At 36.9% G+C, this 72,089-nt stretch overlaps 3 protein-coding genes across 4 annotated transcripts; all 3 read right to left on the bottom strand.

Annotated features, from left to right (window-relative positions):
• Positions 1-23,544: 23,544 nt before the first annotated feature.
• LOC142615686 (cellulose synthase A catalytic subunit 3 [UDP-forming]-like) lies at positions 23,545-64,520 on the bottom strand. Of its 2 annotated transcripts, none has more exons than XM_075788447.1 (14): positions 64,343-64,520; positions 30,271-30,466; positions 29,711-29,931; positions 29,464-29,581; positions 29,162-29,369; positions 28,540-28,806; positions 28,049-28,394; positions 27,815-27,952; positions 27,291-27,416; positions 26,989-27,201; positions 26,525-26,789; positions 26,020-26,222; positions 25,014-25,364; positions 23,545-24,422 (listed from the first exon to the last, which is right to left on the bottom strand). In XM_075788447.1, exons 1-14 carry the CDS (start codon positions 64,364-64,366, stop codon positions 23,838-23,840), a joined length of 3,261 nt encoding a protein of 1,086 aa, XP_075644562.1. In that variant the 5' UTR covers positions 64,367-64,520; the 3' UTR covers positions 23,545-23,837. The 2 variants fall into 2 exon arrangements, with proteins under 2 accessions (XP_075644562.1, XP_075644561.1); XM_075788446.1 differs by lacking the exon at positions 64,343-64,520 and adding an exon at positions 30,926-31,012.
• On the bottom strand, positions 56,981-63,827 carry LOC142615687 (cellulose synthase A catalytic subunit 3 [UDP-forming]-like). The gene is made up of 13 exons (XM_075788448.1): positions 63,693-63,827; positions 63,138-63,358; positions 62,892-63,009; positions 62,590-62,797; positions 61,968-62,234; positions 61,477-61,822; positions 61,243-61,380; positions 60,719-60,844; positions 60,417-60,629; positions 59,953-60,217; positions 59,448-59,650; positions 58,445-58,795; positions 56,981-57,858 (listed from the first exon to the last, which is right to left on the bottom strand). The coding sequence occupies exons 2-13, from the start codon at positions 63,243-63,245 to the stop codon at positions 57,274-57,276; spliced, it is 2,928 nt and encodes a 975-aa protein (XP_075644563.1). The 5' UTR covers positions 63,246-63,358; positions 63,693-63,827; the 3' UTR covers positions 56,981-57,273.
• A 2,093-nt stretch (positions 64,521-66,613) lies between the features above and the next one.
• On the bottom strand, positions 66,614-69,052 carry LOC142616986 (uncharacterized). The gene is made up of 2 exons (XM_075789705.1): positions 68,994-69,052; positions 66,614-67,532 (listed from the first exon to the last, which is right to left on the bottom strand). The coding sequence occupies exons 1-2, from the start codon at positions 69,050-69,052 to the stop codon at positions 66,614-66,616; spliced, it is 978 nt and encodes a 325-aa protein (XP_075645820.1).
• Positions 69,053-72,089: the final 3,037 nt, after the last annotated feature.

Genomic DNA, 72,089 nt, shown 5'->3' with positions numbered 1-72,089 from the left:
GGCCGACCCGTAGTAATAACAAATTCTAAACCCAAGAGCAGGTCGGCCTTCCTTAGCATGGCCCAAAGGCTCACATCCCCATCAGGGTCTTTCTACTCCCCACAATAGCCCCTCAAAACTCTAATTTTCAACGTCCGAGGAGAAAAATAGGGTTTTGATCTGACGAGGACCTACTCCACACACTTTGTGAGTGATTGCACGTGTGGAAATCGTTTCGCGTCCCAGAAGATGCCACTTGGCGGTTTTATTTTCAAAAACGCGCGCATTTATTGCTGTAAGCTACACTTTGTCCCCCACGTTCAACGGCGAGATGGGTATCCAACGGTCCTCGTTACTCCATGAAAATTTGGGCGGGACGAATATAATTTCGAGGCCGCTTTTCCGCACATCGTGACGCTTCGGGAACCTGCGCTTTCATTTAATTCCCCAGGGGCTAATCCCATCAAAACATCAGCAATCATACTTTACCTGCAGAAAACCGTGGAAATTTGCACACCTTCAACTTTGTAAGTTCTTGCTCTCTCTATTCTTAACATTTTCTCCTCGGATATAGTCCTCGGCTGTCCTCGTAGATATTCTCCCCTTTAGAGTTTAGCCTTTCGTTCTTTTCTGATGGGTAGGTTTAAGTGTCTAGTTGATACCGCATTTGGAATGGAAGGCTTCGAGCCCGATATAACATTCCACTGCGATGTAGGTTTAAAATATTGCCGGCGAAGCCGTGGCCGGTTCTAGAAAAGAGGGAGAGGTTATCATCCCAATGATAGCCTTTATAGAGGGTGGGATGACCCTCCCAATGAAACCTGTAACTAGGGAGTACCTTCGCAACCACCGGTTGTATCCCGATCAGTGCCTCCCAAACGTTTTTAGAGTTTTGGGTAGCGTCGATGCTTTAAACGAGCAAATGGGTCTAAACCTCACAGCACGATGTCGTCTTTACGTACGAGTCCCATAAACTCTCCAACGTAGGTTACTACATTAAATCCCGCTCCAGCGTCATTAGGCTAATCTCCTGTCTGCCCAAATCCAACAAAGGTATGAAGGATGACTACCTGATCGTCTCTGGGAACTGGCACGATGGCCTCCACGCCCGATTGAGTGGGGAGATCCGGGTGCGACACCTTAGGATTAACCTCCCCATCTCACAACTTCCTTTAATACTCACAAACATGCACACTAACATGTATTTATATTTGTTTAACTTTATCACTTGTTGTGTGAATGCGACCATGTTGTTCACTTTCACGTCTTTCTTTGCGGATAAGCAACACGTGCGTCCACGCTTGAGCCCCGCGGCGTTGCCGATCTAAACCGAATGCTTCGCTCCGAGGTGTTTGTCGGTGAGGACTTACAACTTAGAGCTGCTCATCGATTACGGGTACACTCCCATCTCTTCGGACTTCCAGGGAATAGAAAACGCCATAGTCTCGGGTGACCGAAGACGAAGGAGAATAAACGTAGCCCGGCCCCACTTTCTGGACGACCACGATCTCCCTGACGCCCCTCACACCGTTTTGTACAACCAGCCCATAGCGGCAATTCCCCTCGCCGTGCACTCTCAGGCAACTGTTGTTCCAGAAGAGTAGGTGTCTTCTTCACATACACTAGACGAAGAGATAGATCAATTCCAACTTGAAGACACCGAAAGACCTCGAGGGAATCAGTTCGTTGTACTTTCTGACGAGGAGGAAGAAGCCACCGAGGCCTCTGGAATTGCAGGGTTTGTAGTTGCCCGACCGGAAGACGAATCCGAGGAAGACATGGATAGGATGCAGGATCTCCTAACCAAGAGAGGTGCGAAGGTCGCCGAGAAAGACGAGGGCGTCCCAAGCTCTTTCATCTTTGCCACCTCCCCCTCCTCCAGCCGAGCCAAAACTTCCAGCCGAGGATCCCAAAAAGAAGAGAAAGGGGGAGGCCGAGGGGACGATCAGCAAGGACCCCAAGAAACCACGACAACAACCTCCTTTGGTTCAGTAGCAGAAGCTGGACAAAGGCAAGGGTAGGGCCCGCTCAGTTGAAAGCGGGGAGATTAGAGAAGTGGCCGAAGTGCGCCGAGCACCGGCCACCTGGGCCCCTGACTTAAGGTTGGACGGCGCGCCTATTTCCTGCCAGTCTAGTATTAGGGCGGTCCAGCAAGGTCATGCCCATCACTTGGCAGAAGTGTTGGAGCGCCCTCTTCTACTGCCCAAGGACATGGAAACCTTGGAAAAAATGAGCCAGCCACAACTATTCCTCTCTTTAAAAAGGGACTTAGCGCTGGTAAGTTTACCCCTTTTTAGGAAGATTCCACTTTTAACAATATTCATAAGTTTTTTACTATTCCTGATTCCATCATACTTTGTTACGAGGCCATTCGGGAGGTCTTTGTAGCCGAGAAGTTCATAGAAGACACTCGGAAGAAGGCCAAAGCGAAGCGAGGAGATTAGGATGGAGGCGAGAAGTCCTTGGGCACGGCCCTTGCCGAGAACGAGAAGCTTACCTCGGAGGTGGCTGATCTAAAGAGAGAGAAGAATGGGGCCGAGGCAAATGCGAAGACCATGAAGACCCGGATAGAAGGGCGGCGCAAGCTCCTTCACGAAAAAGATGATGAGCTCTCCGAGCCCAAAGGGAACGCTCGGATTTAGAAAAGGAACTTGCGCTGATGAAGGAAGAAGACAGCTCATTCCAACGCTCTTTACAGGCTGCCAAGCAGACGAGCTACGAGGAAGGGGTAGCAACCATCGAGGAGCAGCTGATAGAGGCCTTCGCGGCTTTGTGCCAAGAGTACTGTCAGAAAGTCTGGGGGGAAGCCCTAAACGTAGCTGGAGTTCCTCTATCCTCGGATGCGAGGAAATCCGAGAACGTTTGGCTTCCCACGGAGATACGGGAGATTGAAGAGGCTCCTGCTGCTACTCCTACCCACGAGTCAACTCTCCTGCTCCGCCTCCGATGGTCCCACGGCTAATTCCGGATCCTACTGAGAACCTTCGGGTTCCAACAAAGAGAAGGAAGGAGGCGGGGATGCACAATTGCACCTGGCCCCAAGAACAGTTACGGGCTCAGGCCCAATGAGCCTTAAACAATATGAATTTGTAGAGTGTGGGCTTGAAACCCAGGTTAGAAGTGTCTGAGGATTAAATGACAAGTCAAAGATTGGAAACACTTGAAAACAACAAGGAATATTGTAAATCGACCTGCTCGGACGTAAGCCGAGAGCTGTTCTTATATTATCTCTCTCTCTGTTTTCTTTTTCTTTCAAATTACAAAAAAGGGAGCCCCTATTCCTGTTCTAGGTTGCTTCTTAAATACTCCTCTTTTTGATACTTTGTACACGTGTTGCCCCAACTCCCCCTCAGTCTAGATATTTCTTTTCTCAGTGCCTTTGAATAGTAACCAGAAGTTTTCCTTCCATTGTTCAGGTGTCACTTCCCCATTAATGCGGCCAGGGTGGTAGGTGCAGGGTCTTTAATGTGGAGGTGGCAGCCTTTATCTTTGGTATTTCTCTAACATCGGTGCTTCTAGGACATTCAAGGGTTCACCCCCTTTAACCATTGGTCTTGACCGTGTCATTCCCTAACCTTTACCATGAATTCCCGGGTTCTCCGGTGTCCGTCCGAAGGGAAATTCACCCTCGGTTGGATCCTCAGATCCTCGGCTGGATCCTCGGATCCTCGGCGTATGGGCCAACCCGTAGTAATAACAAGTTCTAAACCCAAGAGTAGGTCGGCCTTCCTTAGCATGGCCCAAAGGCCCACATCCCCATCAGGGTCTTTCTACTCCCCACACCCATCATCTCTCATGACCTATAAACATTGCTTTGAAATGTCAACCAATTTCATAGCATTCACATTATCTTGATCTTTTCATTATAATGCCTATGACAACTCATTACTTATGCCAAGCACATCTTTCATCAAATGTAAACCAAACACGAATTTAAATGTTTGGAGTAAGCCAATTATATAAGATATTTGCTTTTGCTTTCTAATCAGAATCTAAACCATCTTCTATAATAGTTTCAATCACATCAATTACAAAAGAAAACATGTGAATAAGATTAACAAGTGCACCATAATGAGAACTCCAACGTGTATCTCCAAATCTTTTTAGACTCATTTCTTGATTCAAGCCACGACCAATTGAAATGTCATTATTTTTTAGTGTTTCTATAACTTCAGCACTATGTTTTTCGCGAAGAATATCACGAGGCTTGCAAGATGCTCCAACAATATTGAATACCTTTGCAACCAAGTTAAAAAAGGTTGCAATCTGGATGTGATTTTTTGCTACGCAACTAATGTTAGTCGAAGCTGATGTGCAAAGCAATGGACATAATAGGCAGAAGGATTATCTTTCAAAATAAGAGTTTTTAGTCCATTTAACTCACCTTGCATGTTGCTTGCCCCGTCGTAGCCTTGTCCTCGCAATGTACTAATGCTTAAGCTATGTTTATTAAATACTCTCTCAATTGCACTCTTTAGTGTCACTGATGCTGTATTATTAACATGTGTAATGCCTAAAAAGCACTCATTCACATGTTCCAATTTGTCTACATAACGCAAAGCAATTGCCAATTGTTCTTTAGTGGACATATTACATGATTCATCAACAATAATAGCAAATAATGAGTCTCCAATATCTTTAATAATAGCATTTATTGTCTCAATGGATGCAACATTTGCTATTTCTTTTTGGATATCGGGGAGAGGTCATTTGATGATTTTCAGGAGCATTTTCGAGGACTGCCTTATCAATTTCTTCATTGTGCTTTGCAATAAACCGTAATAATTCAAGAAAATTTCCTTGATTATTGGAGTCTTTAGATTCTTCATGGCCACGAAATGCTAATCCTTGCCGTTGTAGAAAACAAATGCAATCCATTGATGCATTCAAACGAGTTCGATATTCCCTTTTCTCAACATCTGATTGCTTGTTTATAACTGTTTGAATACTTTGTCTCTAGTTTAACAAAGCTTCACATTTTCTTTGAGCTATATTATGTGCGCTGTTGTGATCCCCAACGTGATTCTGTAATTTCTCCTCTTTTTTTTTTTTTTTTTTTTTTCCAATTTCTGAATTCTTCAGTAACAAATGAGTCTCCCCTTCCTTGATTACCAGTATCAGGTCAAAAAAGATAACAATATAGAAAATATGCAGCATCTTTCGTAATGCTATATTTCAACCAACTAGGATATTCTTTGAACCCAATGGATTAAATTGACGCTTTGTTTTTCCAAATTGACTTTGTGGAAAATCATAGTCAACTGGTTGACAAGGTTTATTTTGTAGATAATGCCTTCTAATTTGATATCTTTCATTAGGATGATAGTTAGACATTTTTATTCTTAAACCAAGATCCGTGGAAAGATTTGCAGCATCCACTTGGATACGAGTTCAAAAAAAATTTGATCTGAACTAATTAATATGATTAGGATTCTCCATAATCTCAATTAACTACAAATATATATATATATATATATCATTAAAATAAAGAAAAATAAGTACCAATTTATGGTTAAGAATAATCAAATTAAGAGATCATTACAAATACAAATATTTTAAACATATAATTTGAATTATAAATTTATGGTTAAGAATAGTCAAATCAAGAGATCTATCTAAATATAAACAGTTTAAACATATAATTTGATTCTTCAAAAAATTAAATAAATAAATCAAAGCAAAACTATTAAGAGTATGCATACCTGTGAATATTTGAATGTGTGACTTAAAAACCCAGCTTGAATGCTTTTAAAAACTCCATAGAAACTCTAAGATCCAAACCAAAAGAGACTGGTATGTAAAGAATTTTTGTTTTTTTCTTTTTGATGGGAGGCATACTTTGTTTGAATTATATATACACTTTTTTTTTCTAGATATCTTTACTGGTACTGATTCCCATTCCATGTAGGTATGGCAAGGTTATTATTATTATTATTATTATTTTCAATCATTACCAAGTGGGATCCACGGTTTTATATTATAGTTGTAATACCTTTTGTCTTCAAAAGTCCATCAAGCTACTTTTATATATATATTAGAATTGTAGTAGAAGTAGAAGTCTACTGAGAAAAGGTGCCGTGAATTGAGAAATATTTTTTGTGTCTTTTGTGTCAGGGGGCAGATAAGGCATTTTAGGACATTAGAATATTATTAGTGAAAAAATTTGGCGAAACTACACTATTGGTTCTTGAAGTTTACCCTGTGTGCGCAATTAGTCCCTCAAGTTTGAAGCGAGTACAATTAGTCCCTTAAGTTTTAAAACTGAGTTGTATTGGTCCTTTTACTAACTGTTGTTAACGGTGTTATTTATGTGGCTAACAGAACAATGACTTGACATTTTTTTTAATGATGTGACATTTTTTAATTAAAAAAATTACAAACTAAATTTACATGTGGGAAAAAAATTCACAGGTAAATTAAAAAAAATTAGTTTCTATCTATTGTAAGAACTTAGAACCCACAACGAGAGAGAAGGTGAGAGAGGGAAGAAGCTAAACCCAGCCGCCGCCTAAAATCCCATGCCCTTGCCGCTGTCAGCAATAGCCCAAGCCGTAGCTACCGCCGGCGACAGCGCAGCCGACGAGCGAGTGTGATATCGACGGCGGAGGAGATGGCGGCGAAGAGTGGGAATTTCAATGTGAAGAAGAGCGAGTCGATGGTGTGACTTCAAGGAAACGAGTGTGGAAGTAAAGGGAAACTGGCTATTGAGACGGAGATTTTCGCTGTGACGCTGTCGTTTCTGGTGGTGGAGGTGAAGAAAAACAATTGCGATACCTTGGAATACAACAAGTTATGCAATAAGGATATACGGCTGGCGGTTAAAGACATCGTTTGGACCTTGCGGGCTGACAATTCCACGCTACTTGCTTAAATCCAATATATGTTATTGTTGTTTAGACAATATAATTGTTGTCGTCGCTCTTCAAAAAAAAAAACCTATAATATATTCCACTGGATACACTCTGTCTTTCTCTTTCCCTTTTAACCAAAAAAGTCTAAAACTCTCAAATATCCTTGTCTCCAAAAATTTTCTCTCTTCTCTCAATCTGGTAGACGTCTTAATGCGTTCACGCGTAGTACTTGTTGCTTCATTTGTGGGTTATCCCCTATATATAAACCCATCTGAACTTCTCTTTTCTTTAGGTGCAGAAATAAATAAAAAAAAGTTTGAAGCTTATCCCACTTTTCTTTCTCTGCATCTTTTTCCAAAACCAATACCCAAATTTCACTTTCTTTTTCTTTTTTATTCTTAAAAAAAAAAAAAAACAGAAAAGAAAACATATTGTTTGAAACCCAAAATGCCTTCTTTAGAGGAAGAATTGTTCCTATCAACGCCTGGGAAGTTCAAGATCGACCGAGCCCACAACATGAACTGTTAATTCCACCGTTGTTTCGCTTCTACAAGCACCATGTTCTTGTGGGCGCTCTTCTTGATTGCATTAACGGCGTCATATTTGAGTTTCCAGAGTTTCGTCGATTTCGGTAGCAAGTATTTCGCCGCCTCGTGGGGTGGTAGCTACGGCTTAGGCTATTGCCGGCAGCAGCAAGGGCATGGAATTTCAGGCGGCAGCTGGGTTTAGCTTCTTCCCTCTCTCGCCTTCTCTCTCGTTGTGAGTTCTAAGTTCTTACAATATATAGAAACTAATTTTTTTAATTTACCTATGAATATTTTTTTCCACGCGTAAATTTAGTTTGTAATTTTTTTAATTAAAAAATGCTACATCATTAAAAAAAATGCCAAGTCATTGTTCCGTTAACCACATAAGTAACACCGTTAATAACAGTTAGTAAAAGGATCAATACAGCTCAGTTTTAAAACTTAAGGGACTAATTGTGCTCTCTTCAAACTTGAGGAATCAATTATGCACACATGGTAAACTTTAGGGACCAATGGTGTAGTTTTACCAAAAAATTTGAAAGTTCACGAGGGCTGAACATTGCCTTAAGTGAATTTATTTGATATATGGGAATTGTCGGAAGTTATTTGGAAAAAAGAGGAAATAAGTGAATTTCGGCAACACCGTTGCCGAAATTCTAACAAAAAGTATGAAAGAGGAGAGAGAAATGATGTGATGATTGGAGTGAGACAAAATTTGAATTTCGGTAATGATGTTACCAAAATTCTTGCTGCCCAAATGAAGTGCCGAAAATTGGAGAGAGAAAAAAAAAAGAATTGTGGCAACCAAGTTGCCAAAATTGGAGAAAAGAGGAGAGAGAAAAATTGGTTTGGGCCAAAAATTGGAGGAAAAAAAAGGAATTGTGCCAGCCAAGTTGCCGAACTTGTAAAAAAAAAAGAGAGAAAAATTGATTTGTGGCAATGGAATTGCTGAAAATGGGAGGAAAAAAAATTGTGGCAATGGAGTTGCCAAAAATTGGAGAGAGAGAGAGAGAGAGAGAATAGTCAGGTTAAAAAAAAATATTTTGCAACATAAATTCTTATTAAAAAAAAAAGTACACATATTCTTATTCTTTCCATATGCTAGTGGTTTTTTTTACCAAAATAGTTTGGTTTGTGCCAGTATGTCATGTTCTTTCATTTCATCTTGTAAAAGTAATCAAGGGCAGAAAAGTTTTCCTTCTAACAAATGAGATTTGTGTTGGGTTGGGGGCCTAAACCGAAACTCGACAAAGGGCTTGAAGCACGGCCCAAGGGTTATCAGTGAAGCTTTTGAGAAATTCACCTTATTTTATGCCTTGGGCCTAGGTTAGGACTGGCAAGAATTATGGGATGGCCCAGAAACGTTTCCTACAGTAGACACGACAACACAACAGAAAAACCTACTGCAATAAAGAAATAGCCCATCAGTAAAATATTTCAGCGGTAATGTATTTCAGCAGTAAAATAAAACAGAACAAAATAAACCTCCAGCTAGTAATTATTTCATAAATTAAGGAGAGTATCTACATCTCCAAAATCATCATCCATAGGTTCTAGTGAAAAGAAGTCCTCCAATACAAGAACATAAAGAAAAAACTCTATAGTAATAATTTTATTATAGCCTTCAATAGTAAAGGAGTAAACAAACACTATGGGGTCCATTATAACAAGTAATGGAGAAAGCTTAGTGTGAGATGAAGGAAGAGAGAGAGATTCCAGCTAACGCAGCAAGATCATTAAAATGTTAGGGTATGCTCATGGATATATGTAGTGAGTAGTGAGGGCCATTTTAGTAGTATGATTAGTGAGAGAGAGAGGGACTATTTAGTAAAGTTGTTGGGACTTTCTGTTAGAGATGGATGAGAGCTTATGAGTAGAGGTGTGAGGGGTATTTGTGAGCTAGGGGCTGAAGAGCTTAGTTTCTAATTTTGAAACTAAGAACTAAGAACCTCAGAACCTCACTAAAAGCTTAAGAAAATCAAAGGGGGAGGAAAATAGAGAAGTTTGTGAGAGAGTTGTTCTTCTCTATTGGTGTGTGTTAAGGTGTTGGTGAAGAGCTCTATTTATGGTTGAGTTTAAGGGGGGTTTTAGCAAATAATCTTTGCCAAAATCAGTCTCAATCTTCAAAAAATCCTTAGAAAATTGTTCCTAGGATTTGGCTAAGAATGGTATGTTCGGCTTTAGAGTGTTGTTGCTATTTTGGGTAACGAATTTGGAAATTTGACTTAGCATTAAATGATGGATTGTCCTCAACCAATGGGATTAGAGCATGAATTAGGCTAATGATCTTGGGTGTTTGTTGCTAGTATTAGAGCTTCTTGTTGATGCCCACTTTTGACAAAAGGAACCAATGGCAAAAAAAACCCAACAATATGAAAAAGATGGAGAAAGAGAATGATAAAATAAAGACCATTGGGCCGGAATGGCGGGGATAATGGTCAACGAGGCACACAAAAGATACTAAGTGGCCAAGGAGAAAGCAAATGGGTCGAGGAAGCCCAAGGAATGAAGTAGTAAGCCCATGAAAATTGTAAGAGATGGAAAGAAAGTAAAAAATGGGCCAGGGAAGCCCAAAGAAAGGAATTAATAAATTCATGGGGTTGGCTCAAAGTCCAATAATTCCGATAGGAAAAGATGTGGTAATTGGGCCAAGGAGGCCCAAAGGATTTAGCAAAAATCCCATGGGAGTGAAAGAGGTAGGGAAGGATGAAATGGGCCGAGGACACCCAAGAATAAGCCAAGGAAGCCCAAGGTACGGAATGGGTTGGCCCAGCAGGAATGTTGGGCAGTAAAAACCAAAAGAAGGAATAATATAAGAAATTGACATGGCAGGTGCTTCAACTCGTAAGCCCAAAAATAATAACAAGGCAAAGGGATAAGTGATATCATAGCGGGAGCGGTGCGGTGAGATGGCGGGAGCACCGGCCAACCCACGAATGCGGGGTAAAAAGACATGGGCCAAGTACAATGGGGAAAGCCCATACCCAAGAACGCCTAATCCAAAGAACGAGATGGGATGTAGAGAACGAAAGCCCAAAGGCCCATGTATTATTCACGCCGCAAGAGTTAAATGAATACCGAACGTGCGGCGAATCGGACAAACTTGGAGGTAATGGCAAACGCGTGAAAGCCAAAAAAGCAATGGGCTCAAATAGATGTGGAGCATGCACACAAGGCTCGAAGCACCACCTATACGTATCCAACCAATACGGGGGAGGTGGGCCACGGGCCAGAGGTATGAAAGGGTGTAGTCTAGTAGTGGGAAGAAGGGGGAGCCTATTTTGGGGTTCCTGCTCAAACTATTTTGTTAAAAATGTCCTACTGGGATGACATCTCACCCAAAAAAGGTAAACGTGAGCTGAAAGCACTAGATACATTGCTATAGAGGTTGGTACGGGAGAGGTTTAACTCTTATCCGAATGGGAGTGTCAAGGGAGGTAAGAGACAAAACAAAACCAATTTTGTTTGGAGATGAGGCGTGGCATAACCAACACGGTGTAGTGGTGGTGGGCTGGGCGGCCGACGGACTAGTGGGCGGTCTGAAAGGATACCCACAATAGGTCAAAAGCGGTTAAGGGGTGAAAATGGCAAATTCTATCACGGTAGGCGGTATAAAAGGTCATAGATGTGCATAGTAAAAAAGGGGAGAACGGCAAACAAAAAAACATAAAGATAGAAAGAATAGAAAACAAAGGAAACAAAGAGAGAAAGAAAGAAAGTTTACAAAATATAAAAAAGAATTTTAAAAAAATGAGTGATAAAAGCAAAAGCATGCATCAATAGGTTACCCACTTCTCTCCCTCTCAATAGCTTACTCTCTAACGAATTAGGAATTCAAGATTAAGCCATCTAAGTCCTTTTTCCAAAGTGTGTAATTTCTATGGCAAGAGCTACCTCTGAGGTTACACACATTGGAGATTGGTTCACTTTTTGAACTTGTATCTACTAAGCCCATTCCTTTAGCAAATGGATTTTCTTTTCTCTTTTTTTGGTTGATCAATGACTAACTTGCTATTTTACTGTTAGTGTTTCTTCACCGTGACCTTGTCGATCGTAATCATCTTGTGATATCTTCCTTCATGGAGTTATTCATGTATTATTGTTATTAGCGAGAAAATGTTTTAGTTAAAAATGTTTTAGTTATCCTGCTGCATCTTTTTTCTAGCTATAACATTTGCAATAGTCTTTCTTTGTGAGCACGTGATACATTCAAGGTTCTGCCGGGACGTGTCACACAGGAAAGGCCCAACTTGCGCACAAGTTGGCCTAAGGTGTGTTTCAGTTAGGCCAGTCTCGACTCTCTTGCCCCAAAATCATGGGTTGTGGTACAGTAGGAGCAATCTAGCCCAAAACACAAAAAACGCCCACCACATTTAAATTGGCGACTCCATTAGAGAGTTGGGAAAAGGATAGGGAAAGTAGATAAAGTCCTCACGAGTTATGCCCCCAAAATAAAAAAACAACGTGAAATATAAGTATCATACCCTCACGGGTAGAATTAAGGCCGGCCACGCCCCGCGGCCTAATCAAGCGGAAGGTGTTAATGAAGCAAGGGTGGGCCATAGCGACAACGAAGAATCCCCGTGACAATACCAAATTTTTTATTGAGGTGCTGCAATCTATGCAACATTCCCGGCAATAGCTAATGGAAGAGATTCGCTAAATGAAGGCGGATAAGACGAAAGAGAAAGGAAGCCAACATGACCCAAAGTATGCGACGGATAAGGAAGAAACTCCTGTTAGTGGTGGCCCACGAGAAGAGGGCAATGAAGGGATCGGCGGGTGGAGATGACGGGAGAAGCACTCCCAATCTAAGATGCGTACGTAGGAGTGAATTCTTTTTGGGAGGTAGGGATCTCGGCGAAATAGGAACAGACTCACCAACCCTCTCGGCCTAAGTACTCTCCTCGGTAGGAACGAGCTTAGGTGGAGAAATTGGAGCCTTAGCAGGAGCTCCCTGTGCAGTAGTAGAAGCAGAGGCCATAGCCTTAGCCACAATATATACCTCATCGAAGAAATCCTCCATGGGCATACCTATAGTAGCAGGAACTTCCCCACTTGTGGGGTGATAAATAGAAAGGGGCTCAAGATCAACCTAAAAAAAAAAAGATGAAGAAAGAGGGTGGGTGTTAAGGCAGGAAGAAGGAATAAATAAACATGCAAAAGAAAGAGAAAGCACACGACAACACCTGGCGATGAAGATGCATACAAAGGAAAGGAATGTACCTCAAACTCAGGCTCATCACGCAATATGGGGTGAGTGGTTGAAGTGTCTTTCTTATGCTTAGATTGACAAGGAAGAAATAGGAAAAAAAAAATGATGAATAAGCATGCATGTGGAGTAAGCCGCAAGAAAGCCCCATAAATAGTTGAGATAAAGAAAAAGTGAAGTTTAGAGATAACATACTCTCCTCTCGGTAGTGGCAGATGAAGCTGGTGGATATGTCTTCCTTTTATTGTCACGTGTCCTGCTAGAAGGAGGAGCATCCACGACTGGCTTGGAGCGGAAGGCTTAGGCTTACTTGTAGTAGAACGCCTCTGGAACGAGTGTGAGCGGGAGGAAGAGGAGACCTCACAAGAATTTGTGTTACCAATGGGAAGAAGGCCACCCCCATAGGGAATAATGTCAGAACAGGTTTTAGAAGAATCATTCCATCTCTTGGCAGATTTTGGTTTAGCAATCTAAGACATCGAGCCCTTTTTCGTGGGCACAGGAAGGTTCACCACCTTCACCCTCTTCTCCTAACCAGTGGGATACTTACCAGCATATAGATACCATCCCTTCTCCTTCTCTTGCTACTCATATATGGCAGACCTGCTCTATTTCCTAGCATATGTCACCACAGATTTGGTGGGTAGTAACAACCATGGGTTGGCAAAAATAATGGCATGACCTTAGGAGGAATAAGGGAAAACCCACGGCCACCTAACAACTCTTGCCCAAAGGAATTCATCACGGTTTGCCAATACCCATGCATCGCAGTAGTGCAAAGGCCCTATCTCTGTGAACTCGGAATGGTGACTGCTGTAAAGAGCTTGCTCTAAAACTCAAAAGCACTGGGGCGTAGAAAAGGTCGGACGGAAGTAGTAGTAGACTCTAGGATGGCAATAAAATCATCGAGTATGTCCCGATCCAACCCAAACTATCCCTTCACTCTGTTGGTAGAATAGTTAATGAAATAGATACCCTCGTCGGCCTAATAAGGCAACCACCTAGCGTTGATGGCTACAAAGTACGTGATTTCTTTCTCATCAAAGGTAGTCCATCGGGTGGTGGTCCCAACAGTGTACGTAAAGGGACCCATGGCCGAATCTATAACATCCCAACCTAATTGCATAATTATTTTATGGGTTTATATGCTTGTTATTATCTTAATTACTTTAAGTGCATAAAGCTTTGATATTGTGAGATATATGCTCTTTTAATGTTGTAGAAAGAAGTTTTATAAAGGTAAGGATATATATGCATAGTTGTTTTATTAGTTGGGCCTTTCTAAAATATAGAACTATGGGAGGGTGAAAAGTATAAATGCTAAAAGTTGAAAAAGTGAGTCATAACCTTTTCTTTCCTTATTAAGACACGTGCCCCCCCCCCCCCCCAAATCTTTCTCCCTTATCTTTTCTTGACTGCACCAGAAGGTTCATCTCATATTCTTCATTCTCTATTCCTTTTTCTTTGTTCTTATTTCTTTCTTCTTCCCTTGTTCTTACACGGTAGCACCATCTCACCAACAGCCCTCCCTCTCTCACCGAAACCATTATCTCTTTCTAAGAAGAAATCAAACTCTTACTAAAGTTTCAGCTTCAGTTGTGGGTAAGTATATATGTTTATTTTCTGTTATGAGTATTTTAATGGTGTAATGGTTTGCTTTAATTTCACTTCTATGTTCTCTAATTTGATTGTTAGAAGCTGAATTTGTGGTTTTGTGTTAGCAATTTGAAATATTGAAAATATTATGGTCAATTGGATGTTTATTCATGTATTCTAACATGTATAGTATAGGTATAAAAATACCCACATGAAATGAAGGCCAATTGCAATTAGTTGATGATTTTGTAAGAAAATCTGTTAAAGTTGTCACTGTGACAAATTTGGTATTTACAACAAGAAAAATCTGGATTAAATCAATTTTTGTGAATTAGGATGCTAGGAGTAGTTCTTATGAATTCTTATGTAATGGAAGTGGCCTCACAGCATGTAGATCAATATAAAAATAATTGTTTAATTTCTAAGTTGCATGAAATTCTGTCAAGACAAATTTGAGTATGTTGTCTTGTATGATTTTTAATAAATCATGGTTTTATGCTTTGACTTTGAAATTGATATGGTATATACTAGACATCCAGGGGAGTGGCTCTATAAAATTTTATGACATTTGGATGTGTATGGACAACCCATTTGTATTTTACAAATAAGGAATATGCTGCTGAAATGAACAGTGAACAGCATATGATACACCTAACTTTGAGGATTTAATTCTAAAGTTAGGGTGAATGTTTTGAGCTATAAATTAGTATGATCATATTTTGTTATGTTTGGATCATAGATAAATTTTATGCCTTGGTTTCTCTATGTTTTGGTACATAATGTGTTTGATGAATGTATCATGTGCTTTGGGGAACTTTTGTGTGATGGGAATTAAGATTTATCTTGAGTTTGAGAGTTTGGTTGTGTTAAGGACATATTTTATGTAGTTGGCTAATCCTTTGACAAAACGCACTTTACTTGTATTTGAATTGATCTAGGATGTGTTTATTACTTCAAAGAACATGTTGTTCAAGTTTAGTATTAAAGCCATGAAGATTAGACCAAGAAACAAGTGAAGAAAAGGTGTTTACTAAAGCGGGACACTGTGGATAGGCTGTGGACACACTGCTCAACGGCTTCTCGACGGATAGCTATCTATCGAGATTTAATGAGGCTCGACAAATGCTATCTATCGAGGTTACGAATATCAGAATTTTTAAATCTGATTTTTGGGTCGAACTTTTGTATTTGTGTAGGGTTTCTTTTCTCACAACCCTAGACATATATAAGGCATATTTTAGAGGCCGTCACATAAGAGAATGCAAGGAGAACATATGCAAAAGGTGACCAGAAGCCTTATTCTCTCTAAAAGAAGTTCTTGTGTCTTTGTGCCTTAAGATTTTGTAACCAAGTGCTTTTTGATCTTCATTGTTGATGAAGTGAAGAACTTTGCGGCCAACATTCTTCTTTCTCAAGTTGGTGTGAGTCACGTATTGGGATTCATGCAAAGGAGTGAGTCATGTGCTTGGGATCCGTGCATCAAAAGGTGGCGTTCATATATTGAAAAGTTTAGAGGTTACGAAGCGGTAGAAGGTTTTTGCTGTGAGTTCATCTACGAGATTGTAGAGTCTAAGGACAAAGGTTTTGTACTAAATGCGAAACTTCTCTTTACTATAGTAGATTGCTTTTTGGGAAGGTTTCCCCCCAAGTTTTTTGTGAAACTTGGTTGGTTTCATTAGTTTTCCTAGGTCATCATATCTTGTCTTATTTATTTTTCCATTGCACTTTGTTTTGACATGATATTGATGTTTGTTTGTTTTAACAAGTTTTATGTATAATAAATCTAATTAACAACTTGGGTTTAAAACTTGTTAATCGTATCAATTGGGGTCTAAATTTTCCAACAAATGGTATCAGAACGGGTACACTCTGATTAGATTAATTTTCTGAGTGTGATTCTTGACTCCTATTGTCATGGATCGTGGAAAATCTCTTTTGATTCCTCATTTATTTGATGGAACTAATTATGTGTATTGGAAAGTTCGTATGAAAGTTTTTTTGCAGGCTCTAGGTGAACAGATATGGCAAGCTGTTGAAGTTGGCTGGATTAAGCCAAAGAAAGCGCCAGTGGTTTGGGATGATGCAACAGTCATAGCGGCAAATTTCAATAGTAGGGCCTTGAATGCTTTATTTTGTAGGGTGACCAATGAGGAATTCAAGAAAATATCATCCACGGAAATTGTCAAGGAAGCATGGACCATTCTTGAGACCACCTATGAAGGTACCATGGCTGTGAAGACTGTGAAGCTTCAAAGACTTACTAGTAGTTTTGAAGAAATAAGGATGGAATATGATGAGACCTTTGATAATTTTTATGCTAAACTCAAGAATATCGTGAATTCTGCCTTCAACCTTGGAGAGTCTATAGCAGAATCCAAAATTGTTAGGAAAATCCTTAGGTCCTTACCTGAAAGATTCCATGCCAAGATCACTGCCATTGAAGAAGCAAAGGACATTGATCAAATTCCTTTGACTGAGCTTGTAGGGAACCTTCAAACCTATGAGATGGGATTAAGCTCAATGGGAAAAGGTGGAAAGAGTAAAAACTTGGCTCTTAAGGGTATAGAGGAATATATTGAGGACTTTGAAGATGAAGATGAGGGTGAGGAGGAGGATCTAACATTCATAATTGATGAGATTATCAAGCTTCTTTAGTTTAGGAAAAAGGATAAGGGCAAACCTCCTAGAAAATCTAAATCCTCTAGGAAGGGTAAAAATGAGAAGCCCCTAATCCAATGCCATGAGTGCAAGGGTTTTGGTCATATGAGGATAGACATGTGTCCCTTTCTGATCTGATTTGACAAGCTAAAAATGATGGTAGTGGACCCTAGATGTCATCTTAGTTGTGCTAAAACTTGACTAGTGGCTAGTCTAACCACTTTAGTTATTCAAGTGAACTTTAGTTGCTAAGATTTGTACATGAAATTTGTTTGTCTCGAGTGGGCACAGGTTGAGCTTTTTTGGGCTTGTTCATCCCTACAAAATAAATAGTTTTGCCATGGGTAACATACATGGGCTTTTGTAGTTAGAGTTTCTTATGGAAAAAATAAGCATAGTTCCCATGAATTTTGTAGAAGAAATTGTTTTGAAATATGGGTAATATGTCATAGGTAATTCTATGTTTCCCATGAGTTAGGGAATTTAGTATATCAAAATATGTTTTGCCAAAGGATAGTTTTTGGCTTTGAGCATAATGTAATTCTTTTACCAAATAATATTTGGGCTTTGGTAGAATAATTGTTTGCCCAATAGTTTTGGGGGTTTCGATAAAATGCTGCCAAAGTACTATTAAGCCTTTTGTAAATAGTTGCCAAAATAATATTGTGCTTTTTATAAATAGTTGCCAAATAATATTGGGCTCTTTGTAGAAGTTGCCAAAATAATATTGGGTTTTTTTGTAAAAGCTGCCAAAATAATATTGGGTTTTTTGGAAAAAGTTGCCAAAATAATATTTGGGCTTTTGTAAATAGTTTGTGATTTTATAAAAATATTGCTATGTAGCAACGGACTTTAGGGATGCCATGTAGCAACTGGCTTTAGAGTTGCTGTGTAGCAACAGACTTTAGGGTGTCATGTAACAATGTGCTTTAGAGGCGCCATGTAGCAACGGGTTTTGTAAGAGATTTTTGTTGGGCTTTTTGGGTTTTGCCCACAAGGTAAATGAGTTTGGGCTTTTATAGAGATGACATAATTTTGTGGCCTAATTTTGGTAATGGTATGATAAGTATTTGTGTGGGCCTAAAATAATTTATGGGACTTGTATGGGAAGTATTTGTGGGAGCCCAAGTTGGGTAATAATATGTAGGAGATATTGGGTAATATTTTTGAAGGCCCAAGTTGAGTAATAACATGGGAAAATATTTGGGTAATATGTGGAAAGTATTTGGGTAGTATGTTGGAAATATTTGTGGGGGCCCAAAGTAGTTTATGGGCTTGTATGGGTATTTTAGTGAGTGGGCTAATGAGATTGGGGCTTGAAAATTTGTACCTCAACAATTCTCAACAAAAAAAAAAAAAAATACATAGATTCTTATTCTGTCCTAGTGCTAACATGTGAATATGTTGCAAAACCTATCCATACATGCCCCTCAAAGAGAGAAAATTATGGAAGAAAAAGATGATTGATGTGCACACTGTAAATTTAAAAATAAAAAATAAAAAAAACAGAGGTTCTTTGCATGATTTGCCCTATGAAACAAAGAAACAAAATTCTTGTGTTTGATTCTTTGCAGAGATTCTTTGCTGACACACTAACAAAACAAAAGTAAAAGTGAATATATGTTTATAGTTAAGTAATATGTTTGTATTAGAGTGTCCCATCTTGGTCTGTGTTGTGTTGTATTTGGTCAATTGGCGTATCTAGTTATACAGTTTAAAATCTATGAATTTAACTTATATGGAACTTGCATCCAATTTAAACAACACTAATGCTACTGAAGTTTCCACGGTTCTTATTCTGCACTCTTTTTCCCCTAAATATTCTATCAACCTTCTTCTCCACTCTTACTCCCCTCATAATTCTATCAACCATTTTCAATTCATGTGTGCCATACATTCTACAAACAACTATAAAGAACAACACTTGCAAATATTTATCCATTTGTTATCTCTTACAAGGTAAGTTACATCTCTTAAGTAGTTACTTTTCTTTTTTAATATTCATGTTGATATGTTTTAGGGGCATGGCTAAGCATGAAAATCTTGTTTTTGTATTATGTGTTTTGCAACATGAACTAATTTGTATGGTATGTTTTAAATTATTTGTCCATGAATTCTTGCCTAAAATTTCATATAGCAAAATTATATTTCAAAATTGAAATAAATTTTCCTTAAAGAAATACTTACTTTGTTAGGCTATAATAAACATGTATGCTATAAGAAAACCCAAAAAAAAAGGCTAGTATATGCCCATAAATCAAATATCTAAGTTTTAGGTATAATAATAATAACAAAAATTGTATGATACTAGAAATATTTATCTATCATCGTATGAATGCATGAGAATACTATAATCTGTCTTGTTTTAGAAGAAGCAAAATGAAGAGTTACATAAAATAATTAACTAAACCCATAACAAATCCTTCTAAATGTTAATGTTATGTAAGTTACTTAAAAAAAAAAGCAAAAAATAATTTTAACTACTATGATGGACAATCATAAATTATCAATGAACCAATCCTCTTTAATAGAATTCTCTCAGCTCTAGCTATTTAAACATTGAATATTTAATGGCCCAAGCTCCATTTCGAATATATCCTACATTAAATACTAAAATGAGTTAAATCATGCAACATCCATTACTTATATTAGTAGGAAATTGTCTATAAATCAAACTAAATTAACCATTTTTTTTTTTGGACTGAGATAGCCTCTATGATATTAGTGAATTGACAATAAAGTACTATTAAGATCTTGGTCAACCCTAAATTAAATAGAATATAAGAAATTAATCATAATCATACTCATACTCATAATTAGAATGGAATCAACCCTAATTATCATTTTCTTAAATTCATACACACAATATATAAAGTATAGTGTAAGTGAAGATGCATTTTCACAATATCTTTAATATATAAATACTGAGATTAAAAAATTAAAAAATTAAAATATCTAACGCTATATTTTTTACAAACCATCTATATAAAAAAAATTACAAACTAAGAAAATAATTTCCAATTAAATTAGGGAGCCGAGAAGCTTACCAAAATCGCGATACAAAGGGAAGGAATTTAGAAATTAAAGAGTGATACTTGCAAAAAGAAAGGAAGAAAAAAAAACACAATAAGATAATCATAAATATCTTCTAAAAAAAATATAATCTTAAATAAAAACAAAATAACAATAATAAAAATTAATATATAGTGACTACTACAGTTTTTTATGCTAAATATTAAATATAACTTACAATGCTTGTTGTTCATAATAAAATTGAAAGAAACTCAAATAAAGGATTTATGAAGCAAAATTTTTAGTAATAATAATAATAGTTTTAGCAAAAATAATCATACACAAAATAATTAGTATTAACTATAATATAACCATATATTTACAATATATTAGAGTATAATATTTAAAAAGCATATAATTAATTTTTATTTTCCAACCTATAACCACCCTAAAAAGTAAAGATTCAAGAAATTTAAAATACATTTTTATACCAACTAAACTTTAATAAAATCAAAAGAAACACAAATGTATGATTAGATTCAAGAAACTTAAAATACATTTTTATACCAACTAAACTTTAATAAAATCAAAAGAAACACAAATGTATGATTTATTGTACTAAATAAAAATAATAATAATATACATACATATCTTTATTATAAACCAACAAACATATCATGCAATATATTTTGTCCAAGTAATAGATGTAATAATTGATAATAACAAAGTAAAAATGATTATAAAAAGATCACAATAATACAATTTATTACTAGGCCTGTACACGATGCAATGCAGCCCGTTATGAAAGTGTTTTTAGTGCTTGACCGCACCTCACCAGTGGAGTAGTAAATCTGGTCTACACAAGGTGCGGTTCAAGATACTGTTTTGGTGCAGTTAGTTCGGTGAATTTCTCAATTTTCTCAGAATCCAAACACAGTATTTAACACTTCCAAACCACAACATAATCATTAGATAACCCAAATATTTTGCACCAAAAAAAAAAACATACATGAAAGAACACAAACAAAATACACACAAATTCACAATCTCTCTAAAAAAAATATACCATTTCAAATCACAAAAAAAAAAAAAAAAAAAAAAACCACCTAAACTAAACTAAACCTAAGTCATAAAAGATGAAACAAAACTATCAAAGGAAAATAGATGAACAAACCTGATAGGACAAGGGGGAGGGGAGAGGGTGAAACTCCAAGAACAATGGCATGGGTGATACTCCAAGAACAAAGCATCAAGTAGTAGAGTATGGTAATAGACTGACAGCAAGTGGCATAGGCTAAAGAGGGAGGGGAGATAGAGGAGAGGCGAAGATGCTTGAGTAAGAAAGACTAACGAGAAAGAGAGGTAGGAAACTAATTGGGGGTGGGGCTATAAAATATTTAGGGTTTATAAAACGACAACATTACAAGTTTTTTTTTTTTTTTTAATCTAATACCAAAATGACATTGTTTTGGAACTAATATTAAAATTAATATCAGGCTCAAACAGCATCGTTTTGGTATTGTAGAGTTAAAATTTAAAAACCCTACATCTTATCTCAGTCTCTCTTGTGCCATTTCTCCTTCTTCCTCATCTTTCCTTCCTTACCTCTCTCAAACTCTCACCTTCTCTCTACTAAAAGTGTGAAACCTATAGTAACTACATATATAAATTATACAGCACACACACACACACACACACACCGATGCAATGCAGTTTCTCATCGGAGTGAAAAATGGTCGTCAATCACTGCACTGGCCGCCTTCGGTATACTCAGATCTTTGCCGACCACCTTTCCGAGCATCTACGGTGGAGCTTTGAATCAATCGGATTGGTTCGGCACTAGCCGGTTTCATCGATGCCGTCAAATCCTGAGCAGGCCTATTTATTACAATTTTGTGGTCATATAATAATAATTAACAATAAATAATTTTAAATAATTTCAAAATTAACAAAACACACACACACACACACATATATATATATATAAATTTAATTAGAGAGTTGAGATACTAACCACAATTGTGATACCAACTAAAAGAGTGAGAATTATAGAGTGATACTTGCATCAAAACACACACACACACACACACAATCAAATAATAATAAATTAACACAAAATAACAACAACCTTTGAAAAGTTTATATGAATCAGTTTGACCCTTAAAAAGAGTTCAAGATATTGTATTTATAATGATATCAACAAGATACTTGAGATTTGCTATACAAGGCAATATTTTGCAATGAGTGATAAATATTTGAATTTCAAAAAAGACCATTTGTATCCTAAGTTAAAGGCAACAATCTATGATGAAGTTATGGACATCAATTAAAAGATATTTGAAAATAAAGTATTTCTAGCCTAAGTCATAGTTTTTTTTTTTTTCTTTTTTTGAGAAGCACTTAAGTCATAAGCTGATTATATGTTATCAACTACAAAATAATCAAATTCATATATGGTGACTATTACAATTTATTATGGTAAATTTCAAATATAACTTAAAATGCTTGTAGTCCTAACCATAAAGAATTCATTAATCTAAAGTTTGAATAACAACAACAACAATAACAATAATCATAATCATAATCATACTCATACAAACAATTTACTCTAATACAACAATACATAATATTCTACAATGTATTAGCTTCTAATATTTACAAAGCATATATTTATACAATAATAATGAATCTGTTAATTTCTAGAGCTGTAAGTTAATAAAGTAAAGCAAAAAACTCACATTAACCCAAAACTTACAATCTTAAGTTGTGCACACTAGAGCAAAGCAAAAAAGTATAAAGCAATGAACAATCAGAAGTAAGTGAAACAAACCTCAAAAAAAAAAAAAAAAAGTAAGTGAAACAATATCAGAAATGTTAACACTTTATGTGAGGAGATGCAAAAACTAATGCTGACTTTTATAACGATGAGGAGAAATAAAAAGACAAAAATAGAATCTATACATGACAAATTCTATGTGGTGTGATATCAATAGGTTTTACTGGGAATGAATAAGAATATATTATATGTACTTCTTTTTGCTTTTTGGAGAATAAGAATATGTGATTTGCTTTTACGTTGCAGGCAGACCTAACTGACTCCTCCAATAAATTTTAATTTTTTAAAATAATAGTCCCTGGATTTGAAGGCCATATGGTTTGAGTACTGTGAACACCTGGACTCATGAAATGGAACTAATAAACAATAATTGGACCTTGAATGAGGAAAGTCATGCACAAACATGTACTGAATTCCACATCGAGTGTTCATTCGGTAAATATTAATTATATTAACAATTATAAAGAGTCCTAATTGTAACTCACCCAATCCTAAATTGCGTCGAATGACCCAAAGGTAAATGTAGCATGCTACATATTGGCTCAAACATGTATGTGCCTTCAAGCAAGCAATCTGGGTATAGATTTTATTCAAACTTCTTGTCCATTGTTAACTCACTTATTTTAACCATGTAATAATATTATGTTTTACAGAGGCAAGTTGGAACTTGGAACTTGCCAATGAGTAATAACCTTTCCACAAAAGCATTCTCATTAGAGTTTGTCAATTCACCTTTTACTTGGTGTTGGAAGATTGTGCATAATAAAAAAGGAGCTGGGAACCCCTTTGTTTTGGCCTATAAATAACACTGCACATATCAAGGCTATGAAAATACTCCCAAGTATCAAACAAAAAGATACAGTGGGGAATGGGTTGCATATAAACTTGTGGAATATATAATGAATAATTAATTGGTTCCAGAAGCAGTGTCCAATTTTTTTAGAATATACCAAAATAATACATAAAAATCACTGCTGTAACAACAAAATAATTTTCTTTGCCACCTATCATCTACACAATGTAAACTTCACATAGACAAACAAGCTCAAAGACATAAAGTCAAAGCCAAAATATGAGACACTTTCATATCTCCTTACCTCTGAAACTGGGCAAGGACAATAACTTAAAAAAAGAATTTTGAGTCTTCAAGTTGTGTCATTTTCCCTCTAGCAGTTGATTCCACACTGCGTAACATCTGGACCGGTAACTCTAGTGGTAAATGGATCTACTCGCACCCATAGCAATGAGAAAATTGAAGCGAGGAGAATTGACCAGACGACAACAATGGTGGGTGTCCGGTTCTGGCGACCCATCAAACCTTTAAGGAAGGGATACAGATGGACAATCACCCAAAAGGCAAAGAAGAGCTTCCCAAAGAGAGGACCCCATGATTGGTAACCGCTGTTGATGGCATAGGAAATCCCCGCAACAACTCCAACCAAGTTTATGATAAGGAGAGTTGTTGGTGGAATGAGAAGGGTTGTCCACTTGAACAAGTACAATTCAGCGAAGTCTCCATCTTCATCTGATGCCTTGGATGTAACCGTGAAGTTGGTGTCAATACCAGCAAGTACTTTAAGCAAACCTTGGAAAACGGCAAAGAGATGGGCTGAAACACCACCAATAACCCAAAACTGCTCATTTCTCCACCACTCGTCAATTCCAACACCACTCCACCTCATCTCTAGGATACCAGTAGCAAAGATGGAAAGAAAGAGAGATATAAACCATATACTTGCAATGTTACTGATCTGCAAGTGGAATAAGGCAAAGCAAAAAAATTTAGCAGATACTAAAGACCGGCATTTTGAGACAATATTCATAATATATACAAACAGGAACACACTAAAAGTTTTTTTTTTTTTTTTTCTTCTCTCATGGAGAAAGTTTCCCCCACGCACAAGAAACTACAGAACAGCTTTTATACTTCCATCTTTTATCTCTTTACACAACAAGAGAGGTGTGAATGGTGTTTCTACCGACTTTGCCTAGCTCATGAAAACAAAAACTAGCAAGAAGCATGCATTCCTTTCCATTATATACTGTGGTTCCTGTAAATCCTACTATTCATAATTAATGGATGCAATGCCAGGGTATTTATGAAATGTTAGTTCATTATGGTGAATTTTTATCTGTTCACCATTTCATATTTCGAAGCAAAATCACAAACAACTCTCCAAATAACAAAACACTGTAAGCTCTTATAAGACGCAGGGATTGCATAGGGTGATGCTAGGGAAAAGATAATTATAAAAAATAAAAAATAAAAAAGAGCCCTGTTGAGATAATAATGACAAGGACACCATTATTGTACAGAAAATGAGTTTGGTTATACAACAAACCTGTGGAATAATGAACTTGTTTGTAAGTAGACAGACAGCCGGCAAAGTACAATACATAAGAAGAGGAAGGGCAGTGATTGGATAGATGGTGGTGTTGATATATGCAAACCTCTCAAGCCATTTAAGCCTGCCATTATAACCGTACCAGATAGGGCAATGTCTACTGAGAAGAATTTCCACAGAGCCTAAAGCCCATCGAAGCACTTGGTTCAAACGATCTGACAGATTAATAGGAGCAGACCCTTTAAAGGCTGGGCGCTTGGGCATGCAGTATATTGACCGCCAACCACGAGCATGCATCTTAAATCCTGTCAGAATATCTTCAGTAACAGAGCCATAAATCCATCCAATCTGCAGTTCAAGACACAAATAATGATTAGATGAGAAAATGAAATAAAACGGCAGTTTACAAAAATTATCAAAAACCCAATCCACCATGTGCAGAAATGGGAAGACTGCACACACATAAATGCAATCTATCAGCCACGATGTCTTGTTTGTCAATTAATAGATGGTTACTTGAGGATACCAATACCAGTGCAGAAATGCTGAGAAATTTTAAGGTAGGTAAGAGGGAGGATTGAAGGAGGGAAGAAAAAGGTTTAGTGTAACAAACTTTTATCAGCTTTCAAATTTCATTTAAAAAGAAAAACCTGGTCCTGGTTGGGAGTGCCTTAGTGGCGGATGTTTCTTATTAGCTGATATGATGTGGCAAGCAACAAGGAGTCCTTATAGATGCGGACAAATTCATTGTGTGTGGTGTGCACCAATCTTTAAACAAGTAAACTTGTACCTTGCTCAAAGTTCAGGGAAGAAAATGCATACCAAATTTTAATTGCCAATAACTTGTAGTTGCCTATACTATAAAAACTAAGGGTCTTGTTTATTTTTCTCCTTTTAAATGTTGCAAATCTCTAAAGCCAGAGGCATATTCTGCTTAAAGGACATCTTGGTAAATCAAAAAACCAATAACAAAGTTAAAGAAATAAATAACAAGACATCATACCTCAGTTCCCCATTCTGATTTGTCCTCATAACCACAGCTAATGACATGAATAGCCTCTTTAAGAAGAGTTTCTGGTGTTGGAGATTGTGGAACACCACCATTCTCCATAAGTGTAGACGCAACAAAAACAGCAGACTGACCAAACCTTTTCTCCAGGCTCATTTGGGACATGAGTAGTGACTTTTCATCGTCAAATCCAGCACCTGAATTTAAAAAGATTAAGAAAGGTTAAAATCAAATCTAAAAAAATTAAATGGGTTACAAGATGCCGTGGATATTCTACAAATATAGTTTCATGAATGACAAAGTTGATTTTAGATCTTGTTTATGAATTAAGGTTTATCACTCAATAAGAAGCAATCATTCTGTCCCTTTAAACAAGTGAATGAGGAATTTATTACATAGTCAATAAATTCAAGATGACATGGAAGGATTTTGACTGGTTTATAATTTATTTAAAAAAAAATACCCAAAAAAATAAAGAAATAATATTCAAACAATGTACCTTCCACACCCTCTTCTATATCCTCTAGACTGAAAATAGGCACAGTGGGGTCTACATTCTTACTAGATTTCTTCTTGTCTGAACCCTTGTTACTAGACTTTGAACCCTTCTTTCTTGACCCACCACAGAGCGAAGATAAAAATCCAGCTTTCTTATGCTTAGGTTTGAGAGGTGGCTCATAACCATATAAAGCTGTTCTATTGAAGACGCATCCTGTACCCACATAAACAGGGCCTTGAATGCCATCCAGACCTCTCAAGTTGATCTGAAAATTAAGATGATAAACATATTATCAAGAAGATGTTTAGCAAAAAGATAATAAATAATTTTAAACACATATCAAATGTTTTTTCCAATCACAAGGGCATTAAACACATCACACAAGTGAACACTCAATTAAAACCATTCAATAACATCAGATGGACAAAAAATCCATCGCTTAAATTGGAGGATGTAAGACTTACATCAAAGAAGACAGTATTTCTGTTGGCATATCGATCATTCCTATCAATACCATCAAACCTCTGTGGAAACTGAACGTAACAAACATGTTTTCCAAGGTTGGGATCCATAAGGAAACACATAGCTTCTCTCAAGGCCTTGCTGTTGTTTATGTAGTGATCACAATCAAGATTCAACAAGAAAGGTCCATTGGTAAGCACTGCTGATACTCGAACCTGAAAGAGAGTATTAACACTAGAGGTAAGATAAATGTAGACATAAAGAGAATGCAAAAACTCCGGAATTCATATTTTTAACTACTCACAAGTGCATTCATAGCACCAGCCTTCTTGTGATGTTGAAAACCTGGACGCTTTTCACGAGAAACATAAACTAAACGTGGAAGCTCATTACCCTCAGCATCAAGCCCTCCACTTTGGCCCAAGAAAACCTGCACATAATGAAATAGACAAAATCTTACTAAGTAAATGATACTCCTGCAAGAGAGAAGATACACTTGACTCCACTTTACACCCTAATTGGAAAAAAGATGGGTGGGGGGAAGAGAACGGTACTTCAAGGAAAAAATCTAAGCAGTTTGTTCTATGAACTTCAAGGAAAAGTTGTATCAAATAAGAAACACATTCAAATTATAACTGTATTCCAACAAGCAGTAGGTTGACAGTTTTAACCACAAGGGGTAGTACAATCAGCTAGGAACCACACCTCATGAAGCAAAGGTCACTCGTTTGAACCTCCCCTCCCCACTCCCCTTGGAGCCAAAATTTACATATTAAAAACAAGTAACTTGCAATGTTCAGCTTTAAAACAACATGAAGGAGAAGCTACCTGGATCATTCCTGGATGGTCTCTGGTATTGTTTCCAGGCCATGGTGTACCATCTTGCATAATCCATCCTTCTTCAGGAATCTTCTGTGCCTTTGCAACAAGCCCGTTAATACGGACCTTAAATTCTTCATATTCTCTCTGCATAATGAGACAAAGTAGCATTAGAAGGATTAATCTATGTGTGGAAAATGGATTGGCAAGATTCATCAGAAATTCAGGATAGCAAACCCTTACCTTCATAGCTCTACGATCTTTGACAAATGATGGTTGAACCTTATCTTTCAAGTAGTCAATCTTCTGTGCAAAGTACCATTCTGGAGCCCGAGGCTCAATGCTATATTTCTTGGAGAAAGGAACCCATTTCCGTGCAAATTCAGATGTTTCAGCCAAAGCTTCAAATGTCAACATAGCAGCACCATCGTCAGATACATAGCAAGAGACCTTGTCAACAGGGTAGTCGACCGAGAGAATAGATAGCACAGTATTAGCTGTCACAAGAGGAGGCTCCTTCAATGGATCGACAGTACTGACAAATATGTCAACTGCAGCTAATTGCGATGGTTCTCCCTCACGGTCATATCTGTAATGCATATTCCATTGGAATTAAAACTTTATATATAATATGAAAACATCAAATTGAAATGACACAGTTACTTGAGACACATTAATGCAGGCTTAATCACTAAGTACAATAAATGAATGTATACAGCAAAAGATATTCTCACCTCAGAGCAAGCCTGTCAAGATATGTTTCACGGTTTACAGGCAGCCACTTGGGGAACTGATCCAATATCCAGGATATTGCAAACCAAATCTCACAAATCACAGATATTAACCACAGAGCAAAGGCATTGGGCACAGGATTTGTTATTCGATAGTGCAAAAAAATGGAGAGAATAATGAGCCGCAGAACAATGACCATCCTATAAGGGTTTATCCTAGAAGATGGAATAGAAACCTTTCTTGAAAGAGGCTGCCGAGCTTCATCATTCCTGCAAAACAAAACCAGACATAGCATTAACCGCAGCCCTTTTCTATATTGGACTTAAGAAACAAGTGATAATAACAGAAATTAGACTTGGGAAAACCGACTCCATAGCTATAATTAGTTTACATTTAGAACTCTATTTGCAATTATTGCTAATACCCAAGGTTGTCCCCTAAAATGGAATTATCATCTTTTGAGATTTTAGAATTTGTTCAATAGCAATAAAGCTGATGCAATCAACAAACCAAACCACAAAGTTTTGAACTAGCTACAAAGTACCAACAATTACAAAGAATAAAGCCTCAATAAAATTTGAAAGAGCACCCAACAGTCTGTATTTCAATCAAGAGAGAACGTACAGTAAAGAGTCATCCACAAGCACATCAGTGCTGGCATCAATATCACGGTTATCACCAGCACCCCTTTCAGAATTGGCTTGGCCGGTGCTCATTGGAACAACATTCTTTTCCTGCTTCATCTTCCAGCCATCAACTCTTTCTTTCCAGGCTACATTTCCTAATCCTGGTGAACTAAATTCCCTTACCGGATCCACAACCCTAATATTAGCTGCAGAAAAAGTATAATCAAGAACCTCAAATCAATATCTGATAGCAACAACTAAACACAGGGTACATAGTACATGCAAAGGATAGAGACATACGCGATTGATTAACATCAGATGAATAAGGGAGGGGATGGATACGCTTCCCGCCACCACCAACTCCAGGAGATGCCATAGAAAGACGCTCAGGTGATGCAGCAGACAATTCTCCAGAAACCTACCAATGGCTGGAAGATTAATTACACTTCAAATGCATCCCCCCCCCCCCCCCCCCCCACAAATAAATGAGGGAGAGAGAGTGAGAGAAGAGAACAGCATATCATTAAGGTTATTGAATTTGAATTACCTCTGTTCCATTGGTGAGCAAAGGAATGTGGTTCTGAGAAACCTCTTTATCATAACTTGGAGCTCCTACATCCTCCTCCCGTCCATATGTCATATGCCAGCTCAACATGCGCTCTGCAATCTTTTGCTTTTGGTTTTGATCTTCCGAATTGTAATTGAAGTCACTGCCAACATCATCAGCATCAGCATCCCCTTCTCTATCACCGAGAATTGCAGGACTTCCTAAAATCAACAACATAAACAGCAACAATTGAACAGTCAGAATTTAGTGATCAGAAGATATCCACTGATTTTCAAATACTGATAGTGTCACCAGCAATACCAATTAAGTTAATCTTTTTGCATTTGCATTTGCGTTTGCGTTTGCAGTTTCACTAAGTTCACAGAAAATTTCAAAGATTAGCAGTTGACACACCTAAACTAGTTGGGTGCTGTTAACTTTGCAGGGGTGGGGGTGATGGGATCATAATCTTTTACAATAACACAACTTTTTCAAACTCATGTTCTTTCCCATGTTTCCTAGTGTGTGGAAATTTTTTCAGTTATTTAATATTAACTTACCTTTGTGTCTTTTGTATCGGGTTTTGCACTGAGGGCAAGACTGATTCCCATCCTTCCTCTCGTACTCATAGCAAGGTCTGCAAACAGGAAATGCACAAACATCGCAGGCAATGAATGGCTCACCATCTACAGTCTTCCCAACATTATCGCCACAGATCTGGCAGACTTGTCCACCCAGGGTCTTTGTGGACTTTGCCTGAGTTATCACATTAAAAGACATTCCAATCAACAATTAGATACTGATCACATCAATTTGAATCAATCAACAGAATAATCTAAGCCAAACTAATGTACCCAACGTCTATGGCTAACAAAAATCAGAAGGACACTAAAAAGACACAGGCAGAGGTCAAATATCAGTCTCTAAACGAATCTTATGCCCCATCTGGTTGGTGAAAAAATGTAGAATAGAGAAATGAAGAAACTAAAGAAACTTTTACATTCTTCATTAAATGTTTCATTACAATTTCCACTCAACTGAGACTAGTGCAACTATGTTACTAATTAAGTTGGTGGGCAAGAACTTTCATAGTTTGAAAACCAAAACAACATCAGAATTTAATTTTCAACATGTGACCATCTCATTTCCTCAGTTATCTCATCAACAAAACAGAGCACAGATTGCAAATTAGAGCTAAAGTTCTCTGACACTCACCGCAGTTTCTCCTTCTGATTCCATTGGCACCAGCTTCTCTTTGCTCAGATGTGAACAATGGATCTAATGCATACCTCGGAGCTCAATGCTTCAAAAACACGTCTCTTTCTCAAATCAATGCCCAGATCTGCACCACTGTGAATCAGATTACCCTATTCAACAAGCATTCTCTACAGTCATCAATTGCTTATGTAGTTACAAAAATTCCAAATCTTTATTCTCAGTTTGGTTGCTAAGAAAAATGTGGGAAATTTTTTTTACCATCTTTGAGCCTTCACAAAACTGTGACCTCAGGAAAAAAGTGTTTTTACTCAACAAACCTAGTACAATCCACTCTTTTCCTCGGTTTTCTCGGCAACCAAACAGTGTGTCTATCAGTAAAATCAACTAAATAAACAGTCATGTAGTCAACAACACAGTGTGTCTATCATGACACATGTCCATAATCTAGAGTAGGTGTCAATGTATGATGATGACACGTGGAAGATATATGGGTATGGGGTTTAAAGATGACGATAATGATCATGCATGATGCACCACACGTAAGCCATGCAATGGATGAGGAATGAGCACGTACGTATTATGTTGTTTTTTTATTACACGGTGGTGGTGTGTCAGGTACATACAGATACAGCTATATTATGTTTGAATTTTTGTTGATGATGAAGATAAGAAGGAGATGGGAATATTTTAGTTCTAGATGGGTCTTTTTCTTGTATCTCTGCCATGGAACTGAAACTCTGGAAGTATGGATCTCACTTCTGCTATTCATAGTTCCCGGTACATATTTATGATGCACGAACACTTTGTTTGGGACGTTATACTCATATCCTATTTATGTCATAATGGTGGTGTTTTCTTATTACACGGTGGTGGTGTCAGATACATCCTGATACATCTATATTATGTTTGAATTTTTGTTGATGATGAAGATAAGAAGGAGATGGGAATATTTTAGTTCTAGATGGGTCTTTTTCTTGTATCTCTGCCATGGAACTGAAACTCTGGAAGTATGGAACTCACTTCTTCTATTCATATAGTTCCTGGTACATACTTTATTTGAGACGTTATACTCGTATCATATTTATGTCGTAATGGTGTCCTCAGTGGTGGAGGCAGGAATTTTGATTAAGGGAGGTAAGATTAATAGACAAGATTGAAAGTAAAAAATTAATCTAAAAAAATTAATCAAAATTAATAACAAAATAAATAAACGACTACGTAATAATGTAATTGTTATACAGAATCTAACATAAAATGTAAACTTTAATTTATTTTTTCACATCTAGCTTATTTTACTCAATTACCCTCGATGATTTTTCATATTTTGAAACCGCTGTATGATTTCTTCACACTCAATAGTCTTGAATATATCTTTCTTAATATATGTGACTTAATCCACTGATGATCTCCTATTCGATTGCATAATTGATTTTTAATTATGTTCATTTCTAAAAAAGCTCTTTCAACAGTAGTTTCTGCAACTGGTAAGATCAATGCCAAAGTCACTAATGAGTAAATCAATGGATATGAAACATCCTTTTTCATTTCTATCATCTTTTCAGCAAGCTGTCCAATTCCTGTAACTGCTGAAAACTCTTCAGTGGACCGCATCATGGATGTATGTCTCTAGTTGGTTATTCAAGAAAGAAACTTGAACTGTTGAAAAACTACTTGGATAAAAATGAGCAAGCCGAAACAATTTCTCCTTGTCGAATGATGTGAATTTTTCATGTTTTGAGTTTTTCGTCGTCGCCGAGGTTGATATAAATCATCCATATTAGGGACATCAATATTATTTTTTGCACAAAATGCAGAAACCTCCTTTAGCAAAGAGTTTCACCCATTGTAAGTGCACAATTGCACCTGGCCCCAAGAACAGTTACGGGCTCAGGCCCAATGAGCTTTAAACAATATGAATTTGTAGAGTGTGGGCTTGAAACCCAGGTTAGAAGTGTCTGAGGATTAAATGACAAGCCAAAGATTGCAAACACTTGAAAACAACAAGGAATATTGTAAATCGACCTGCTCGGACGTAAGCCGAGAGCTGTTCTTATATTATCTCTCTCTCTCTGTTTTCTTTTTCTTTCAGATTACAAAAAAGGGAGCCCCTATTCCTGTTCTAGGTTGCTTCTTAAATACTCCTCTTTTTGATACTTTGTACACGTGTTGCCCCAACTCCCCCTCAGTCTAGATATTTCTTTTCTCAGTGCCTTTGAATAGTAACCAGAAGTTTCCCTTCCACTGTTCAGGTGTCACTTCCCCATTAATGCGGCCAGGGTGGTAGGTGCAGGGTCTTTAATGTGGAGGTGGCAGCCTTTATCTTTGGTATTTCTCTAACATCGGTGCTTCTAGGACATTCAAGGGTTCACCCCCTTTAACCATTGGTCTTGACCGTGTCATTCCCTAACCTTTACCATGAATTCCCGGGGTCTCCGGTGTCCGTCCGAAGGGAAATTCACCCTCGGCTGGATCCTCGGATCCTCGGCGTATGGGCCGACCCGTAGTAATAACAAATTCTAAACCCAAGAGCAGGTCGGCCTTCCTTAGCATGGCCCAAAGGCTCACATCCCCATCAGGGTCTTTCTACTCCCCACAATAGCCCCTCAAAACTCTAATTTTCAACGTCCGAGGAGAAAAATAGGGTTTTGATCTGACGAGGACCTACTCCACACACTTTGTGAGTGATTGCACGTGTGGAAATCGTTTCGCGTCCCAGAAGATGCCACTTGGCGGTTTTATTTTCAAAAACGCGCGCATTTATTGCTGTAAGCTACACTTTGTCCCCCACGTTCAACGGCGAGATGGGTATCCAACGGTCCTCGTTACTCCATGAAAATTTGGGCGGGACGAATATAATTTCGAGGCCGCTTTTCCGCACATCGTGACGCTTCGGGAACCTGCGCTTTCATTTAATTCCCCAGGGGCTAATCCCATCAAAACATCAGCAATCATACTTTACCTGCAGAAAACCGTGGAAATTTGCACACCTTCAACTTTGTAAGTTCTTGCTCTCTCTATTCTTAACATTTTCTCCTCGGATATAGTCCTCGGCTGTCCTCGTAGATATTCTCCCCTTTAGAGTTTAGCCTTTCGTTCTTTTCTGATGGGTAGGTTTAAGTGTCTAGTTGATACCGCCGCTGGAATGGAAGGCTTCAGAGCCCAGTATAACATTCCCTGCGATGTAGGTTTAAAATATTGCCCGGCAGAAGCCGTGGCCGGTTCTAGAAAAGAGGGAGAGGTTATCATCCCAATGATAGCCTTTATAGAGGGTGGGATGACCCTCCCAATGAAACCTGTAACTAGGGAGTACCTTCGCAACCACCGGTTGTATCCCGATCAGTGCCTCCCAAACGTTTTTAGAGTTTTGGGTAGCGTCGATGCTTTAAACGAGCAAATGGGTCTAAACCTCACCTGGCACGATGTCGTCTTTCTGTACGAGTCCCATAAACTCTCCAACGTAGGATACTACATTAAATCCCGTTCCAGCGTCATTAGGCTAATCTCCTGTCTGCCCAAATCCAACAAAGGCATGAAGGATGACTACCTGATCGTCTCTGGGAACTGGCACGATGGCCTCCACTGCCCAGTTGAGTGGGGAAATCCAGGTGCGACACCTTAGGATTAACCTCCCCATCTCACAACTTCCTTTAATACTCACAAACATGCACACTAACATGTATTTATATTTGTTTAACTTTATCACTTGCTGTGTGAATCTGACCATGTTGTTCACTTTCACGTCTTTCTTTGCAGATAAGCAACACGTGCGTCCACGCTTGAGCCACTGCAGCGTTGCCGATCTAAACCGAATGCTTCGCTCCGAGGTGTTTGTCAGTGAGGACTTACAACTTAGAGCTGCTCATCTGATTCTGGGGTACACTCCCATCTCTTCGGACTTCCAGGGAATAGAAAACGCCATAGTCTCGGGTGACCGAAGACGAAGGAGAATAAACGTAGCCCGGCCCCACTTTCTGGACGACCACGATCTCCCTGACGCCCCTCACACCGTTTTGTACAACCAGCCCATAGCGGCAATTCCCCTCGCCGTGCACTCTCAGGCAACTGTTGTTCCAGAAGAGCAGGTGTCTTCTTCACATACACTAGACGAAGAGATAGATCAATTCCAACTTGAAGACACCGAAAGACCTCGAGGGAATCAATTCGTCGTACTTTCTAACGAGGAGGAAGAAGCCACCGAGGCCTCTGGAATTACAAGGTTTGTAGTTGCCCGAATGGAAGACGAATCCGAGGAAGACATGGATAGGATGCAGGATCTCCTAACCAAGAGAGGTGCGAAGGTCGCCGAGAAAAAGACGGGGGCGTCCCAAGCTCTTCCATCTTTGCCACTTCCCCTTCCTCCAGCCGAGCCAAAACTTCCAACCGAGGATCCCAAAAAGAAGAGAAAGGGGGAGGCCGAGGGGACGATCAGCAAGGACCCCAAGAAACCACGACAACAACCTCCTTTGGTTCAGTAGCAGAAGCTGGACAAAGGCAAGGGTAGGGCCCGCTCAGTTGAAAGCGGGGAGATTAGAGAAGTGGCCGAAGTGCGTTGAGCACCGGCCACCTGGTTCCCTGACTTAAGGTTGGACGGTACGCCTATTTCCTGCCAGTCTAGTATTAGGGCGGTCCAGCGAGGTCATGCCCATCACTTGGCAGAAGTGTTGGAGCGCCCTCTTCTGCTGCCCAAGGACATGGAAACCTTGGAAAAAATGAGCCAGCCACAACTATTCCTCTCTTTAAAAAGGGACTTAGCGTTGGTAAGTTTACCCCTTTTTAGGAAGATTCCACTTTTAACAATATTCATAAGTTTTTTACTATTCCTGATTCCATCATACTTTGTTACAGGCCATTCAGGAGGTCTCTGTAGCCGAAAAGTTCATAGAAGACACTCGGAAGAAGGCCAGAACTGAGCAGGAGATTAGGATGGAGACTGAGAAGTCCTTGGGCACAGCCCTTGCTGAGAACGAGAAGCTTACCTCGGAGGTGGCTAATCTAAAGAGAGAGAAGAATGGGGCCGAGGCAAATCTGAAGACCATGAAGACCCAGATAGAAGGGCAGCGCAAGCTCCTTCACGAAAAAGATGATGAGCTCTCCCGAGCCCAAAGGGAACGCTCGGATTTGGAAAAGGAACTTGTGCTGATGAAGGAAGAAGCCAGCTCATTCCAACGCTCTTTACAGGCTGCCAAGCAGACGAGCTACGAGGAAGGGGTAGCAACCATCGAGGAGCAGCTGATAGAGGCCTTCGCGGCTTTGTGCCAAGAGTACTGTCAGAAAGTCTGGGGGGAAGCCCTAAACGTAGCTGGAGTTCCTCTATCCTCGGATCTGAGGAAATCCGAGAACGTTTGGCTTCCCCTGGAGATACAGGAGATTGAAGAGGCTCCTGCTGCTACTCCTACCCCTGAGTCAACTCTCCCTGCTCTGCCTCCGATGGTCCCACAGCTAATTCCAGATCCTACAGAACCTTCAGGTTCCAACAAAGAGAAGGAAGGAGGCGGGGATGCACAATTGCACCTGGCCCCAAGAACAGTTACGGGCTCAGGCCCAATGAGCCTTAAACAATATGAATTTGTAGAGTGTGGGCTTGAAACCCAGGTTAGAAGTGTCTGAGGATTAAATGACAAGTCAAAGATTGGAAACACTTGAAAACAACAAGGAATATTGTAAATCGACCTGCTCGGACGTAAGCCGAGAGCTGTTCTTATATTATCTCTCTCTCTGTTTTCTTTTTCTTTCAAATTACAAAAAAGGGAGCCCCTATTCCTGTTCTAGGTTGCTTCTTAAATACTCCTCTTTTTGATACTTTGTACACGTGTTGCCCCAACTCCCCCTCAGTCTAGATATTTCTTTTCTCAGTGCCTTTGAATAGTAACCAGAAGTTTTCCTTCCATTGTTCAGGTGCCACTTCCCCATTAATGCGGCCAGGGTGGTAGGTGCAGGGTCTTTAATGTGGAGGTGGCAGCCTTTATCTTTGGTATTTCTCTAACATCGGTGCTTCTAGGACATTCAAGGGTTCACCCCCTTTAACCATTGGTCTTGACCGTGTCATTCCCTAACCTTTACCATGAATTCCCGGGTTCTCCGGTGTCCGTCCGAAGGGAAATTCACCCTCGGTTGGATCCTCAGATCCTCGGCTGGATCCTCGGATCCTCGGCGTATGGGCCAACCCGTAGTAATAACAAGTTCTAAACCCAAGAGCAGGTCGGCCTTCCTTAGCATGGCCCAAAGGCCCACATCCCCATCAGGGTCTTTCTACTCCCCACACCCATCATCTCTCATGACCTATAAACATTGCTTTGAAATGTCAACCAATTTCATAGCATTCACATTATCTTGATCTTTTCATTATAATGCCTATGACAACTCATTACTTATGCCAAGCACATCTTTCATCAAATGTAAACCAAACACGAATTTAAATGTTTGGAGTAAGCCAATTATATAAGATATTTGCTTTTGCTTTCTAATCAGAATCTAAACCATCTTCTATAATAGTTTCAATCACATCAATTACAAAAGAAAACATGTGAATAAGATTAACAAGTGCACCATAATGAGAACTCCAACGTGTATCTCCAAATCTTTTTAGACTCATTTCTTGATTCAAGCCACGACCAATTGAAATGTCATTATTTTTTAGTGTTTCTATAACTTCAGCACTATGTTTTTCGCGAAGAATATCACGAGGCTTGCAAGATGCTCCAACAATATTGAATACCTTTGCAACCAAGTTAAAAAAGGTTGCAATCTGGATGTGATTTTTTGCTACTGCAACTAATGTTAGTCGAAGCTGATGTGCAAAGCAATGGACATAATAGGCAGAAGGATTATCTTTCAAAATAAGAGTTTTTAGTCCATTTAACTCACCTTGCATGTTGCTTGCCCCGTCGTAGCCTTGTCCTCGCAATGTACTAATGCTTAAGCTATGTTTATTAAATACTCTCTCAATTGCACTCTTTAGTGTCACTGATGCTGTATTATTAACATGTGTAATGCCTAAAAAGCACTCATTCACATGTTCCAATTTGTCTACATAACGCAAAGCAATTGCCAATTGTTCTTTAGTGGACATATTACATGATTCATCAACAATAATAGCAAATAATGAGTCTCCAATATCTTTAATAATAGCATTTATTGTCTCAATGGATGCAACATTTGCTATTTCTTTTTGGATATCAGGAGAGGTCATTTGATGATTTTCAGGAGCATTTTCGAGGACTGCCTTATCAATTTCTTCATTGTGCTTTGCAATAAACCGTAATAATTCAAGAAAATTTCCTTGATTATTGGAGTCTTTAGATTCTTCATGGCCACGAAATGCTAATCCTTGCCGTTGTAGAAAACAAATGCAATCCATTGATGCATTCAAACGAGTTCGATATTCCCTTTTCTCAACATCTGATTGCTTGTTTATAACTGTTTGAATACTTTGTCTCTAGTTTAACAAAGCTTCACATTTTCTTTGAGCTATATTATGTGCGCTGTTGTGATCCCCAACGTGATTCTGTAATTTCTCCTCTTTTTTTTTCTTTTTTTTTTTTCCAATTTCTGAATTCTTCAGTAACAAATGAGTCTCCCCTTCCTTGATTACCAGTATCAGGTCAAAAAAGATAACAATATAGAAAATATGCAGCATCTTTCGTAATGCTATATTTCAACCAACTAGGATATTCTTTGAACCCAATGGATTAAATTGACGCTTTGTTTTTCCAAATTGACTTTGTGGAAAATCATAGTCAACTGGTTGACAAGGTTTATTTTGTAGATAATGCCTTCTAATTTGATATCTTTCATTAGGATGATAGTTAGACATTTTTATTCTTAAACCAAGATCCGTGGAAAGATTTGCAGCATCCACTTGGATACGAGTTCAAAAAAAATTTGATCTGAACTAATTAATATGATTAGGATTCTCCATAATCTCAATTAACTACAAATATATATATATATATCATTAAAATAAAGAAAAATAAGTACCAATTTATGGTTAAGAATAATCAAATTAAGAGATCATTACAAATACAAATATTTTAAACATATAATTTGAATTATAAATTTATGGTTAAGAATAGTCAAATCAAGAGATCTATCTAAATATAAACAGTTTAAACATATAATTTGATTCTTCAAAAAATTAAATAAATAAATCAAAGCAAAACTATTAAGAGTATGCATACCTGTGAATATTTGAATGTGTGACTTAAAAACCCAGCTTGAATGCTTTTAAAAACTCCATAGAAACTCTAAGATCCAAACCAAAAGAGACTGGTATGTAAAGAATTTTTGTTTTTTTCTTTTTGATGGGAGGCATACTTTGTTTGAATTATATATACACTTTTTTTTTCTAGATATCTTTACTGGTACTGATTCCCATTCCATGTAGGTATGGCAAGGTTATTATTATTATTATTATTATTTTCAATCATTACCAAGTGGGATCCACGGTTTTATATTATAGTTGTAATACCTTTTGTCTTCAAAAGTCCATCAAGCTACTTTTATATATATATTAGAATTGTAGTAGAAGTAGAAGTCTACTGAGAAAAGGTGCCGTGAATTGAGAAATATTTTTTGTGTCTTTTGTGTCAGGGGGCAGATAAGGCATTTTAGGACATTAGAATATTATTAGTGAAAAAATTTGGCGAAACTACACTATTGGTTCTTGAAGTTTACCCTGTGTGCGCAATTAGTCCCTCAAGTTTGAAGCGAGTACAATTAGTCCCTTAAGTTTTAAAATTGAGTTGTATTGGTCCTTTTACTAACTGCTGTTAATGGTGTTACTTATGTGGTTAACAGAACAATGACTTGACATTTTTTTTAATAATATGACATTTTTTAATTAAAAAAATTACAAACTAAATTTACATATGGAAAAAAAATTTACAGGTAAATTAAAAAAAATTAGTTTCTATCTATTGTAAGAACTTAGAACCCACAATGAGGGAGAAGATGAGAGAGGGAAGAAGCTAAACTCAGCCGCCGCTTGAAATCCCATGCCCTTGCCGCTGTCAGCAATAGCCTAAGTCGTAGCTACCGTCGTCGACAGCACAGCCGATGAGCAGTGTGATATCGACGCTGGAGGAGATGGCAGCAAAGAGTGGGAATTTCAATGTGAAGAAGAGCGAGTCGATGGTGAGACTTCAAGGAAACGAGTGTGGAAGTAAAGGGAAACTGGCTATTGAGACGGAGATTTTCGCTGTGACGCTGTCGTTTCTGGTGGTGGAGGTGAAGAAAAACTATGGCGATACCTTGGAATACAACTAGTTCTGCAATAAGGATCTCCGGCTGGCTGTTAAAGACATCGTTTGGACCTTGCGGGCTGACAATTCCACGCTACTTGCTTAAATCCAATATATGTTATTGTTGTTTAGACAATATAATTGTTGTCGTCGCTCTTCAAAAAAAAAAACCTATAATATATTCCACTGGATACACTCTGTCTTTCTCTTTCCCTTTTAACCAAAAAAGTCTAAAACTCTCAAATATCCTTGTCTCCAAAAATTTTCTCTCTTCTCTCAATCTGGTAGACGTCTTAATGCGTTCACGCGTAGTACTTGTTGCTTCATTTGTGGGTTATCCCCTATATATAAACCCATCTGAACTTCTCTTTTCTTTAGGTGCAGAAATAAATAAAAAAAAGTTTGAAGCTTATCCCACTTTTCTTTCTCTGCATCTTTTTCCAAAACCAATACCCAAATTTCACTTTCTTTTTCTTTTTTATTCTTAAAAAAAAAAAAAAACAGAAAAGAAAACATATTGTTTGAAACCCAAAATGCCTTCTTTAGAGGAAGAATTGTTCCTATCAACGCCTGGGAAGTTCAAGATCGACCGAGCCCACAACATGAACTGTTAATTCCACCGTTGTTTCGCTTCTACAAGCACCATGTTCTTGTGGGCGCTCTTCTTGATTGCATTAACGGCGTCATATTTGAGTTTCCAGAGTTTCGTCGATTTCGGTAGCAAGTATTTCGCCGCCTCGTGGGGTGGTAGCTACGGCTTAGGCTATTGCCGGCAGCAGCAAGGGCATGGAATTTCAGGCGGCAGCTGGGTTTAGCTTCTTCCCTCTCTCGCCTTCTCTCTCGTTGTGAGTTCTAAGTTCTTACAATAGATAGAAACTAATTTTTTTAATTTACCTATGAATATTTTTTTCCACGCGTAAATTTAGTTTGTAATTTTTTTAATTAAAAAATGCTACATCATTAAAAAAAATGCCAAGTCATTGTTCCGTTAACCACATAAGTAACACCGTTAATAACAGTTAGTAAAAGGATCAATACAGCTCAGTTTTAAAACTTAAGGGACTAATTGTGCTCTCTTCAAACTTGAGGAATCAATTATGCACACATGGTAAACTTTAGGGACCAATGGTGTAGTTTTACCAAAAAATTTGAAAGTTCACGAGGGCTGAACATTGCCTTAAGTGAATTTATTTGATATATGGGAATTGTCGGAAGTTATTTGGAAAAATGAGGAAATAAGTAAATTTCGGCAACACCTTTGCCGAAATTCTAACAAAAAGTATGAAAGAGGAGAGAGAAATAATGTGATGGTTGGAGTGAGACAAAATTTGAATTTCGGTAATGATGTTACCGAAATTCTTGCTGCCCAAATGAAGTGCCGAAAATTGGAGAGAAAAAAAAAAAAAAAGAATTGTGGCAACCAAGTTGCCGAAATTGGAGAAAAAAAGAGAGAGAAAAATTGGTTTGGGCCAAAAATTGGAGGAAAATAAAAAGGAATTGTGCCAACCAAGTTGCCGAACTTGAAAAAAAAAAAAAAGAGAGAAATTGATTTGTGGCAATGGAATTGCTGAAAATGGGAGGAAAAAAATTGTGGCAATGGAGTTGCCAAAAATTGGAGAGAGAGAGAGAGAGAGAGAGAGAGAATAGTTAGGTTAAAAAAAAATTGCAACATAGATTCTTATTCAAAAAAAAAGTACACATTTTCTTATTCTTTCCATATGCCAGTAGTTTTTTTTTACCAAAATAGTTTGGTTTGTGCCAGTGTGTCATGTTCTTTCATTTCATCTTGTAAAAGTAATCGGGGGTAGAAAAGTTTTTCTTCTAACAAATGAGATTTGTGTTGGGTTGGGGGCCTAAACCGAAACTCGACAAAGGACTTGAAGCACGGCCCAAGGGTTATCAGTGAAGCTTTTGAGAAATTCACCTTATTTTATGCCTTGGGCCTACGTTAGGACTAGCAAGAATTATGGGATGGCCCAAAAACGTTTCCTACAGTAGACATGTCAACACAACAGAAAAACCTACTGCAATAAATAAATAGCCCATTAGTAAAATATTCCAGCGGTAATGTATTCCTGCAGTAAAATAAAACAGAACAAAATAAACCTCCAGCTAGTAATTATTTCATAAATTAAGGAGAGTATCTACATCTCCAAAATCATCATCCATAGGTTCTAGTGAAAAGAAGTCCTCCAATACAAGAACATAAAGAAAAAACTCTATAGTAATAATTTTATTATAGCCTTCAATAGTAAAGGAGTAAACAAACACTATGGGGTCCATTATAACAAGTAATAGAGAAAGCTTAGTGTGAGATGAAGGAAGAGAGAGAGATTCCAGCTAACGCAGCAAGATCATTAAAATGTTAGGGTATGCTCATGGATATATGTAGTGAGTAGTGAGGGCCATTTTAGTAGTATGATTAGTGAGAGAGAGAGGGACTATTTAGTAAAGTTGTTGGGACTTTCTGTTAGAGATGGATGAGAGCTTATGAGTAGAGGTGTGAGGGGTATTTGTGAGCTAGGGGCTGAAGAGCTTAGTTTCTAATTTTGAAACTAAGAACTAAGAACCTCAGAACCTCACTAAAAGCTTAAGAAAATCAAAGGGGGAGGAAAATAGAGAAGTTTGTGAGAGAGTTGTTCTTCTCTATTGGTGTGTGTTAAGGTGTTGGTGAAGAGCTCTATTTATGGTTGAGTTTAAGGGGGGTTTTAGCAAATAATCTTTGCCAAAATCAGTCTCAATCTTCAAAAAATCCTTAGAAAATTGTTCCTAGGATTTGGCTAAGAATGGTATGTTCAGCTTTAGAGTGTTGTTGCTATTTTGGGTAACAGCAGCTGGAAATTTGACTTAGCATTAAATGATGGATTGTCCTCAACCAATGGGATTAGAGCATGAATTAGGCTAATGATCTTGGGTGTTTGTTGCTAGTATTAGAGCTTCTTGTTGATGCCCACTTTTGACAAAAGGAACCAATGGCAAAAAAAACCCAACAATATGAAAAAGATGGAGAAAGAGAATGATAAAATAAAGACCATTGGGCCAGAATGGCAGGGATAATGGTCAACAGGCACACAAAAGATACTAAGTGGCCAAGGAGAAAGCAAATGGGTCGAGGAAGCCCAAGGAATGAAGTAGTAAGCCCATGAAAATTGTAAGAGATGGAAAGAAAGTAAAAAATGGGCCAGGGAAGCCCAAAGAAAGGAATTAATAAATTCATGGGGTTGGCTCAAAGTCCAATAATTCCGATAGGAAAAGATGTGGTAATTGGGCCAAGGAGGCCCAAAGGATTTAGCAAAAATCCCATGGGAGTGAAAGAGGTAGGGAAGGATGAAATGGGCCGAGGACACCCAAGAATAAGCCAAGGAAGCCCAAGGTACGGAATGGGTTGGCCCAGCAGGAATGTTGGGCAGTAAAAACCAAAAGAAGGAATAATATAAGAAATTGACATGGCAGGTGCTTCAACTCGTAAGCCCAAAAATAATAACAAGGCAAAGGGATAAGTGATATCATAGCAGGAGCAGTGCAGTGAGATGGCAGGAGCACCAGCCAACCCACGAATGCAGGGTAAAAAGACATGGGCCAAGTACAATGGGGAAAGCCCATACCCAAGAACGCCTAATCCAAAGAACAGATGGGATGTAGAGAACGAAAGCCCAAAGGCCCATGTATTATTCACGCCGCAAGAGTTAAATGAATACCAGAACGTGCAGCAGAATCAGACAAACTTGGAGGTAATGGCAAACGCGTGAAAGCCAAAAAAGCAATGGGCTCAAATAGATGTGGAGCATGCACACAAGGCTCAAGCACCACCTATCTGTATCCAACCAATACAGGGGAGGTGGGCCACGGGCCAGAGGTATGAAAGGGTGTAGTCTAGTAGTGGGAAGAAGGGGGAGCCTATTTTAGGGTTCCCGCGCAAGCTCTTTTGGGAGAAATGTCCTGCTAAGATGACATTTTACCTAAAAGAGGTAAACATAAGCTGAAATCACTAGATGCATTCTATAGAAGTTGGTAAGAGAGAGGCTTAACCTTTATCCGGATGGAAGTGTCAAGGGAGGTAAGAGACAAAACAAAACCACTTTTGTTTGGAGATGAGGCGTGGCATAACCAACACAGTGTAGTGGTGGTGGCTGGGCAGCCGACAGACTAGTGGGCGGTCCTGAAAGGATACCCACAATAGGCCAAAAGCGATTAAGGGGTGAAAATGGCAAATTCTATCACGGTAGGCAGTATAAAAGGTCATAGATGTGCATAGTAAAAAAGGGGAGAACGGCAAACAAAAAAACATAAAGATAGAAAGAATAGAAAACAAAGGAAACAAAGAGAGAAAGAAAGAAAGTTTACAAAATATAAAAAAGAATTTTAAAAAAATGAGTGATAAAAGCAAAAGCATGCATCAATAGGTTACCCACTTCTCTCCCTCTCAATAGCTTACTCTCTAACGAATTAGGAATTCAAGATTAAGCCATCTAAGTCCTTTTTCCAAAGTGTGTAATTTCTATGGCAAGAGCTACCTCTGAGGTTACACACATTGGAGATTGGTTCACTTTTTGAACTTGTATCTACTAAGCCCATTCCTTTAGCAAATGGATTTTCTTTTCTCTTTTTTTGGTTGATCAATGACTAACTTGCTATTTTACTGTTAGTGTTTCTTCACCGTGACCTTGTCAGTCGTAATCATACTGTGATATCTTCCTTCATGGAGTTATTCATGTATTATTGTTATTAGCAGAAAATGTTTTAGTTAAAAATGTTTTAGTTATCCTGCTGCATCTTTTTTCTAGCTATAACATTTGCAATAGTCTTTCCTGCTGTGAGCACGTGATACATTCAAGGTTCCTGCCAGGACGTGTCACACAGGAAAGGCCCAACTTGCGCACAAGTTGGCCTAAGGTGTGTTTCAGTTAGGCCAGTCTCGACTCTCTTGCCCCAAAATCATGGGTTGTGGTACAGTAGGAGCAATCTAGCCCAAAACACAAAAAACGCCCACCACATTTAAATTGGCGACTCCATTAGAGAGTTGGGAAAAGGATAGGGAAAGTAGATAAAGTCCTCACGAGTTATGCCCCCAAAATAAAAAAACAACGTGAAATATAAGTATCATACCCTCACAGGTAGAATTAAGGCCAGCCACGCCCCACCAGCCTAATCAAGCGGAAGGTGTTAATGAAGCAAGGGCTGGGCCATAGCAGCAACGAAGAATCCCCGCTGACAATACCAAATTTTTTATTGAGGTGCTGCAATCTATGCAACATTCCCAGCAATAGCTAATGGAAGAGATTCGCTAAATGAAGGCGGATAAGACGAAAGAGAAAGGAAGCCAACATGACCCAAAGTATGCAGCAGATAAGGAAGAAACTCCTGTTAGTGGTGGCCCACAGAAGAGGGCAATGAAGGGATCGCTGGTGGAGATGACAGGAGAAGCACTCCCAATCTAAGATGCGTCTGTAGGAGTGAATTCTTTTTGGGAGGTAGGGATCTCAGCAGAAATAGGAACAGACTCACCAACCCTCTCGGCCTAAGTACTCTCCTCGGTAGGAACGAGCTTAGGTGGAGAAATTGGAGCCTTAGCAGGAGCTCCCTGTGCAGTAGTAGAAGCAGAGGCCATAGCCTTAGCCACAATATATACCTCATCGAAGAAATCCTCCATGGGCATACCTATAGTAGCAGGAACTTCCCCACTTGTGGGGTGATAAATAGAAAGGGGCTCAAGATCAACCTAAAAAAAAAAGATGAAGAAAGAGGGTGGGTGTTAAGGCAGGAAGAAGGAATAAATAAACATGCAAAAGAAAGAGAAAGCACACGACAACACCTGGCGATGAAGATGCATACAAAGGAAAGGAATGTACCTCAAACTCAGGCTCATCACGCAATATGGGGTGAGTGGTTGAAGTGTCTTTCTTATGCTTAGATTGACAAGGAAGAAATAGGAAAAAAAAAATGATGAATAAGCATGCATGTGGAGTAAGCCGCAAGAAAGCCCCATAAATAGTTGAGATAAAGAAAAAGTGAAGTTTAGAGATAACATACTCTCCTCTCGGTAGTGGCAGATGAAGCTGGTGGATATGTCTTCCTTTTATTGTCACGTGTCCTGCTAGAAGGAGGAGCATCCACGACTGGCTTGGAGCGGAAGGCTTAGGCTTACTTGTAGTAGAACGCCTCCTGGAACGAGTGTGAGCAGGAGGAAGAGGAGACCTCACAAGGACTGTGTTACCAATGGGAAGAAGGCCACCCCCATAGGGAATAATGTCAGAACAGGTTTTAGAAGAATCATTCCATCTCTTGGCAGATTTTGGTTTAGCAATCTAAGACATCGAGCCCTTTTTCGTGGGCACAGGAAGGTTCACCACCTTCACCCTCTTCTCCTAACCAGTGGGATACTTACCAGCATATAGATACCATCCCTTCTCCTTCTCTTGCTACTCATATATGGCAGACCTGCTCTATTTCCTAGCATATGTCACCACAGATTTGGTGGGTAGTAACAACCATGGGTTGGCAAAAATAATGGCATGACCTTAGGAGGAATAAGGGAAAACCCACGGCCACCTAACAACTCTTGCCCAAAGGAATTCATCACGGTTTGCCAATACCCATGCATCGCAGTAGTGCAAAGGCCCTATCTCTGTGAACTCGGAATGGTGACTGCTGTAAAGAGCTTGCTCTAAAACTCAAAAGCACTGGGGCGTAGAAAAGGTCGGACGGAAGTAGTAGTAGACTCTAGGATGGCAATAAAATCATCGAGTATGTCCCGATCCAACCCAAACTATCCCTTCACTCTGTTGGTAGAATAGTTAATGAAATAGATACCCTCGTCGGCCTAATAAGGCAACCACCTAGCGTTGATGGCTACAAAGTACGTGATTTCTTTCTCATCAAAGGTAGTCCATCGGGTGGTGGTCCCAACAGTGTCTGTAAAGGGACCCATGGCCGAATCTATAACATCCCAACCTAATTGCATAATTATTTTATGGGTTTATATGCTTGTTATTATCTTAATTACTTTAAGTGCATAAAGCTTTGATATTGTGAGATATATGCTCTTTTAATGTTGTAGAAAGAAGTTTTATAAAGGTAAGGATATATATGCATAGTTGTTTTATTAGTTGGGCCTTTCTAAAATATAGAACTATGGGAGGGTGAAAAGTATAAATGCTAAAAGTTGAAAAAGTGAGTCATAACCTTTTCTTTCCTTATTAAGACACGTGCCCCCCCCCCCCCCCAAATCTTTCTCCCTTATCTTTTCTTGACTGCACCAGAAGGTTCATCTCATATTCTTCATTCTCTATTCCTTTTTCTTTGTTCTTATTTCTTTCTTCTTCCCTTGTTCTTACACGGTAGCACCATCTCACCAACAGCCCTCCCTCTCTCACCGAAACCATTATCTCTTTCTAAGAAGAAATCAAACTCTTACTAAAGTTTCAGCTTCAGTTGTGGGTAAGTATATATGTTTATTTTCTGTTATGAGTATTTTAATGGTGTAATGGTTTGCTTTAATTTCACTTCTATGTTCTCTAATTTGATTGTTAGAAGCTGAATTTGTGGTTTTGTGTTAGCAATTTGAAATATTGAAAATATTATGGTCAATTGGATGTTTATTCATGTATTCTAACATGTATAGTATAGGTATAAAAATACCCACATGAAATGAAGGCCAATTGCAATTAGTTGATGATTTTGTAAGAAAATCTGTTAAAGTTGTCACTGTGACAAATTTGGTATTTACAACAAGAAAAATCTGGATTAAATCAATTTTTGTGAATTAGGATGCTAGGAGTAGTTCTTATGAATTCTTATGTAATGGAAGTGGCCTCACAGCATGTAGATCAATATAAAAATAATTGTTTAATTTCTAAGTTGCATGAAATTCTGTCAAGACAAATTTGAGTATGTTGTCTTGTATGATTTTTAATAAATCATGGTTTTATGCTTTGACTTTGAAATTGATATGGTATATACTAGACATCCAGGGGAGTGGCTCTATAAAATTTTATGACATTTGGATGTGTATGGACAACCCATTTGTATTTTACAAATAAGGAATATGCTGCTGAAATGAACAGTGAACAGCATATGATACACCTAACTTTGAGGATTTAATTCTAAAGTTAGGGTGAATGTTTTGAGCTATAAATTAGTATGATCATATTTTGTTATGTTTGGATCATAGATAAATTTTATGCCTTGGTTTCTCTATGTTTTGGTACATAATGTGTTTGATGAATGTATCATGTGCTTTGGGGAACTTTTGTGTGATGGGAATTAAGATTTATCTTGAGTTTGAGAGTTTGGTTGTGTTAAGGACATATTTTATGTAGTTGGCTAATCCTTTGACAAAACGCACTTTACTTGTATTTGAATTGATCTAGGATGTGTTTATTACTTCAAAGAACATGTTGTTCAAGTTTAGTATTAAAGCCATGAAGATTAGACCAAGAAACAAGTGAAGAAAAGGTGTTTACTAAAGCGGGACACCTGTGGATAGCTGCTGGACACCTGCTCAACAGCTTCTCGACAGATAGCTATCTATCGAGATTTAATGAGGCTCGACAAATGCTATCTATCGAGGTTACGAATATCAGAATTTTTAAATCTGATTTTTGGGTCAGACTTTTGTATTTGTGTAGGGTTTCTTTTCTCACAACCCTAGACATATATAAGGCATATTTTAGAGGCCGTCACATAAGAGAATGCAAGGAGAACATATGCAAAAGGTGACCGAAGCCTTATTCTCTCTAAAAGAAGTTACTGTGTCTTTGTGCCTTAAGATTTTGTAACCAAGTGCTTTTTGATCTTCATTGTTGATGAAGTGAAGAACTTTGCAGCCAACATTCTTCTTTCTCAAGTTGGTGTGAGTCACGTATTGGGATTCATGCAAAGGAGTGAGTCATGTACTGGGATCCGTGCATCAAAAGGTGGCGTTCATATATTGAAAAGTTTAGAGGTTCTGAAGCAGTAGAAGGTTTTTGCTGTGAGTTCATCTACAGAGATTGTAGAGTCTAAGGACAAAGGTTTTGTACTAAATCTGAAACTTCTCTTTACTATAGTAGATTGCTTTTTGGGAAGGTTTCCCCCCAAGTTTTTTACTGTGAAACTGGTTGGTTTCATTGGTTTTCCTAAGTCATCATATCTTGTCTTATTTATTTTTCCACTGCACTTAGTTTTGACATGATATTGATGTTTGTTTGTTTTAACAAGTTTTATGCATAATAAATCTAATTAACAACTTGAGTTTAAAACTTGTTAATTCTATCAACCGGAGTCTAAATTTCTCAACAAGTGGTATTAGAGCGGGTACACTTTGATTGGATTAATTTCCTAAGTGTGATCCTTGACCCCCGTTGTCATGGATCGTGGACAATCTCTTTTGATTCGTCCTTTATTTGATGGAACTAATTATGCGTACTGGAAAGTTCGTATGAAAGTTTTTTTGCAGGCTCTAGGTGAACAGATATGGCAAGCTGTTAAAGTTGGTTGGATTAAACCAAAGGAATCGCCAGTGGATTGGGATGATGCAACAGTCATAGCGGCAAATTTCAATAGTAGGGCCTTGAATGCTTTATTTTGTAGGGTGACCAATGAGGAATTCAAGAAAATATCATCCACGGAAATTGTCAAGGAAGCATGGACCATTCTTGAGACCACCTATGAAGGTACCATGGCTGTGAAGACTGTGAAGCTTCAAAGACTTACTAGTAGTTTTGAAGAAATAAGGATGGAATATGATGAGACCTTTGATAATTTTTATGCTAAACTCAAGAATATCGTGAATTCTGCCTTCAACCTTGGAGAGTCTATAGCAGAATCCAAAATTGTTAGGAAAATCCTTAGGTCCTTACCTGAAAGATTCCATGCCAAGATCACTGCCATTGAAGAAGCAAAGGACATTGATCAAATTCCTTTGACTGAGCTTGTAGGGAACCTTCAAACCTATGAGATGGGATTAAGCTCAATGGGAAAAGGTGGAAAGAGTAAAAACTTGGCTCTTAAGGGTATAGAGGAATATATTGAGGACTTTGAAGATGAAGATGAGGGTGAGGAGGAGGATCTAACATTCATAATTGATGAGATTATCAAGCTTCTTTAGTTTAGGAAAAAGGATAAGGGCAAACCTCCTAGAAAATCTAAATCCTCTAGGAAGGGTAAAAATGAGAAGCCCCTAATCCAATGCCATGAGTGCAAGGGTTTTGGTCATATGAGGATAGACATGTGTCCCTTTCTGATCTGATTTGACAAGCTAAAAATGATGGTAGTGGACCCTAGATGTCATCTTAGTTGTGCTAAAACTTGACTAGTGGCTAGTCTAACCACTTTAGTTATTCAAGTGAACTTTAGTTGCTAAGATTTGTACATGAGCTGGGCTGTCTCAGCTGGGCCTGGGTTGAGCTTTTTTGGGCTTGTTCATCCCTACAAAATAAATAGTTTTGCCATGGGTAACATACATGGGCTTTTGTAGTTAGAGTTTCTTATGGAAAAAATAAGCATAGTTCCCATGAATTTTGTAGAAGAAATTGTTTTGAAATATGGGTAATATGTCATAGGTAATTCTATGTTTCCCATGAGTTAGGGAATTTAGTATATCAAAATATGTTTTGCCAAAGGATAGTTTTTGGCTTTGAGCATAATGTAATTCTTTTACCAAATAATATTTGGGCTTTGGTAGAATAATTGTTTGCCCAATAGTTTTGGGGGTTTCGATAAAATGCTGCCAAAGTACTATTAAGCCTTTTGTAAATAGTTGCCAAAATAATATTGTGCTTTTTATAAATAGTTGCCAAATAATATTGGGCTCTTTGTAGAAGTTGCCAAAATAATATTGGGCTTTTTTGTAAAAGCTGCCAAAATAATATTGGGTTTTTTGGAAAAAGTTGCCAAAATAATATTTGGGCTTTTGTAAATAGTTTGTGATTTTATAAAAATATTGCTATGTAGCAACGGACTTTAGGGATGCCATGTAGCAACTGGCTTTAGAGTTGCTGTGTAGCAACAGACTTTAGGGTGTCATGTAACAATGTGCTTTAGAGGCGCCATGTAGCAACGGGTTTTGTAAGAGATTTTTGTTGGGCTTTTTGGGTTTTGCCCACAAGGTAAATGAGTTTGGGCTTTTATAGAGATGACATAATTTTGTGGCCTAATTTTGGTAATGGTATGATAAGTATTTGTGTGGGCCTAAAATAATTTATGGGACTTGTATGGGAAGTATTTGTGGGAGCCCAAGTTGGGTAATAATATGTAGGAGATATTGGGTAATATTTTTGAAGGCCCAAGTTGAGTAATAACATGGGAAAATATTTGGGTAATATGTGGAAAGTATTTGGGTAGTATGTTGGAAATATTTGTGGGGGCCCAAAGTAGTTTATGGGCTTGTATGGGTATTTTAGTGAGTGGGCTAATGAGATTGGGGCTTGAAAATTTGTACCTCAACAATTCTCAACAAAAAAAAAAAAAAATACATAGATTCTTATTCTGTCCTAGTGCTAACATGTGAATATGTTGCAAAACCTATCCATACATGCCCCTCAAAGAGAGAAAATTATGGAAGAAAAAGATGATTGATGTGCACACTGTAAATTTAAAAATAAAAAATAAAAAAAACAGAGGTTCTTTGCATGATTTGCCCTATGAAACAAAGAAACAAAATTCTTGTGTTTGATTCTTTGCAGAGATTCTTTGCTGACACACTAACAAAACAAAAGTAAAAGTGAATATATGTTTATAGTTAAGTAATATGTTTGTATTAGAGTGTCCCATCTTGGTCTGTGTTGTGTTGTATTTGGTCAATTGGCGTATCTAGTTATACAGTTTAAAATCTATGAATTTAACTTATATGGAACTTGCATCCAATTTAAACAACACTAATGCTACTGAAGTTTCCACGGTTCTTATTCTGCACTCTTTTTCCCCTAAATATTCTATCAACCTTCTTCTCCACTCTTACTCCCCTCATAATTCTATCAACCATTTTCAATTCATGTGTGCCATACATTCTACAAACAACTATAAAGAACAACACTTGCAAATATTTATCCATTTGTTATCTCTTACAAGGTAAGTTACATCTCTTAAGTAGTTACTTTTCTTTTTTTAATATTCATGTTGATATGTTTTAGGGGCATGGCTAAGCATGAAAATCTTGTTTTTGTATTATGTGTTTTGCAACATGAACTAATTTGTATGGTATGTTTTAAATTATTTGTCCATGAATTCTTGCCTAAAATTTCATATAGCAAAATTATATTTCAAAATTGAAATAAATTTTCCTTAAAGAAATACTTACTTTGTTAGGCTATAATAAACATGTATGCTATAAGAAAACCCAAAAAAAAAGGCTAGTATATGCCCATAAATCAAATATCTAAGTTTTAGGTATAATAATAATAACAAAAATTGTATGATACTAGAAATATTTATCTATCATCGTATGAATGCATGAGAATACTATAATCTGTCTTGTTTTAGAAGAAGCAAAATGAAGAGCTACATAAAATAATTAACTAAACCCATAACAGATCCTTCTAAATGTTAATGCTATGTAAGTTACTTAAAAAAAAAAACAAAAAATAATTTTAACTACTATGATGGACAATCATAAATTATCAGTGAACCAATCCTCTTTAATAGAATTCACTCAGCTCTAGCTATTTAAATATTGAATATTTAATGGCCTAGGCTCCATTTCGAATATATCCTACATTAAATGCTACAATGAGTTAAATCATGCAACATCCATTACTTATATTAGTAGGAAATTGTCTATAAATCAAACTAAATTTACCATTTTTTTTTTTTTTACTGAGATAGCCTCTATGATATTAATGAATTGACAATAAAGTACTATTAAGATCTTGGTCAACCCTAAATTAAATAGAATATAAGAAATTAATCATAATCATACTCATACTCATAATTAGAATGGAATCAACCCTAATTATCATTTTCTTAAATTCATACACACAATATATAAAGTATAGTGTAAGTGAAGATGCATTTTCACAATATCTTTAATATATAAATACTGAGATTAAAAAATTAAAAAATTAAAATATCTAACGCTATATTTTTTACAAACCATCTATATAAAAAAAATTACAAACTAAGAAAATAATTTCCAATTAAATTAGGGAGCCGAGAAGCTTACCAAAATCGCGATACAAAGGGAAGGAATTTAGAAATTAAAGAGTGATACTTGCAAAAAGAAAGGAAGAAAAAAAAACACAATAAGATAATCATAAATATCTTCTAAAAAAAATATAATCTTAAATAAAAACAAAATAACAATAATAAAAATTAATATATAGTGACTACTACAGTTTTTTATGCTAAATATTAAATATAACTTACAATGCTTGTTGTTCATAATAAAATTGAAAGAAACTCAAATAAAGGATTTATGAAGCAAAATTTTTAGTAATAATAATAATAGTTTTAGCAAAAATAATCATACACAAAATAATTAGTATTAACTATAATATAACCATATATTTACAATATATTAGAGTATAATATTTAAAAAGCATATAATTAATTTTTATTTTCCAACCTATAACCACCCTAAAAAGTAAAGATTCAAGAAATTTAAAATACATTTTTATACCAACTAAACTTTAATAAAATCAAAAGAAACACAAATGTATGATTAGATTCAAGAAACTTAAAATACATTTTTATACCAACTAAACTTTAATAAAATCAAAAGAAACACAAATGTATGATTTATTGTACTAAATAAAAATAATAATAATATACATACATATCTTTATTATAAACCAACAAACATATCATGCAATATATTTTGTCCAAGTAATAGATGTAATAATTGATAATAACAAAGTAAAAATGATTATAAAAAGATCACAATAATACAATTTATTACTAGGCCTGTACACGATGCAATGCAGCCCGTTATGAAAGTGTTTTTAGTGCTTGACCGCACCTCACCAGTGGAGTAGTAAATCTGGTCTACACAAGGTGCGGTTCAAGATACTGTTTTGGTGCAGTTAGTTCGGTGAATTTCTCAATTTTCTCAGAATCCAAACACAGTATTTAACACTTCCAAACCACAACATAATCATTAGATAACCCAAATATTTTGCACCAAAAAAAAAAACATACATGAAAGAACACAAACAAAATACACACAAATTCACAATCTCTCTAAAAAAAATATACCATTTCAAATCACAAAAAAAAAAAAAAAAAAAAAAAAACCACCTAAACTAAACTAAACCTAAGTCATAAAAGATGAAACAAAACTATCAAAGGAAAATAGATGAACAAACCTGATAGGACAAGGGGGAGGGGAGAGGGTGAAACTCCAAGAACAATGGCATGGGTGATACTCCAAGAACAAAGCATCAAGTAGTAGAGTATGGTAATAGACTGACAGCAAGTGGCAGAGGCTAAAGAGGGAGGGGAGATAGAGGAGAGGCGAAGATGCTTGAGTAAGAAAGACTAACGAGAAAGAGAGGTAGGAAACTAATTGGGGGTGGGGCTATAAAATATTTAGGGTTTATAAAACGACAACATTACAAGTTTTTTTTTTTTTTTTAATCTAATACCAAAATGACATTGTTTTGGAACTAATATTAAAATTAATATCAGGCTCAAACAGCATCGTTTTGGTATTGTAGAGTTAAAATTTAAAAACCCTACATCTTATCTCAGTCTCTCTTGTGCCATTTCTCCTTCTTCCTCATCTTTCCTTCCTTACCTCTCTCAAACTCTCACCTTCTCTCTACTAAAAGTGTGAAACCTATAGTAACTACATATATAAATTATACAGCACACACACACACACACACACACCGATGCAATGCAGTTTCTCATCGGAGTGAAAAATGGTCGTCAATCACTGCACTGGCCGCCTTCGGTATACTCAGATCTTTGCCGACCACCTTTCCGAGCATCTACGGTGGAGCTTTGAATCAATCGGATTGGTTCGGCACTAGCCGGTTTCATCGATGCCGTCAAATCCTGAGCAGGCCTATTTATTACAATTTTGTGGTCATATAATAATAATTAACAATAAATAATTTTAAATAATTTCAAAATTAACAAAACACACACACACACACACATATATATATATATAAATTTAATTAGAGAGTTGAGATACTAACCACAATTGTGATACCAACTAAAAGAGTGAGAATTATAGAGTGATACTTGCATCAAAACACACACACACACACACACAATCAAATAATAATAAATTAACACAAAATAACAACAACACTGAAAAGTTTATATGAATCAGTTTGACCCTTAAAAAGAGTTCAAGATATTGTATTTATAATGATATCAACAAGATACTTGAGATTTGCTATACAAGGCAATATTTTGCAATGAGTGATAAATATTTGAATTTCAAAAAAGACCATTTGTATCCTAAGTTAAAGGCAACAATCTATGCTGAAGTTATGGACATCAATTAAAAGATATTTGAAAATAAAGTATTTCTAGCCTAAGTCATAGTTTTTTTTTTTTTTCTTTTTTTGATAAGCACCTAAGTCATAGGCTGATTATAGGTTATCAACTACAAAATAATCAAATTCATATATGGTGACTATTACAATTTATTATGGTAAATTTCAAATATAACTTAAAATGCTTGTAGTCCTAACCATAAAGAATTCATTAATCTAAAGTTTGAATAACAAAAACAACAATAACAATAATCATAATCATAATCATACTCATACAAACAATTTACTCTAATACAATAATACATAATATTCTACAATGTATTAGCTTCTAATATTTACAAAGCATATAGTTATACAATAATAATGAATCTGTTAATTTCTAGAGCTGTAAGTTAATAAAGCAAAGAAAAAAACTCACATTAACCCAAAACTTACAATCTTAAGCTGTGCACACTAGAGCAAAGCAAAAAAGTATAAAGCAATGAACAATCAGAAGTAAGTGAAACAAACCTCAAAAAAAAAAAAAAAAGTAAGTGAAACAATATCAGAAATGTTAACACTTTATGTGAGGAGATGCAAAAACTAATGCTGACTTTTATAACGATGAGGAGAAATAAAAAGACAAAAATAGAATCTATACATGACAAATTCTATGTGGTGTGATATCAATAGGTTTTACTGGGAATGAATAAGAATATATTATATGTACTTCTTTTTGCTTTTTGGAGAATAAGAATATGTGATTTGCTTTTACGTTGCAGGCAGACCTAACTGACTCCTCCAATAAATTTTAATTTTTTAAAATAATAGTCCCTGGATTTGAAGGCCATATGGTTTGAGTACTGTGAACACCTGGACTCATGAAATGGAACTAATAAACAATAATTGGACCTTGAATGAGGAAAGTCATGCACAAACATGTACTGAATTCCACATCGAGTGTTCATTCGGTAAATATTAATTATATTAACAATTATAAAGAGTCCTAATTGTAACTCACCCAATCCTAAATTGCGTCGAATGACCCAAAGGTAAATGTAGCATGCTACATATTGGCTCAAACATGTATGTGCCTTCAAGCAAGCAATCTGGGTATAGATTTTATTCAAACTTCTTGTCCATTGTTAACTCACTTATTTTAACCATGTAATAATATTATGTTTTACAGAGGCAAGTTGGAACTTGGAACTTGCCAATGAGTAATAACCTTTCCACAAAAGCATTCTCATTAGAGTTTGTCAATTCACCTTTTACTTGGTGTTGGAAGATTGTGCATAATAAAAAAGGAGCTGGGAACCCCTTTGTTTTGGCCTATAAATAACACTGCACATATCAAGGCTATGAAAATACTCCCAAGTATCAAACAAAAAGATACAGTGGGGAATGGGTTGCATATAAACTTGTGGAATATATAATGAATAATTAATTGGTTCCAGAAGCAGTGTCCAATTTTTTTAGAATATACCAAAATAATACATAAAAATCACTGCTGTAACAACAAAATAATTTTCTTTGCCACCTATCATCTACACAATGTAAACTTCACATAGACAAACAAGCTCAAAGACATAAAGTCAAAGCCAAAATATGAGACACTTTCATATCTCCTTACCTCTGAAACTGGGCAAGGACAATAACTTAAAAAAAGAATTTTGAGTCTTCAAGTTGTGTCATTTTCCCTCTAGCAGTTGATTCCACACTGCGTAACATCTGGACCGGTAACTCTAGTGGTAAATGGATCTACTCGCACCCATAGCAATGAGAAAATTGAAGCGAGGAGAATTGACCAGACGACAACAATGGTGGGTGTCCGGTTCTGGCGACCCATCAAACCTTTAAGGAAGGGATACAGATGGACAATCACCCAAAAGGCAAAGAAGAGCTTCCCAAAGAGAGGACCCCATGATTGGTAACCGCTGTTGATGGCATAGGAAATCCCCGCAACAACTCCAACCAAGTTTATGATAAGGAGAGTTGTTGGTGGAATGAGAAGGGTTGTCCACTTGAACAAGTACAATTCAGCGAAGTCTCCATCTTCATCTGATGCCTTGGATGTAACCGTGAAGTTGGTGTCAATACCAGCAAGTACTTTAAGCAAACCTTGGAAAACGGCAAAGAGATGGGCTGAAACACCACCAATAACCCAAAACTGCTCATTTCTCCACCACTCGTCAATTCCAACACCACTCCACCTCATCTCTAGGATACCAGTAGCAAAGATGGAAAGAAAGAGAGATATAAACCATATACTTGCAATGTTACTGATCTGCAAGTGGAATAAGGCAAAGCAAAAAAATTTAGCAGATACTAAAGACCGGCATTTTGAGACAATATTCATAATATATACAAACAGGAACACACTAAAAGTTTTTTTTTTTTCTTCTCTCATGGAGAAAGTTTCCCCCACGCACAAGAAACTACAGAACAGCTTTTATACTTCCATCTTTTATCTCTTTACACAACAAGAGAGGTGTGAATGGTGTTTCTACCGACTTTGCCTAGCTCATGAAAACAAAAACTAGCAAGAAGCATGCATTCCTTTCCATTATATACCGTGGTTCCTGTAAATCCTACTATTCATAATTAATGGATGCAATGCCAGGGTATTTATGAAATGTTAGTGCATTATGGTGAATTTTTATCTGTTCACCATTTCATATTTCGAAGCAAAATCACAAACAACTCCCCAAATAACAAAACACTGTAAGCTCTTCTAAGACGCAGGGATTGCATAGGGTGATGCTAGGGAAAAGATAATTATAAAAAATAAATAATAAAAAAGAGCCCTGTTGAGATAATAATGACAAGGACACCATTATTGTACAGAAAATGAGTTTGGTTATATAACAAACCTGTGGAATAATGAACTTGTTTGTAAGTAGACAGACAGCCGGCAAAGTACAATACATAAGAAGAGGAAGGGCAGTGATTGGATAGATGGTGGTGTTGATATATGCAAACCTCTCAAGCCACTTAAGCCTGCCATTATAACCGTACCAGATAGGGCAATGTCTACTGAGAAGAATTTCCACAGAACCTAAAGCCCATCGAAGCACTTGGTTCAAACGATCTGACAGATTAATAGGAGCAGACCCTTTAAAGGCTGGGCGCTTGGGCATGCAGTATATTGACCGCCAACCACGAGCATGCATCTTAAATCCTGTCAGAATATCTTCCGTAACAGAGCCATAAATCCATCCAATCTGCAGTTCAAGACACAAATAATGATTAGAGAAAATGAAATAAAACGGCAGTTTACAAAAATTATCAAAAACCCAATCCACCATGTGCAGAAATGGGAAGACTGCACACACATAAATGCAATCTATCAGCCACGATGTCTTGTTTGTCAATTAATAGATGGTTACTAGAGGATACCAATACCAGTGCAGAAATGCTGAGAAATTTTAAGGTAGGTAAGAGGGAGGATTGAAGGATGGAAGAAAAAGGTTTAGTGTAACAAACTTTTATCAGCTTTCAAATTTCATTTAAAAAGAAAAACCTGGTCCTGGTTGGGACTGCCTTAGTGGTGGATGTTTCTTATTAGCTGATATGATGTGGCAAGCAACAAGGAGTCCTTATAGATGCGGACAAATTCATTGTGTGTGGTGTGCACCTATCTTTAAACAAGTAAACTTGTACCTTACTCAAAGTTTAGGGAAGAAAATGCATACCAAATTTTAATTGCCAATAACTTGTAGTTGCCTATACTATAAAAACTAAGGGTCTTGTCTATTTTTCTCCTTTTAAATGTTGCAAATCTCTAAAGCCAGAGGCATATTCTGCTTAAAGGACATCTTGGTAAATCAAAAAACCAATAACAAAGTTACAGAAACAAATAACAAGAAATCATACCTCAGTTCCCCATTCTGATTTGTCCTCATAACCACAGCTAATGACATGAATAGCCTCTTTAAGAAGAGTTTCTGGTGTTGGAGATTGTGGAACACCACCATTCTCCATAAGTGTAGACGCAACAAAAACAGCAGACTGACCAAACCTTTTCTCCAGGCTCATTTGGGACATGAGTAGCGACTTTTCATCGTCAAATCCAGCACCTGAATTTAAAAAGAGTTAGAAAGGTTAAAATCAAATCTAAAAAAATTAAATGGGTTACAAGATGCCGTGGATATTCTACAAATATAGTTTCATGAATGACAAAGTTGATTTTAGATCTTGTTTATGAATTAAGGTTTATCACTCAATCAGAAGCAATCATTCTGTCCCTTTAAACAAGTGAATGAGGAATTTATTACATAGTCAATAAATTCAAGATGACATGGAAGGATTTTGACTGGTTTATAATTTATTTAAAAAAAAATACCCAAAAAAATAAAGAAATAATATTCAAACAATGTACCTTCCACACCCTCTTCTATATCCTCTAGACTGAAAATAGGCACAGTGGGGTCTACATTCTTACTAGATTTCTTCTTGTCTGAACCCTTTTTACTAGACTTTGAACCCTTCTTTCTTGACCCACCACAGAGCGAAGATAAAAATCCAGCTTTATTATGCTTAGGTTTGAGAGGTGGCTCATAACCATATAAAGCTGTTCTATTGAAGACGCATCCTGTACCCACATAAACAGGGCCTTGAATGCCATCCAGACCTCTCAAGTTGATCTGAAAATTAAGATGAAAAATATATTATCAAAAAGATGTTTAGCAAAAAGATAACAAATAATTTTAAACACATGTCAAATGTTTTTTCCAATCACAAGGACAATAAACACATCACACAAGTGAACACTCAATTAAAACCATTCAATAACATCAGATGGACAAAGAATCCATCGCTTAAATTGGAGGATGTAAGACTTACATCAAAGAAGACAGTATTTCTGTTGGCATATCGATCATTCCTATCAATACCATCAAACCTCTGTGGAAACTGAACGTAACAAACATGTTTTCCAAGGTTCGGATCCATTAGGAAACACATAGCTTCTCTCAAGGCCTTGCTGTTGTTTATGTAGTGATCACAATCAAGATTCAACAAGAAAGGTCCATTGGTAAGCACTGCTGATACTCGAACCTGAAAGAGAGTATTGAACACTAGAGGTAAAATAATGTAGACATAAAGAGAATGCAAAAACTCCGGAATTCATATTTTTAACTACTCACAAGTGCATTCATAGCACCAGCCTTCTTGTGATGTTGAAAACCTGGACGCTTTTCACGAGAAACATAAACTAAACGTGGAAGCTCGTTACCCTCGGCATCAAGCCCTCCACTTTGGCCCAAGAAAACCTGCACATAATGAAATAGACAAAATCTTACTAAGTAAATGATACTCTTGCAAGAGAGAAGATACACTTGACTCCACTTTACACCCTAATTGGAAAAAAGATGCATGGGGGGAAGAGAACGGTACTTCAAGGAAAAAATCTAAGCAGTTTGTTCTATGAACTTCAAGGAAAAGTTGTATCAAATAAGAAACACATTCAAACCATAACTGAATTCCAACAAGCAGTAGGTTGACAGTTTTAACCACAAGGGGTAGTACAATCAGCTAGGAACCACGCCTCATGAAGCAAAGGTCACTCGTTTGAACCTCCCCTCCCCACTCCCCTTGGGGCCAAAATTTACATATTAAAAACAAGTAACTTGCAATGTTCAGCTTTAAAGCAACATGAAGGAGAAGCTACCTGGATCATTCCTGGATGGTCTCTGGTGTTGTTTCCAGGCCATGGTGTACCATCTTGCATAATCCATCCTTCTTCAGGAATCTTCTGTGCCTTTGCAACAAGCCCGTTAATACGGACCTTAAATTCTTCATATTCTCTCTGCATAATGAGACAAAGTAGCATTAGAAGGATTAATCTATGTGTGGAAAATGGATTGGCAAGATTCATCAGAAATTCAGGATAGCAAACCCTTACCTTCATAGCTCTACGATCTTTGACAAATGATGGTTGAACCTTATCTTTCAAGTAGTCAATCTTCTGTGCAAAGTACCATTCTGGAGCCCGAGGCTCAATGCTATATTTCTTGGAGAAAGGAACCCATTTCCGTGCAAATTCAGATGTTTCAGCCAAAGCTTCAAATGTCAACATAGCAGCACCATCATCAGATACATAGCAAGAGACCTTGTCAACTGGGTAGTCGACCGAGAGAATAGATAGCACAGTATTAGCTGTCACAAGAGGAGGCTCCTTTAATGGATCGACAGTACTGACAAATATGTCAACTGCAGCTAATTGCGATGGTTCTCCCTCACGGTCATATCTGTAATGCATATTCCATTGGAATGAAAACTTTATATATAATATGAAAACATCAAATTGAAATGACACAGTTACTTGAGACACATTAATGCAGGCTTAATCACTAAGTACAATAAATGAATGTATACAGCAAAAGATATTCTCACCTCAGAGCAAGCCTGTCAAGATATGTTTCACGGTTTACAGGCAGCCACTTGGGGAACTGATCCAATATCCAGGATATTGCAAACCAAATCTCACAAATCACAGATATTAACCACAGAGCAAAGGCATTGGGCACAGGATTTGTTATTCGATAGTGCAAAAAAATGGAGAGAATAATGAGCCGCAGAACAATGACCATCCTATAAGGGTTTATCCTAGAAGATGGAATAGAAACCTTTCTTGAAAGAGGCTGCCGAGCTTCATCATTCCTGCAAAACAAAACCAGACATAGCATTAACCGCAGCCCTTTTCTATATTGGACTTAAGAAACAAGTGATAATAACAGAAATTAGACTTGGGAAAACCGACTCCATAGCTATAATTAGTTTACATTTAGAACTCTATTTGCAATTATTGCTAATACCCAAGGTTGTCCCCTAAAATGGAATTATCATCTTTTGAGATTTTAGAAGTTGTTCAATAGCAATAAAGCTGATGCAATCAACAAACCAAACCACAAAGTTTTGAACTAGCTACAAAGTACCAACAATTACAAAGAATAAAGCCTCAATAAAATTTGAAAGAGCACCCAACAGTCTGTATTTCAATCATGAGAGAACCTACAGTAAAGAGTCATCCACAAGCACATCAGTGCTGGCATCAATATCACGGTTATCACCAGCACCCCTTTCAGAATTGGCTTGGCCGGTGCTCATTGGAACAACATTCTTTTCCTGCTTCATCTTCCAGCCATCAACTCTTTCTTTCCAGGCTACATTTCCTAATCCTGGTGAACCAAATTCCCTTACCGGATCCACAACCCTAATATTAGCTGCATAAAAAGTGTAATCAAGAACCTCAAATCAATATCTGATAGCAACAACTAAACACAGGGTACATAGTACATGCAAAGGATAGAGACATACGCGATTGATTAACATCAGATGAATAAGGGAGAGGATGGATACGCTTCCCGCCACCACCAACTCCAGGAGATGCCAGAGAAAGACGCTCAGGTGATGCAGCAGACAATTCTCCAGAAACCTACCAATGGCTGGAAGATTAATTACACTTCAAATGCATCCCCCCCCCCCCCCCCCCCACAAATAAATGAGGGAGAGAGAGTGAGAGAAGAGAACAGCATATCATTAAGGTTATTGAATTTGAATTACCTCTGTTCCATTGGTGAGCAAAGGAATGTGGTTGTGAGAAACCTCTTTATCATAACTGGGAGCTCCTACATCCTCCCCCGGTCCATATGTCATATGCCAGCTCAACATGCGCTCTGCAATCTTTTGCTTTTGGTTTTGATCTTCCGAATTGTAATTGAAGTCACTGCCAACATCATCAGCATCAGCATCCTCTTCTCTATCACCGAGAATTGCAGGACTTCCTAAAATCAACAACATAAACAGCAACAATTAAACAGACAGAATTTAGTGATCAGAAGATATCCACTGATTTTCAAATATTGATAGTGTCACCAGCAATACTAATTAAGTTAATCTTTTTGCAAATGCATTTGCGTTTGAAGTTTCACTAAGTTCACAGAAAATTCCAAAGATTAGCAGTTGACACACCTAAACTAGTTGGGTGCTGTTAACTTTGCAGGGGTGGGGGTGATGGGATCATAATCTTTTACAATAACACAACTTTTTCAAACTCATGTTCTTTCCCATGTTTCCTAGTGTGTGGAAATTTTTTCAGTTATTTAATATCTAACTTACCTTTGTGTCTTTTGTATCGGGTTTTGCACTGAGGGCAAGACTGATTCCCATCCTTCCTCTCGTACTCATAGCATGGTCTGCAAACAGGAAATGCGCAAACATCGCAGGCAATGAATGGCTCACCATCTACAGTCTTCCCAACATTATCGCCACAGATCTGGCAGACTTGTCCACCCAGGGTCTTTGTGGGCTTTGCCTGAATTATCACATTAAGAGACATTCCAATCAAAAATTAAATACTGATCACATCAATTTGAATCAATCAACAGAATAATCTAAGCCAAACTAATGTACCCAACGTCTATAGCTAACAAAAATCAGAAGGACACTAAAAAGACACAGGCAGAGGTCAAATATCAGTCTCTAAACGAATCTTATGCCCCATCTGGTTGGTGAAAAAATGTAGAATAGAGAAATGAAGAAACTAAAGAAATTTTTACATTCTTCATTAAATGGATCATTACAATTCCACTCAACTGAGACTAGTGCAACTATGTTACTAAGTTGGTGGGCAAGAGCTTTCATAGTTTGAAAACCAAAACAACATCAGAATTTAATTTTCAACATGTGACCATCTCATTTCCTCAGTTATCTCATCAACAAAACAGAGCACAGATTGCAAATCAGAGCTAAAGTTCTCTGACACTCACCACAGTTTCTCCATCTGATTCCATTGGCACCAGCTTCTCTTTGCTCAGATGTGAACAATGGATCAAGCAGGTTCCTCAGTCTCAACAAGATCTAATGCATACCTCAGAGCTCAATGCTTCAAAAACACGTCTCTTTCTCAAATCAATGCCCAGATCTGCACAACTGTGAATCAGATTACCCTATTCAACAAGCATTCTCTACAGTCATCAATTGCTTATGTAATTACAAAAATTCCAAATCTTTATTCTCAGTTTGGTTGCTAAGAAAAATGTGGGAAATTTTTTTTACCATCTTTGAGCCTTCACAAGACTGTGACCTCAGGAAAAAAGTGTTTTTACTCAACAAACCTAGTACAGTCCACTATTTTCCTCGGTTTTCTCGGCAACCAAACAGTGTGTCTATCAGTAAAATCAACTAAATAAACAGTCATGTAGTCAACAATACAGTGTGTCTATCATGCCACATGTCCATAATCTATAGTAGGTGTCAATGTATGATGATGACACGTGGAAGATATATGGGTATGGGGGTTTAAAGATGACGATAATGATCATGCATGATGCACCACACGTAAGCCATGCAATGGATGAGGAATGAGCACGTACGTATTATGGTGTTTTTTTTATTACACGGTGGTGGTGTGTCAGGTACATACAGATACAGCTATATTATGTTTGAATTTTTGTTGATGATGAAGATAAGAAGGAGATGGGAATATTTTAGTTCTAGATGGGTCTTTTTCTTGTGTCTCTGTCATGGAACTGAAACTCTGGAAGTATGGATCTAACTTCTTCTATTCATAGTTCCCGGTACATATTTATGATGCTAGGACACTTTATTTGGGACGTTATACTCGTATCCTATTTATGTCATAATGGTGGTATTTTCTTATTACACAGTGGTGGTGTCAGATACATCCTGATACAGCTATATTATGTTTGAATTTTTGTTGATGATGAAGATAAGAAGGAGATGGGAATATTTTAGTTCTAGATGGGTCTTTTTCTTGTACCTCTGCCATTGAACTGAAACTCTGGAAGTTTGGAACTCACTTCTTCTATTCATATAGTTCCCGATACATATTTATGATGCACAAACACTTTATTTGAGACGTTATACTCGTATCATATTTATGTTGTATTGGTGTTCTTAGTGGTGGAAGCAAGAATTTAGATTAAGGGAAGTAAGATTAAAAGACAAGATTGAAAGTAAAAAATTAATCTAAAAAAATTAATCAAAATTAATAACAAAATAAATAAACAACTACGTGATAATGTAATTGTTATACAGAATCTAACATAAAATGTAAACTTTAACTTATTTTTTCACACCTAGCTTATTTTACTCAATTACTCTCGATGATTTTTCATATTTTGAAACCGCTGCATGATTTCTTCATACTTAATAGTCTTGAATATATCTTTCTTAATATATGTGACTAAACAATTTTTCATCCACTGATTTCCTATTCGATTGCATAATTAATTTTTAATTATGTTCATTTTTAAAAAAGCTCTTTCAACTGTAGCTGCTGCAACTGGTAAAATCAATGCCAAAGTCACTAATGAGTAAACCAATGGATATGAAACATCCTTTTTCATTTCTACCATATTTTCAGCAAGCTATCCAATTCCTTTAACTGCTGAAAACTCTTCAGTGGACCGCATGTTATGGATGTATGTCTCTAGTTGGTTATTCAAAAAAGAAACTTGAACTCTTGAAAAATTACCTGGATAAAAATGAGCAAGCCGAAATAATTTCTCCTTGTTGAGTGATGTGAATTTTTCATGTTTTGAGTTTTTCGTCGTCGTCGTCGTCGGGGTTGATATAAATTATCCATATTAGGGACATCAATATTATTTTTTGCACAAAATGCAGAAACTTCCTCTAGCAAAGAGTTTCACCCATCATGTCTCATGACCTATAAATGTTGCTTTGAAATGTCAACCAACTTCATAGCATTCACATTATCTTCACTATGACAACTCATTACTTATGCCAAACACACCTTTCATCAAATGTAAACCAAACATGAATTTAAATGTTTGGAGTAAACCAATTAAGATATTTGCTTTTGCTTTCTAATCAGAATCTAAACCATTTTCTATAATAGTTTCAATCACATCAATTACAAAAGAAATCATGTGAATAAGATTAACAAATGCACCATAATGAGAACTCCAACGTGTATCTCCAGGTCTTTTTAGACTCATTTCTTTATTCAAGCCATGACTAGTTGAAATTTCATTATTTTTTAGTGCTTCTATAACTTAAGCACTATGTTTTTCACGAAGAATATCACGAGGATTGCATGATGCTCCAACAATATTGAATACCTTTGCAACCAAGTTAAAAAAGGTTGCAATCTGGATGTGATTTTTTGCTGCTACAACTAATGTTAATCGAAGCTGATGTGCAAAGCAATGGACATAATAGGCAGAAGGATTATCTTTCAAAATAAGAGTTTTTAGTCCATTTAACTCACCTTGCATGTTGCTTGCCCAGTTGTAGCCTTGTCCCCACAATCTACTAATGCTTAAGCTATGTTTATTAAATACTCTCTCAATTGCACTCTTTAGTGTCACTACTGCTGTATTATTAACATGTCTAATGCCTAAAAAGCGCTCATTCACATGTCTCAATTTGTCTACATAACGCAAAGCAATTGCCAATTGTTCTTTAGTGGACATATTACGTGATTCATCAACAATAATAGCAAATGATGAGTCTCCAATATCTTTAATAATAGCATTTATTGTCTCAACGGTTGCAACATTTGCTATTTCTTTTTGGATATCAGGAGAGGTCATTTGATGATTTTCAGGAGCATTTTCGAGAATTGCCTTATCAATTTCTTCATTGTGCTTTGCAAGAAACTGTAATAATTCAAGAAAATTTCCTTGATTATTGGAGTCTTTAGATTCATCATGGCCATGAAATGCTAATCCTTGCCATTGTAGAAAACAAATGCAATCCACTAATGCATTCAAACGAGTTCGATATTCCCTTTTCTTAACATCTGATTGCTTGTTTATAACTGTTTGAATACTTTGTCTCTGGTTTAACAAAGCTTCACATTTTCTTTGAGCTATATTATGTGTGCTGTTGTGATTCCCAACGTGATTCTGTAATTTCTCCTCTCTTTTTTTCCAATTTTTGAATTCTTCAATAACAAATGAGTCTCCCCCTCTTTGATTACCAGTATCAGGTCAAAAAAGATAACAATATAGAAAATATGCAGCATCTTTCGTAATGCTATATTCCAACGAACTAGGATATTCTTTGAACCCAATGGATTAAATTGACGCTTTGTTTTTCCAAATTGACTTTGTGGAAAATCATGGTCAACTGGTTGACAGGGTTTATTTTGTAGATAATGTCTTCTAATTTGATCTCTTTCATTAAAATGATAGTTAGAAATTTTTATTCTTAAACCAGGATCCATGGGAAGATTTGCAACATCCACTTGGATACGAGTTCAAAAAAATTTGATCCGGACTAATTAATATGATCAGGATTCTCCATAATCTCAATTAACTACAAATATATATATATATATATATATATATATATATATCATTAAAATAAAGAAAAATAAGTACCAATTTATTATTAAGAATAATCAAATTAAAAGATCATTACAAATACAAATAGTTTAAACATATAATTTGAATTATAAATTTATAATTAAGAATAGTCAAATCAAGAGATCTATCTAAATATAAACAGTTTAAACATATAATTTGATTCTTCAAAAAATTAAATAAATAAATAAATCAAAGCAAAACTTTTAAAAGTATGCATACCTATGAATATTTGAATATTTGAATGTGTGACTTAAAAACCTAGCTTGAATGCTTTTAAAAACTCCACAGAAACTCTGAGATCCAAACCAAAAGAGACTAGTATGTAATGAATTTTTTTTCTTTTTGATGGGAGGCATACTTTGTTTGAATTATATATACACTTTTTTTTTTCCTAGAGTTCTTTACTGGTACTGATTCTCATTCCGTGTAGGTGTGGCAAGGTTGTTATTATTATTATTATTATTTTAATCATTACCAAGTGAGACCCACGGTTTTATATTAGAGTTGTAATACCTTTTGTCTTCAAATTCATACTCCTATTCAATGTAGAGATTGGTTTTTTTTTTTTTTAATCATTACTAGTGGGACCCATTGGTTTTATATATTAGAATTGTAGCAGAAGTAGAAGTCTACTGAGAAAAGGTGCCGTGAATTGAGATTTTTTTTTTTTTTTTTTTTTTTTTTTTTTTTTATTTTGTGTTTTGTCTTTTGTGTCAGGGGGCAAATAAGGCATTTTAGGACATTAGAATATTATTAGAGAAAAAATTTGGCGAAACTACACTATTAATCCCTGAAGTTTACTCTGTGTGTACAATTGGTCCTTCAAGTTTAAAGTAAGCACAATTAGTCCCTTAAGTTTTAAAACTGAGTTGTATTGATCATTTTACTAACTATTGTTAATGGTGTTATTTATGTGGCTAACGGAACAATGACTTGACATTTTTTTAATGATGTAGAATTTTTTAATTAAAAAAATTACAAACTAAATTTACATGTGGAAAAAAATATTCACAGGTAAATTAAAAAAATTAGTTTCTATCTATTGTAAGAACTTAGAACCCACAACGAGAGAGAAGGTGAGAGAGGGAAGAAGCTAAACCCAGCTGCCGCCTGAAATCCCATGCTATTGCCGCCGCCGGCAATAGCCTAAGCCGTAGCTACTGCCGGCGACAGCACAACTAATGAGTAGTGTGATATCGACGCTGGAGGAGATGGCAGCGAAGAGTTGGAATTTCAGTGTGAAGAAGAGCGAGTCGATGGTGAGATTTCAAGGAAACGAGTGTGGACATAAAGGGAAATTGGCTATTGAGGAGGAGATTTTCACCATGACGCTGTCGTTTCTGGTGGTGGAGGTGAAGAAAAACTATGGCGATACCTTAGAATACAACCAGTTCTGCAGTAAGGAGCTCCGGCCGGCTCTTAAAGACATCGTTTGGACCTCGCGGGCTGACAATTCCGCACTACTTGCTTAAATCCAATATATGTTATTGATGTTTAGACAATATATGTTGTCGTCGCTCTTCAAAAAAAAAAAAAAAACCCATTATATATTCCACTGGATACACTCTATCTTTCTCTTTCCCTTTTAACCAAAAAAGTCCAAAACTCTCAAATATCCTTGTCTCCAAAAATTTTCTCTCTCTTCTCTCAATCTGGCAGACGCCTTAACGCGTTCAAGCGTAGTACTTGTCGCTTCATTTGTGGGTTATCCCCTATATATAAACCCATCTGAACTTCTCTTTTCTTTAGGCGTAGAAATAAAAAAAAGTTTGAAGCTTATCCCACTTTTCTTTCTCTGCATCTTTTTCCAAAACTAATACCCAAATTTCACTTTCTTTTTCTTTTTTATTCTTTAAAAAAAACAGAAAAGAAAACGTATTGTTCGAAACCCAAATGCCTTCTTTAGAGGAAGAACTGTTCCTATCAACGCCTGGGAAGTTCAAGATCGACTAGGCCCACAGCATGAACTGTCAATTCCACTGTTGTTTCACTTCTACGAGCACCATGTTCTTGTGGGTGCTCTTCTTGATTGCATTAACGGTGTGGTATTTGAGTTCCAGAGTTTCGTCGATTCTGGTAGCAAGTATTTCGCCGCCTTGTGGGGCGGTAGCTACGACTTAGGCTATTGCCGACAGCAACAAGGGTATGGGATTTCAGGCGGCGGCTGGGTTTAGCTTCTTCCCTCTCTCACCTTCTCTCTCGTTATGGGTTCTAAGTTCTTACAATAGATAGAAACTAATTTTTTTAATTTACCCGTGAATATTTTTTTTCCTTGTGTAATTTTAGTTTGTAATTTTTTTAATTAAAAAATGCCACATCATTAAAAAAAATGCCAAGTCATTGTTCTGTTAGCCACATAAGTAACACTGTTAATAACAGTTAGTAAAATGATCAATACAACTCAATTTTAAAACTTAAGGGACTAATTGTGCTCGCTTCAAACTTGAGAGACTAATTGTGCACACATGGTAAACTTCAGGGACCAATGGTGTAGTTTCACCAAAAAATTTGAAAGTTCACGAGAGGCACCTGCCCCTTCTTCCTCCGGCCCCGTCCTGTTTGCCTTATTATGTTATAGTTTTTCAAAAATCACTCTTGTTAATATATCGTTCGTATCCGTAACAATGTCTGTGTCAGTGCATTATGGGTTCTTAGTTCATACACCATCTAGATTTTCTAGAGTTAGAATCTAGAGTTTTTTTTTTTTAACTCTACAATATTCTTAAAATCTCTTTTTTAGAAAAATATTCCTAAAATCTTGATGATTCATTGATAGATGGGTAGTTTAAATTTGAATCATATTATTAGTGAATAAATAAACAAATATTTATTATTACTATTTTATCATTTAAGGCCTAAATTATAAGTTATACTATTTTTCTTTGATCTATTTTCCATTCAATCTTTTAAGTTTTTACTCTCTTTTTTTCATTTCATTACTTTTTAACTTCCATTAGTTTCCAATATAGTTAATTTGTCTAATAAAATATTATTAGCTCCACCACAACGATATCATTTTGATTTTTTTAAAAGGAAAAAATGCTAAAACTATAAAGGAGGTGTGTCAAAATTAGATAAATGGACTAAATTAAAAACATTTTAAGCTAAAAGAATTTTTTTTAAAATAATAATAAAATTCAAAGACTAAATAAAAGCTTGTTAAAGTTAATGAATGTCCTAAGAGTATTGGTTTTAAAAAAAATTAAAACATTTTAGGAAAAATAATAAAAACAACTAATTTTCTTGACAACTTTTTATATTTTTCATGAAAGTGGTGTTAAAACTTTTCTAATATAGTTTATTAACAATTGGCCTATGGACATCTGTTAGCATGACCCATCAAATATAAACCTTCTTTTATTAATGCATGTCCAAGATTTTGAGAAACTCTACATTGAAATTACCTAAAAAATTTCAATGCGTTCATACCCATTGCAGTGACTTAAAATTTTTATTATTGCATGTCCAAGATTTAAAGAAACTCTACCTTGAAATCAACCTAAAAAATATCAATGCATTCACACCCATTGCACTGACATAAAATGAACAAGTTGTTAGTTTGTTTTTTATGGTTTTTTTTGGGGGGGGGGGGGGGTGTAGTGTGTACCATATGTGATTGTAAACGAGTCTTTTGGCTGAACATTTCCAAAAAGTGACTTTATTTGATATATGGGAATTGTTGGAAGTTATTTGGAAAAATGAGGAAATAAGTAAATTTCAGCAACACCTTTGCCGAAATTCTAACAAAAAGTATGAAAGAGGAGAGAGAAATAATGTGATGGTTGGAGTGAGACAAAATTTGAATTTCGGTAATGATGTTACCGAAATTCTTGTTGCCCAAATGAGTGCCGAAAATTGGAGAGAAAAAAAAAAAAAGGAATTGTGGCAACCAAGTTGCCGAAATCAGAGAAAAGAAGAGAGAGAAAAATTGGTTTGGGCCGAAAATTGGAGGAAAAAAAAAGGAATTGTGCCAACCAAGTTGCCGAACTTCAAAAAAAAAAAAGAGAGAAATTGATTTGTGGCAATGGAATTGCTGAAAATGGGAGGAAAAAAAATTATGGCAATGGAGTTGCCAGTAGTTTTTTTTTTACCAAAATAGTTTGGTTTGTGCCAGTGTGTCATGTTCTTTCATTTCATCTTGTAAAAGTAATCGGGGGCA

This window comes from Castanea sativa, chromosome 11, assembly GCF_040712315.1.
Source record: "Castanea sativa cultivar Marrone di Chiusa Pesio chromosome 11, ASM4071231v1".
Lineage (NCBI taxonomy): Eukaryota > Viridiplantae > Streptophyta > Magnoliopsida > Fagales > Fagaceae > Castanea > Castanea sativa.
This window is presented reverse-complemented; position numbering and strand designations above follow the sequence as displayed.

Bases quoted from the DNA above. Each gene is read 5' to 3' on its own strand.
- LOC142615686 (XM_075788447.1), bottom strand. From the start codon at position 64,366: ATGGAATCAGATGGAGAAACTGTG. The intron at 29,582-29,710 runs GTAATTCAAATT...AGCCATTGGTAG, and splicing joins TGCTCACCAATGGAACAGAG to GTTTCTGGAGAATTGTCTGC. The intron at 27,417-27,814 runs GTAGCTTCTCCT...CATTATGTGCAG, and splicing joins ACCATCCAGGAATGATCCAG to GTTTTCTTGGGCCAAAGTGG.
- LOC142615687 (XM_075788448.1), bottom strand. From the start codon at position 63,245: ATGTTGAGCTGGCATATGACATATGGACCGGGGGAGGATGTAGGAGCT. The intron at 61,823-61,967 runs GTGAGAATATCT...TATGCATTACAG, and splicing joins CTTGACAGGCTTGCTCTGAG to ATATGACCGTGAGGGAGAAC. The intron at 61,381-61,476 runs GTAAGGGTTTGC...CTCATTATGCAG, and splicing joins AAGATCGTAGAGCTATGAAG to AGAGAATATGAAGAATTTAA.
- LOC142616986 (XM_075789705.1), bottom strand. From the start codon at position 69,052: ATGGGATTTCAGGCGGCAGCTGGGTTTAGCTTCTTCCCTCTCTCACCT. The intron at 67,533-68,993 runs GTGGGTTCTAAG...TGGTAATCAAAG, and splicing joins CTCTCACCTTCTCTCTCGTT to AGGGGGAGACTCATTTGTTA.